Here is a 72,089-nt window from a genome sequence, read left to right as displayed (position 1 = left end):
GGTCTTAAACAAATAAGTCATTTACAGAAAAATAAATAGTATACTTGTGGTTCACCCACTCTTTGAATGGTCAGGGTAAATATCTTTAATGTCTTGATTTACTGACTAATAGACTTAAACTGGGTTGATAGGCTTATTCTTAACCATAACTGCACTAAAAAACTTGTACACAATAAACAAAAGATCATATATAATGAGGAGATTATCTATGGTTTGCAAATACAGGGAAACTTGAGTTTCAGAACCAAAATTAAAACAAAACAATTTCACTCTGTAAATCTGTAAGAGGGCTGTGTAAATTCATTATGCTTTGTTTAATTTCATCCTAAACAGCCAAAGAGCACAAAGACCTCATAAAGTCAGTTAACTCGTGTCCAAATCTAGCTCTTAGATTGAAGTGAATAAATCTGTTCTTCATTACATGTTAAAATTCATCCATCTGAGACTGCCAGATGAGCATTACCTGCTGCCACCACTGTGCTTTTCTGGCTTCTTTTGAGATCGTTCATGTCGAGTATTTTTGACAAACAGATCAATTAAGGAACTCTTGAGCTCATATGTGCATCAAACTGAAACAAACAGCACCATGTACCACCTGTTTGACACCTATAAACCGTATGTCAAATATTTACTGAGGAGCTTTTGGGTGATGTTAACCCCTATTCTGGAGGAAACATCAATGATTTGGCAAAATAACTATTACATTAGTGTCGGAGTCATTTCATTTTGGGCACTTGAAAGCATCAGTAGCAGCTTCCTTAAAGGTAAAACTTTCTCTGTTGATTTTCCGATCTTCACTCATTTTGCGGATACACTACATTAAAGTGTACTCTGTTTCGGTGCCTGGACATTTTATATGTGTGTGTGAGGAAGTTGCTGCAGTGACTCTATACTGAATGCCTTCTGGGAATGAGCTGCTTTACTGTCCATGTTACTGTAAACAGACTCCCACTCTCACCTGTCTCCAACCCAGTGCATCCATTTACCCAAACGCCATCCATCTCTCCCTCCCTCTCTATCCTCTTGCCCTCTGTAATGCTTCACATCAGGTTCATCTCTCTCCTTTATTCTCCTTCTCCTCTACCCTGCCTCTCTGTTCAGTCCTCTATTCTTCCCCTTCTCTAAACACTTTGACTCATTTCACTTTGTCTTCCATTTAACACCTCCCATACTAGGCGTCTCTCCTCTTTCCCCCACTCAGCGCTCTCTCACTTGCTCCCCATTTCTTTCTCCTCCTCTTTCTGCACTACAGTACGAGTATGCAGTATATAGGGCAGGTGATTGTGCCCCTAGAGACTGTAGGAGCTGCATCACTGCAGACTTTTACTGCGATATACCATGAAAATAAGTACAGGCAAACTTTGAATGTATGTGCCGTATGTATGTGCTTGTGTGGCTCATTTTGAATGTCATAAAATGCAGCAAATTAGTTATTTTGCTAAATTATTCATCGCTGGTTGAATCTGAGGTTCAACAAAATATAACTTTACCTTTAACTTAGAGACGAGACATAAAAGATCAATAATAATCCATTCTTTTCTAACATTTTTTAAAATCTTTAATTCAAATTCTTTATTTATATAAATACCTTTTTTTTTTAAATATATTTTTCATTTTCACTCATGTGGCTTTTCTACCTGTCTTTTTTCTAAGTGATTGCTTGTTGTATGTTGCTGCTGTTAACTGTGAAATTTCCCCACGATGGGATAAATAAAGTCTTATCTTATCGTATTTAAGAATAAACGGTGCTTACCAATCACCAGACATGCAGCAGGCCAGCTGTAGGGATTCTTCAGAAATAATGAAACCACCTGAACAGGGTCAACCAGAACACCATACCTGAAAAATAAGTTTTAAAAAATGGCATATAAAAAAAAAAGAAATCAAAATCAGGCAAATGTGATATAAGTAAAATGTAGAAAAATATTTAAAACAAGATTAAACTCAATATCTCTTTTACTAAAAATTCAAACTTACTGTTACCACAACTGGAATAATGTATTTAAAGCGACCCAAATACTGGCCCTAGTTCTGAATATATTTAATGTTTATGAAGACCTTTGCTGCTCAGATATTTAACTTATAATAAAGCCTAAATTCCATTAATAATCTCAATAAGGACCTTCAATGAGGCAGCACAATTAAAAAAAAAAATCACCCAAAATTAATTCAATTCAGTAAAATGTAGTCACTTCATTTGTCACACTCATTTTTCCTGAGTGATATGTCCAAATAGAAAGAGATCCACTGTTAACATTGAGCCATTAAAAGACAGAAGGATGAGAAATAGCTGGATCTCTAGTTAACAATGGCACACACGCGCATGCACGCATGCACACAGACACACACAGACACACACACACACACACACACACACACACAAAGAATCTTTCTTACTTCAAAAGATTTTCTAAGAAGAGGCGAGCATTGCTTAGCACCTGTAACACAGAAGAACAGTTAATAATTAGTAGAGCTTTTCTGATAAACAATTTAACCCCTATTTCCATTTCCTTCTTCTATTTCTCTCCTTCCGAACACCATGAGCTCATCCTTGTCTTTCCTCTTTTCCCTCCTCTTCTTATTCTGTATTCCTTCTCTTTCCTCTCATCCTGACGTCCATCTCTTCCTTGCTCTTGCTCTCTCTAAATGAAATGTAATATCTCATTACCCAACATAAAAGCTGTGCGCTTGAGGATAGGACAAGAGTTCAACGGGAATGAGGGAAAACCCCATGTGATGAACACATCATCTACGTTCAAAGCCTGGATTAGGAGAAATCAGGATTTATAGCCTTGTCTTGTCCTATCTGGTCACAGAAGAGCTGCAGAGCATGTCATAAACATGTTAATTTGTGTGAAATTTCAAACTGCTGTAATAGATATCCTAAAATTATGCTCATGTTCACCTTTTAGTTTGAGACAATTACTATTTGCAAAACCTGACTAAAATAAGGTTGATATTCCAAAAAACAAAAAACAAACCCCCCAAAACCCTTAAGAACCCTTCTGACTTTTTTTTTTCTTTAAGCTCGTATAAAATTCCATCTGACAGAATCAGATGTAATGAAATACAGGTGACTTCTTAAACGATCTTGTTTTGTCTTCTTTGCTGAATTTTAGTTGCATTTGTAACAGACCTTTACACCCCATTTGTTTTAGTAGGTTCTATGATGTAAAAATATGATGTCAAGTCTGCAAACCTTTATTGTTTGTGTCTTTTTCTACACAAGCATATAGTCCCAACTTTCTCAGCTGGTGGTTCACGACCTAACAGTGAGTCAGGCACTTGTCCTGGATTGATTGTGTAGTGTTTTGTTTTTGACTGTGTTGCTACTTGTTGTTAATAAATTATTTAGACAGAAATCCATGTTCAATGTGCAGTTGTCTAACGGTAAGAGCACAAAAGGTGACCACTAAAGTTGACGCTGCTGTTTATATGCTATGTTAAACTGTGACTACGAGTGGATTAAAACTGGATTAAGGTTCACTGATTACACAGAGGGACTGAAACCCAAGAATCTCAACTACATTAACAGACTATTTTGGAAAAATACATTTGCATGGGGTGAATTCTCTAAAGGGGATCATGGCCTGATGACCTTGGGAAAATGTGGATGTAAAGAGCAGATGAGTTGGCAGAACATTGCTGTAGCCTATATAGAAGTAAAAAAAAAAAAGGAACCTTTACAGTACGTTGCTTAATGTGTACTTTTTTGGTCTTACCAGCATAACCACACACCAGTTGAAGATTCCTCTGTAGTTTTTGTAACCACTAGATGAACTCAACAGGGACTCCTGTGTCTTGTGACAGCTTGAGAAACAACAGATGAATGGACGTAACAAAGAACATATTAGATATAAAATATTGTGAGGCATTAGTGTGATATGAAAGAATAAACAAACATGAAAAATACAACTTCTGCATTTTTAATGTTTCATTGGGCTGCCTTTCTTTGATTACGGCACGCATTTGGCTTCATTTTGACAAACTAAAAAAAAAAAAAGTATTTAACCGTTATTTAATCAGGAAAATTCCACTGGGATTAAGAACCTCTTTTACGAGAGTCCTGGACAAGATAGGCAGCAGCAAATGCAAAACACAATTACAAAACACACACACAAATGACAGACACATTTAAAAACAAATCAATAAGTAATAATAATAACATTTACAAGAAGATTAAGGAAAACAAGTGTAAATTGTGGAGTCAGCCTAAAAAACTCTCAGTTTGGATTGGATGAAATGCCTGTCTTGACCTTAAGACAATACATTTAACAGAGTTATTTGTACTGATTCAACATTTAAGTAAAATGGAGACTGACTACTTAAACCACAGATGTCAAACATGCGGCCCTGAGGCCAACTCTGGCCCGCCAAAGGGTCCAATCCGGCCCACGGGATGAATTTGTGAAATGCAAAAATTACACTTTAGATATTAACAATCAGTGTTGTCAAAATCATTTTAATTCAGGTTCCACAAACAGTCCAATTAGATTTCAAGAGGGTCAGACCAGTAAAATATCATAATAACCTATAAATAATGACAACCCCAAATTTTCTCTTTGTGTTTTTGTTGTATAAAAGTAAAATTACATGAAAATGTTTACATTAACAAACTATACTTTTACAAAAAATGTGAATAACCTGAACAAATATAAACAAACGGAAATGTCTTAAGAAAAGTAAATGCAATTTTACCAATATTCTGCCTGTTACTAAATGTTTTGTGTGATTGTAATGCACATGTATAAATGATAAACTGATAAACTGAGGCATAATATTGTTAAAATTGCACTTGTTTTTCTTAAGACAATTCAAGTTGTTCATGTTATTCAGATTTTTAAGGAAACTCTATTGACATAAACCTGATCATAATATATTACTTTTTTCACTATTATTATTTTACTGGTCTGGCCACACTTGAGATCACATTGGGCTGAATGTGCCCCCTGAATTAAAATGAGTTTGACACCCCTGACTTAAATACAGCAGCTATACATATTATTACACAATGTATATTTTGATATAGGGTTATATCAACGAATCTTTCTAATCTAATTTATATCAAACCCTGACCTTAACCCTACTAGTAATGAAGCTGGTCAAACATCTCTGATATGTCAAACAGTATAAAAAAAACCCCACACATATCTGATGCATTACAGACTGGCCTGGCCTGGATCAGCTACGGATGAATGGGTGACATGAGGACAACCTTAAACAAACAAACCAACACTGAACTGGAAAACATACTTCAACTTGCGTAATTATGCACATTTCTTTTATTGTATTTCGCACTATGGGGTACATTTAGCACAACTTTGACCAACTTTCCACATAAGCTACTAAAGTTTCGGAGCTCACCTACCTGAACCTGTCACTTATTCTGTCATTGCTGCGCTTGTTTTTCTCCCTCTTTCCTTTATTCCGGGTGGTCTCCAGTGAATGGTCGCGTTTCTTTTCGGTATTATCCCCGGTAAGGTCAGCGGGCACGGCGCTCGGACACGCCGCCCTATCCTTCCCGTTCCCCGGCTGCAGACTCCCACCTCTGCCCGCTCTTCTCCGGCGAGTCACGGCCCCGGTGGTGTCCGAGTCACCCATGATAACCAAGAGGAAAAAAAGACAATAAAAGCGCGTAAAGTGTAACTCAGGAGGTTGTTTCAGGTGGTGACATGGTGTGCGTCTGTTGCGACATCCCAGACCGGGAAGTGGAGTGTGTGTGTCAGGCCCACAGTCCGCCCAGAGCCCGGAGCAGGTTTCCGTTTACATGGCGGTGGGAGTGTGTTTCATGGCGGCGCGAGGAGCAACAGTAACAACTCCAACTTATTATGACTGACACTGTAACCCACGGGTGGGGAGGTCACACCCGGTTACACCCACTCTGTCGACATACCTTCACTGGAGGCAGGAAACTAGGTAGGTTTACAAAAAAGAAAAAAGAAAAAAAAAAAGAACTAGGTAGGTTTACAAAAAAAAAATAAATAATAAAATAAAATAAAAAACTAGGTAGGTTTACTGATTCCACATAAATACCTTATCCTCCTGTGACCCAGTAAGTAAACATTTTGGCCATTTTACATGAAATAATTGCCTTGACCCTTTCATGCATGAATTATGAGAACCTTAATTAAGATTTTTTTTTCCTGAGTGCTTTTATAGAGGGAATGCACACACGTCACTTCCTCCCTGGGCCACGCCCCTCTAAGTCAGACTGAGTGGCAAAAACAACCGGTTCAACATGGCGGCGCATAGCAGTAACTACAGCGAGACCGGGAAAAATGCGGAATATAACATGAAATTAAAGACAGTTGGACTGGACATGGATCCATGCAACTGCCAAACAACAAGTGGTCAACAAACATTGATATGTGGCTGGAAATCACGTATCCTGACATTTATTTGAACCTGATTTCAACGCCGGGAAAATCCACAATGCAAAGGCTGAAAGTATACAAAAGCCAAAGAGTTGTTGACATCCTCGTCATCGTTAACAAGAAGATTACAGCTGGTGAGTGCTCTCAATTCAAAATACTATTGTTTTTGAGGTTTTATGTCAGTGAAGACGTATTTTCTTGGCAGTGATTGCCAAGGTAAAGGCCCAGCAGTAGTGCTCACAGTTCACTACTGATTTACTGGAGTTGAACCCTTAGTACTGACCCAAGTGAGTGTATGATCTACTGGTACTGTGGATATTTAAGTAGAGTTAACATCAAATACATGATACAACACAGCTACAACAGCTTTGTGCTAGAGTACCCCCTTATTTGGAAAACTAGGTTAGCCTCAGTTTAAGCTAGTTTACAAATCATGTAGAGCACAAGGTTCAGAATCACACAACTGAAGACAAAAACGTTTCAGTTATGAAACATAGAACTAAATGACAGATGCTAACATTAAGAGCTTTACTAAGAAGTAATGTTAGCCAAAACAATATGTAATTTAAGGTATGATTTTACACAAGAATACAGCATAAATTAACGTTGTCTGACACGAAATGGCAACCACAAATCCAGGTTTCGTTGCCTGGATTCCAGTTATTTCTACAAATTGCAGCGATCGATCTGCTTCTTCTGTCTTTGGCTTTAGGTTGCCGGTAAAACAATAGCTCCGAGTGCTTTTTAAACCTATTTGTGCAATCAGTGGCACAACAGCTCTTCCCCATTTTCTAGATTGTTCTAAAGTTTTCACAGTATTCAAGCCAAAGCCACTACTCATCTCCCTCTTTCTGCCACTCAGTGGATGGAACCGTGGTGACTTACGCTAGCGTTGACATCACGTGCATACCCTCTGTTAGTGATGTGACGTTCACAAATGAATTGAATCTTTTGAACGGCTCTTTGAAATGAACGATGGGAACCAAATCTTTGTAAAGAGCCGTTCATTTAAAAAAAAATTTTTTTAAGGAGGGAGTGTCTGATTGCCTGTCAATTTACCAACATACTGTTCTTGTTCTGAGAATTGCACTATTGTTCAGGTATTTAAGTCATTGCAGTGATTAATCACTGTTGTGTTTTGTGCAGTTTTTTCTGTATGTTTACACACATTTATTGTTCTTGTTTTGAGGAGAATAAAATGTTATTTCATAAGAAAATGTTTTATTTTCCTCTTGATTTTTAGGCTACAGACTAGTCCACATAATATACCGTGATGTTTTTTTGTCAAATTCCAGCATTTGCCTAATGTCACCTCTCATGTCATGGATTTAGCCCACACATTTTAACTAACTATTCTTTTTTATGAGAAGATAATATTTACTGCCGCGCCAATTAAACACCTTTAAAATGTAATGTCAATCATCACATGTAGCCTATTTAGTCATTAAAACACTGGTGTTTCAAAATAATGCCAAAAACATAAAAGAGCCAGCCTTTTGAACGGCTCTTTTCAGTGAACGGCTCCTGATTGAACGGCTCCCTTCAAAGAGCCAAAAGTCCCATCACTAGCTTTTATTCATCTTTAGTCATGAAAAAAAAAAAAAAAAAAATGTGATTGAAATTTTTTATGAACCTATTTTTCACAGAGTTGCAAAAATGTCCACTCAGCGGGACACCATGCATTTAATTTTTGAAGCAAAGAAAAATGTATTTACTAATATAATGTGTGAAAACTATGAAATAAAATATTTTAATGCTGCTAATCTGATGTTTTCTCTCATTTTGACATACATACATACTAGTTATTACTCACTTCATGAACATAATATACAAAAGAAAAAAAATGTGTAAAAGACCTGTAATTTACAGTCTAAAAACAATTATCAATTGATTTACACTCAAACATGTTACTTCAGATCAGGTTCATCAAGAACAGCAAAGTTACAGAAGTGATATGAATTGCAGTGTATGGGATGATGCAGAAGCATTCACTGTGTTGGCTGATATGGAACTAAAACAACAAAATCCATGAATATATAAGATAATAGCTGTCCACTGTAGTGACCACTATGCATGAAAGGGTTAATTCAGTGTTTTTCAGCCTTGGAGTCGGGACCCTACGTGGGGTCGCCTGGAATTCAAATGGGGTCGCCTAAAATTTCTAGCAATCGATAAAAAAAAAAAAAAAACTGAAAAAAAAACTTACTAATAAGAAATATATGGTGAGTTGAGAGAGACAATCACAATCCATAAAAGACATGACAAACTGTGGTTGTGAAACTGAAGCACTGTGGTACTGTTTATCTTTCAAATGTCCATTGTGGTCAGTTTCAGATGCTGCAGCTCTTTCATAATTCATAGTTTGAGTTCTTGTTTGTTCAGTATTAATTGTCAGCCTTGTAAATCCAAGATGGACTGACTGTACATATCCTGACCAAGGAAAGTAAAATTCTCATTTTGTGCAGTAATCTACACCTGGCTTTTCTGGCTCCGTCCAGAATAATATACATTATACAGACTAAATGTCATCTAAAATTAACATTTGTTAGCAACATAGTATAGCAAACTATTACATGATCAAAAACAAATTAATTTTAGCAAAAAAAAAAAAAAGCCTCCGTTTTGAATGTCACAAGCCAAAAAAGGTTGGGAACCACTGCACAAACCTGACAAAACAGGTCTGCGAGGAAAATGCTTTTGAATAAAATTAGTAAAACTGTACCAGATGTGGATCACTGAGACAAAAGTGCTTATAGTTCTTTGAAGTTTTCAAGACACAGTATAGTATGAATGAATTAATGAGATTATTAAGGAGAGAATGAGCCAAGGAGAATAAAATTCTCACTTTGTGCAGTTCTACACCTGGCTTTTCTGCCTCCATCCAGAATAATATATACATTATATAGACTAAATGTCCTCTGAAATTTACCTTTATCTGTGACATAGTAGAGCAAACTATTACATGATCAAAAATTAATTAATTTTAGCAAAAAAAATAATGTCTTATTTTTGATTGTCTGGGGTTGCCAAAAATTTATGATGTTAAAATGGAGTCACAAGCCAAAAAAGGTTGGGAATCACTGCCTTAATTGGAAACAGCATGACAAAACAGTTTTTACAGATACTTTTTTTTTTTTTCATATAATGTCCTTTTCAGTGGAAATTTTTTAATTATTTATTTTAAAGTAAAGCTGTGAAACTCTTGTCCACTACAGAGGACAAAAATCCATTGCTGGGTCTCAGGAGGTTATCACCAACAAGGTTAAATAAGTATCCTTCAGAATTATTCACACATACTATCCTGCCAACCACTGCATGTTGAAACTAAAAAGAGACAATAAACATAAACTGTTCTTTTTTTGGGGACCATCCCGAGACTGTGCTGCACCTTTTCTGCCATTGTTCATACCCCAAGAAACTGTGGAAGGACTTCAGCAGATTTATTATTAACCATGTTTTCAGAGACTTTGTCATGTGTTGGACAAATATATTATTTTGTTCCTACAGATACCCATAAATGGGAGAAAAACACTTTTTTATAATTAATTTATTTCTCTTACTCGCTAAATTCTTCATTTATAAGTGTACGTTCTGTGACACAAAACTAAATTTTATATAGTTTTGAAGGATGTTGAACATTATTTAAAACTTTTAGATAAATCTGGAAACCAAAAGGCTTATAAATACCATCAATATTTGTTCTGATTTAGACATTGTATTATAATTGTATAACCCTTCCCCTTGGCAAATTTGTGGTTAGTTTCCCTTGTTATATACCTTGTTGAATAAAGATTTGCATACAAAAAAGTAACAAAATTAGGTAGGTTTACACTAAGCATCCATGCAAATATGAGCGATACTTACTTATATTTACACTTTACCTACTTTTGTCCATTGAAAACCAGCTGTTTGAGTGTTTGTGATAAAGATAAAGGTTAAAAAATGCCCCTACTTCCTAAACCCCGGTTTCTCAATAGGTGGGACGTAACCCAAAATTAGGCAGCTAACACATTCTCAGATGGTCCCAAATGATTAATACAAATCTGCACAACCTAGGCAAAAGGAAACAAAAGGAAAAACAAAAAAAATTATATGACACTTAAAAAGGTAATTGTCACATCAGTCCAACTAAAACTGGATTGTAATTGCGCATGTAAACATGTAAGGTTGATTGAAATCAAAGTTCTAATAGTCGGACCAACATACCCACATAATGCAAATGAAAGTTGGTTTACTCCTGCAACTGCAGCGGTGGAGAAAAGATTTTGTACTCCCCATACATTTGTATTGCATTAAGAATCAGTCTTAAAGGCGTCATATTTTGCTAAACCCACTTTTATTCATCTTTGGTACATTTATTTGTGTATTTTGATCTGAACAGTTCAAAAAGTTTGAATTTGAACCCTCCAGGTGCTGCAAAGCTATCTTTATATTTATTTTGGCAAAAATCGAGGGGATTTCTACAACCCAATTTAATTCCTTCTTAATTTGTTACATCTGTAACTAGTTATGTCACACCATTTGCACATATAAAGTCAAGACTTCCGAGGAACATTTCTCTGAGTACGCCATAACTGTTTATCAGCAGCAGGGTTTGCAGCCCATACTGAAAATATGTCCAGACTTCGAGCCAGTTACCTAAAATGTTCGGTTGTTGGTTGAACGAGACAGAGAAGCACAGCCAACAACCTGGAGGGGGTGGGGCGTGAAGTGGCTCATTTGCATTTAAAGGGCCAGCACTCAAAACAACCTTTCTGGTGTCATTACTCAGACATAGGGTTGAAGATGGACCTGTGGAGTTGAGTTAATGAAGAATTCAGACCCAGGCATAGCATTTACAGTTTATGTAGACACAGGGAAATGTTTTAAAATGCATAATTCCATTTAAAAAAGCAAAATATCACTCCTTTAAGACATTGAACTGTGCCAAGTATTGTGCCATTCTGCACATGCACTGTTCCATCAAAGTCAAAACTGGATGTTCCAGTGAAGTAATGCCCGTTGAAACTCATCCAGGCCAGGGCATGTTGGAACTGTTATTTTTTTCTTGTTAACAGAAAAAAAAAATTACTTGCATTTTTTTGTGACTGTCTGATGTAGCCACACCTTTTGAAACACTGAAAAGATTTTTCTGCAAACATTTCATGGTAATATTTGAGATTATGTAAAAGTTTAAGGCTGTCTGAAAACTTTTTTCCAATTGGACTGGAATGGGATGAGATGTTCTATGCTTGTGCCAGAGCTTTGTGCTGAATCCTGACTTAGAAGTTGAACAACATCTTATCTGTACGAGAAGTAGAGTGGACAGAAAATATGCTATGTAGAAAATTACAGTGTTGTCCATTGTTGTTCCAGTTTACCTCTGGTTTGCTAACTTGTCAGCTCGCTATTGACTATTGCTGTGTTTTTGATGGAGTCATCTGCAAAGTTGTTCACCGTGAGGGAAGTGATTCAGATGCGAAAGACTAATGGATTAGTGATCATTAAGCTATCATTGGGATTTTACAATTAAAAAGATAAAATAAAATTGTGAAAGTCATACGCTGCTTTAAGTAAAGGAAGTGTATATTCGCCACTGTATTCAAACAAATGGGGACGTATAGTATTCTGTCCACATGCAAACTAATACTGGTTGAGTAAAACAATAGCTCTTACGTTCGTTTTTATCTCAGGTTTTAAAAAGCTAATACGACTGGGACCCCATTGCCACATGTTGCCTTTGTGTGGTTTCACCATTAGCTCAACCAAAGAAGCAAAGTTGTCATTTTTCATCCATCCGTAGTTTATTGGTGTCTAATGAGCATTACATCTCTCATTATGATTATCTAGGCCACTGTGTCTTGTTAAGGGTGCTGCCTTCATTTAATGGTATGGTCAAAGTACATTAACAGTTCAATTTTAGGGATTATTAATTCAGTGTAATGGATTGGGAGTCGGGTCCTCATTCAGCTATAATTGAATGAGAATCCCCTTTCTGTCTGTTTTAGTTCTGTGTTCTTTTCCATAGTGAGCTGTGAACTGATCAGTGGAATTGATCGAGCTTTATCAGGCTTCACTGTCTATAAAGTTGTCTTTAAGAGTAATGAGTCTGTCTGCAGTTGTTGGGATAAGAGACCTTGGGGAGGGATCAATAGGAAACTTATGACTAATTATTTTACTTCCTTACCTAAGTTAATTTTCCTTAAATATAGCCCAAACCACCTAAAACTATGTTTCATCTCAGTTTCTTTAACACTTGTCAGGTTGTTGATTTTTGTCTTTTTCTCTATAATTAAAGATAATGACTAAAACTTGATTAGTTTAATTATAAAAGAAACAATATTCCAAATATGTTTTGAGATTTAGTATTTCTAAGAGTTAAATTGTTCTCTTCCCCAGGAAAGCTGAGCCGTGAGGAGACTTTTCAGACATGACAGTTCAACAATTTCCACAGCCTTTTCTATCAGTCTGTGGTATGAACCAGTAGATGGAGTCCAAGGCTTAAATCCAGTTTTTTATTTATTTATTTTTATTTTTTTTACCTTTTGGTGAGTCAGCCCATTGTTTTATGACTTATCTAAGGATACTAGTTGAAATACTCAAAATTACTGTTTGTATATGTGAACGTGATTAATTATTGTTTAGAGTAGAATAGTATGTGAACTATATTTGCATTGAAATCTACTATTTTTGAGAATTATCTTTATGTCTATCAAGTAATAGATTAACTGAATAATTGTTGCAGCTATACAACTTTTATATTACCATGCAATGAAAGCAGAGGGAACAGGCGATATAAGTTGAACCTCAGGACCTCTCTTTAGTGTAAAGCCACTCTATTGCGTGCAAGGCTCCTAATGCTCCACAGATCAAGTTATTTTTGATAACAGCTAGCCATTTAAAATTTAGAGAATAAGAGGTTTTAACTATGCATTATTCATGCTTTCTGTAGGGCCACAAAAACTAAAGCTTTCTACAAGCGCTCAGTCAGAGCTCTGAGAGGCAGGTAGGAACGAATTTCTCTTTTCATATGGCTCTCTGCTTTTATCTCTAACTACTCAAACATGACCTTTAAATTACCTTTTCTTTATTCTTTTTCTTTCTTTTTTTAACATTTTACCTTTCATATATCCACTTATCTATGTGCTCTTCAAGGCCCAATATGTGCAGACACTATAAGAATTCTATTATCTGTCAGTTTTAATTCCAAAACAATTAGCATTTGAGGGGAATTATGAGGGAATTTCATTGCCATGTTATATAATATTCAGTATTATGTTTTAATTAAGGTATAATCATCTGTTGCCTTACAATAAAGCTTCTATGAATTTGGAGGTATGAGGTCACCTCTATGGAGACTGCCATGTTTCTACAGTAGATATGATCAAACTTCTTCACCTACTATGTTTGAATGTGGACCAGAATTAAGGAATCCCAAAAAAACCCAGAACAAACATAAAACATTTCCCATAAGAAGGACCTTTTGTGCTTTTTGCAACCAGTGGACAAGAGGGGTATTTATTTAGATACGACGCTGTAGACTGTATTTGTCAATACATATTACACACTGATAATTTAATGTTGCTAAAACAGCTTCATCCACCTGAGAGGACTTTCCAGATGGATTGATTTCTGACTTCTGATCCCTTTCAGTTGGGTAAAATCTGTAAAAGAAGCTGTTTAACCACCTTGGTCAAGACTCAGTGGGAGAGGAAGTGAAAGAGATCATGTGATTGAAAACATAAATACAAGTCGATAGATTCAGAGACACAAGATAAATATAGAGACGAGGGAACAAGAAAGAGAGGGCAAGATGGGGGTGGGGGTGGGTGGGGGGGTTACAAAGAGAGTGAGAGAGATCTCACTTTCTATGTACTGTATATCTCTATCACTCCCTCCCTCCATCTGGAGAGGCAGAGGGAGCGAGAGATAGTGTTTGCCCTTGTAGGTTGTAATGAAGCTGTGGAAGGATAGATGACTCACTTTAACACAAGCAGAAGAGAAATACACACTCCAACATCACTCAGCTGACCTGAGTGTGTGTGTATGTGTGCATCTCTGTGAGAGTCTGGTTGTGTGTGTTTGTGATGGAGGTGGTTGGTATTTGGCCTGAGTGTATGTGACAGCAGAGACTGATGCTGATTATATAGAAGATGGAGGGATAAAGGTGTCGTTGGATAAAAAGGCAGTGGTACAGAGGGCTCCTGTGCTGGTAACGTGTTAGATGGTCTGTTTGCACATGCACCTGTACCTGGTCATGTGTATTTGCATATATGAGCATGTTTTTAGTGAGTGTGCATGTTTTTTGAGCAAGTGCCTACAGTATCTGTACTTGCACCTGTGTGCATCCGAGAGCAGGAGACCATCATGGAGAGACAGATAGAGGCGTCGTCACGCTGTTAGAGGGCTTGGCGCCACGTCAGCACTTCTACAGTTCAGCCAAGGACTTCTGCACACCCTGCCTATCCATCTCCACATTTCTCAGGGAGGGAAAGGGTGAGATGAGAGAGAGGAAGAGTGGGGTGGGCTGTCTACCTGATGACTAGACTCGCAGAGAAAGGAAAGAGCGTAGATTTAGGAGTAAATAATACCATTATTCAGTTTTTCAGCATCAAACCGAAATCTCTACGAGTGGATTATTCGACTGACAGATCCCTCAGATCTGTGATTTGGCCCACGCAACACGTTGCATTACTGGATGTTAGTTTCCTTGGAGAATCATTTTCCCTTGATAGTCAGTACTGCAGAAATATGTTTTGTACCAAACTACTTATAGTTCTCCTCTCTGTGGAATCGCATTGCGGAAGGAAACCCTTCGGTCGGATCTGAAAATGTGACCTTTTCTGCTGAGCTTATGTGTCATTGTCTCTTTTAGGCATAGCAATTGCAGGCGTCTAGGAGGGGAAATGTTGGCCTGTCTGTCAGTTGGACCATCACTTTGGTCCACATGTAAACCCATGGAATTGCTTACCATTAATTTTTTACGTTATTTTATTTATTTCTTTATTTATTTTTTGGGGGGGGGGCTTCTAATAGGAAATACTGATTTGTACTGAGGCTTTGGGTATAAATAATACTAATAATTTACTGCAAGCCCATCATTTAGATTGAAGTAACAAATCCGGCTGATAACGTGTGTGCAGTTTTACCAGGCTGGTATGAACAGACATATTTTGCCTAAACAACATTTAAGGACGAAAAGACCCTTTTAGTGTTTTAGTCAATCATGTGATCTATACAGTCTCATTATCATTATTCATAATCCAATGATGACATTGCTTTTCTACGGTGGACTATACAGTAGTGAAACAGGGGGGAAAGGTTAAAAAAGAGAAAGGGTGGAATAGCATGGTGTGCCTCAGTTGGAGCCTTTTGTTCTTCCTTTTATTGTTCGTCGGTGTACTCACATGGCAGTAGTTGTGTGCAAGGCTTAAAGCATTGGCAACACTAGCTGACCTACAACTGTAAGAATTCCGAAAAAGGTCAAGCTGATTTTTGAAACTGTATCCCAAACATAGCATGTCTGTGTCGTCCATAGTGCCCTTTGACAGTAAACACTTGTGGCTCATCGACTGTGAACGTATGCTTCATGTTGACAATGTTGTCAAAATGAATCATAAACTGTCACGTGTCACATTCATCATGAATCTCTGTTGCTATCTTGTCACTCAGCGTTGTACTGTATGTCATGGCAAAACGTTGAAGTTAAAATCACAGGTTATTATGTCACGTAGAGGGGTTACAATCAGAGCAGTTTACCAGTGTTGTGATATGCATCGGAGTCATGCGAGCAGCAGGCCGAGTTTAATGTCGACTAAAATCCTTTGACTTGTTTCAGAATATTAAAGGGCACAAGTGGGAGTTACACAGTGGAAACAAGCTAAGAGGGACAGGAACTGTTTGTTTTCATGCACATGCATTTCTTTTAGCATGCATGTGTGTGTCTGTGATGCAGACCGTGTTTAACAGTTGGCCTGGGGAAATGTCATTCACTCGCTATATGAGTGTGACGCAGGGATAAGGGAAATGATGTTGTATGGGACAGAGCAGAGGAGCATTTTATCTCTTTCATTTGTAGCCTCAGTGTTTTCCCTACCGTGAAATAGGTGAGTTTGTTCTCCTCGCCTAAAAGAATTTCACTAGATTTGGTTTCACTGGAGGGAAATGCTGTGGGTTGTAAACTCTCAGTGCTGTGGGAATTTACTAGAAGTTTTCTGAGGGTTTGGTCAGGAGGTCTTGTAGTGTTTTGCACAAAGAATTAGGATATGGCATTCTAGATTTATGACATTTAATGTGTTATACCACAGTAACTTAGCTTTTCCAAATAGATCTAGATTAACCTATAAGACACATTACTGTTTTTATAATCAGACAAATGTTTTCAAAAATAGATTTACATTTTGTGCAGAATCCTTAAGTCTTATTTGAGTGCATTGTGTTCTTGGTTTTATACTGATAAAATCATGTAGAGTGAAAACTGCTGTAATTACCTCTGCTAAGGAGGTTATGTAATAATCATAGGCTTGTATCATCAGTAGACAGAGGAACCATGATGTCTCAATTTGGTTTCTGAACAGTCATTTTGAAGCTAGTAATTTGCAATTTGTTCATTGCTGTCTTGGTTTTAGAGTCAGAAGTGACCAAAACAGGTGCCACAGAGGTCAGAGGTGAGCTACTGCTAAATTCTAGATTATTGACGCAGTAAACTTATGTGTTTACTGTCATGGCAAAGTCATTTTACAGTCTTGTTTGTGGAACTTGTTAACCACAACTGCAGTCGAGCTGTCTTGGCAAGATATCAAAGCCTGAGATCTGATTAACAGAGGAAACATTTAAAGGAGGACCACCAGATCATGTATTAAAGGTCCCAATAAAACAGATGGGACCAAAATGACTCTTTAGAAAAAATATTGACCTCGACCTCTAGAGGCCGCCGATGGTATTACAACTCAGCAGGATTACGCAACAGCAGCTGTACCAGTTCTTACGTCACTTGGTGGAAGGATAAGGCATGTGCCAAGGACAAAACCAGAAAGTTTGAGGTAGTCTCATAAAAAAGTGCAAACTTGGTATTTTGTGTAAGGCATTTAAATGAATAACATGACTGTGAGGTGTATAGTCATTTGCCAATGATTTCATGAGAATCAGTACAGTAGAGTAATAACGTAATGAAATGATAACAAAACCAGGACATTACAGGTCGGTGGGCCTTGGTATAGAATCATGCCCTTCCAGTTATATTTTTGATATGACTCAATGAAGCTGCAGTTTTATTCTGAACATTGCAACATTTATTAAACTTCCGCTCCGCTTTGGTTTTATTGTCTGGATCTGTGCTGTTTAGGTTCGGTGTCCTCATAATTTCCCAATGTTGTATAGCAGTTGTTATTGAAAATATATTACCCAACATTCTCAGTGGAGCCAGACCTATTCCTTAGACTCAAGTTAAGTCATCACAAGTAAACTTTAAATGTAACCTCATGTCTTACGGTCCTCTATTTATAGAAACTATCTGTATAATTTTTAGACATTGATGTCATTTGGAATTTATAGATCCAATACATAGAACAGCTTGCATTAGTCATTGTACTATTGTGAATGAGTGAGTAATTCTGCTTTCATGCTAATATGGCAGTATGCAGATCTGTTAGAGGTGGCACTGTGTGCTCATTAATTCGTTCATACTTATGAATTTTCAATGGGGTGTCACATTATTATTTCTTAACGTCTTGACATGAGGCTCTAAATAAAAAAAAAAAAAAAGTGTGCCACCCCTCCTTATTTTTCCATTTTCCTTTTTGGTGCTAAATGTGCCTTTTACATATGGACGTCACCGCAGAGGTGTGTAATCTGTTCACCCACAGCCATGATTCACTCCTATTCATTATATTATTAAAAAAAAAAGTCAAAATCAATGCCTCAAATTGATTGATGAATTGATGAATGAGCATATACATTACACATATTAATAAATTGGTTCTCTACATTTCTAGCTTGACAGCTAAAAAGTTTTTCCACAATGTGACAAGTGTGTGGTGATGAAAATCTTAGTGAAATTCAAAATGTCAAAATATCCTTTTGAGGTTTCAGAAAGCTTGAGGAGACGCCAAATCAGTACCATGACACTCAGCCATATTCCATCTCACTAGCATAATTTTTTAATGGCACTGTAAAGCTTAAAATGCATAAGTGTTACATATGAATATTAGTCCATTAATCCACTAGAGTGTATTTTGGATTTTTATTTCATTGTGAACATTTGCCCCACAGTTATAACAACTCTCAGATGGAACAAACAACACTCCAATCAACTCCGTATAATTGTCACTGAAAAATCGCCACTCATTTACACTGCAATATTCTATGCTGGATGCTAATTTGTTACACCATTATAAAAAGTCCGATTTTTAAAACCTTCAGTTTTTAAGAATCTGGTTCTTAGCTCCTATCTGTAAACAAAAGCACCGATTACACAGCTGCAATGCTCCAACTCCCACCTTTGTACAAGAAAGCATTTCCCTCTTTTATCTGCAACACACACTGGTCAGATCTTATATCTGTGACTTCAGAAAATGATACCAACACAACTTGTTTTCGTACCTGAAAGAGTGCTCAAGGGTAAACTGTTGAAAATGGGAAAGGTAGGGAAAGATGGTGATTTGAAAGGTTACAAGAAGAGAGGAGCAGCGTCCTTTAGTCACAGGGTTATGAAGCATTTTATCACAGCTTTTCTCTGACTCTGCAGCAAATCTGACATTATCAACCTCACACTTTGTGAAAGAAAAACTCGGGAAAAAACTGCAGCACTGCAGTCTTCAAACAAACGGCTCAAACATTTGCACATTTCCCAGCATTTTGTAGCCAAATGTCTTTGTATGCAAATCTGGGATCAATTCTGTTTTGATGAAAGAAAACGAACAAGTTGAGTCTGCTGTTGTTTACATTGTGTTCTAGTTTTTAACAGCTTCATAATCAAAGGCTTTTCTCTCTCTGCACCGTGCTGAACTCTGAGCTGTAATGGAGGAATAAATTGAAGTGCTGAGATTTCAGCATACAATTATGTTTTATCTCCTGCTCATTACTTTACACACAGAATCACACGCACGCACTGCTGTGTATACAGTATGACTGCAGAGGGACATGCATTAACACACACCCAGTGTTTATGCTCTGAGCAGAAATGTATGTAAGCAGATACAGGGGTTGAAAGCCTGTGTATCTTGTCCTTAAAGGCCTTTGAAGCATTTTGCCTGAACAATTCTGATGTAATTCACCCCAATTCAATGATTTCTCCACACTCAGCTCTTTTGTAATTACACACTTTCATTGCAGACTCAAATTAATTAAACTAGATCTTCAGCTGTTGTCTGCCCTCTTGCCGGCTACAGATAAATCACATCACTACCCTCTGTTCTCTACTGATGCATTCAAGGAGGTGGATATATTGTGACTCTCCCATTATCCATACAGTGGGATGGTGGCTATAGGAAGTTCATAAATAAGCACAGGACAGCTTTATTATTCAACATGAGTGAGTAATGTTGGCACAGTTCAAGTGCTTATACTGTTAGCACACATAGAGCTGTGGGCTTGTGTGGGCTAATATTGTCTCCATTTGTTTGTTGTTCAGGCCACACTTTTGAGTCTGATACTCAAAAAGTGTAATTGTCAGCTAACCGTGTGCTTGCTTTTTAAAATGTCAGGAAATAGTCAACAGAATTTTCAAAAATAAATAATATTAAAGGTATTATGATATAAAAACATATACCTCTTGCACAGGAGAAACTGGAACCAATGATTTTTGTTACTTTGTGTATTTAACTAAATAATTAATCACTTACAATATCTTTGCTGTTTTTTTTGTGACAATCAGCTCAATATATACCTTTAGCGGAAGCTCCTTTTACTCTAATTATGTTTTACAAATGTACAGTTAATCCACTACCTTTTTTTTTTTTTTTTTTTTTTTAAAAATGCAGACATTTCTAGTGATGTACAGTATATACCAATTACTTTAGTCCAGAAATAAGCACTAATTACCCTCTAGTAAAGTATTTTATCTATTTAATGTATGTACTTTCATATTTTATGCACAAACTTACAACATACAAGTAGTAAAAATAGGGATAATTAATCTATTTAGCTTTGTACACTTCATTGGCATGAGACATAATTCTAATATATATTGTGTGCATATATTTCTATACAGTTGTCGTTAGGGGCCAGTATTGATGCTAAGATGCATCCTCTGTTTTTGGCAGAAAAAGGTGTTGTACACATGGGTCAAATTAGCCCAAACATAAATGGAAGATGCAACAAATTCTGGCAACTTTCATTGCACTACTAGATATACCGAACTAGTAATAATGGTTGGACTTTAAACTCAGTCAGAAACCGTAACCCCTAGATGTTATAAACTGTTAATTTTCACACTAACAGTATATATTTCCATACATATCCATGTCAGTGTCAACAAATACAAGTATATTCAGTTTAAACATGTGATGATGCCGCTGTGTTTGTGTTAATGAAGGCAGGAGACGGTGTTTATTTGGAGCTGCTTAATTAGCAGCAACAGTAATGAAGCCACATGGGACACAGTGTTGGTATCTGGACGGCCAGGATAGGATGATTATTTAGACCGGATTTGTCCAAGAAGCTGTTGTTTTTACTCTCTGCACAATACACACAATGTGCCCAGTACAAACACAGACACACAACGCTCCAGCTTTGCTCTCTTGATCTACTGCCAGAAGAGGTGTGTGTGTTTGTTTCTCCCCCCACTATATTTAAATGTGTGTTTTCATGTTTGTGTGTGTGTGCACCAGGACTCATTTGTCGTGTCTTTATTATGAAGGCTCGGTTGATTGTACAGATTTTATTGCTAAATGCTTGAAATCTGTAGTAAATTATTATTTTTTTTGCTTTATTTCAATCCTATTAAATGTAAACCAGCTGGGGTTTATGTAATCTATATTAGAGGTAAGTGTTACCACACAAAGGATAAGTGATTGTTGTTATGATTCATGGAAATTTGCTTGAACAACTTTGCTCCTGCGTAAAACATTAGGAAGGACCTCAGTCATTTAAATTGGTTGAAGGAGATGCAGGAAGTTAATTCATGAACAGCAGCAAGTGACTCTGTGTTCATGTGGGTGTTTAGAATAATGAGGACTGTTAAAATTTAATAGGTCTGCATATTTATCTCAGAAGGAGAACAAAATCTAAAAAGCACAATGAGCTCTGTTCACATATCTGACTCATCTACTCTTTTGAAGCTGCAGTGCTTTTTAGCATATTTGAGCAAAAATTTCACAATTATCATTCAGCATATTCTAATAAAAGTGATCTGAAAGGAAGCAAGAATTCTACCAACTTTTGTGGATGTAGGAAATCTATACTCCATGATCTACATTTTGGCTAATCACAGGTGTTGATAAGGGTTAAATACACGGTTGACAGGTAGAATTAACAATCGCTGACCAGATACATGACTCAACTGCTCTACTTTGGCTGAACATGGAAGGTTTCTCATTTCTAAACAGGATCTGGTCATTGCACTTAAGGCTGCACGATATTGGAAAAAACTGACATTGCAATTTTTTCAAACCCTACGATATATATTGCGATATGAAAAACTACTCAGGAGTATATAACAGTTGTGTGGTGCCGACGTAAATGGTCAAATAAATTAGTTGTGTTACCTTTCGTTGTGGCGACAGGTGGAAGGCACTATCGACACAGAACACATGTTTCAATATCATTCTTCTTGTAGCCGAAATAATTCCAGATAACTGACGTTTCTTTTCTTTTTGGCACCAAGTCTTCGTTTATGGTGATTTTAAAGTAAAGAAAAGTAAAGTAAAATAAACTTTATTGTCCCCTGGGGGAAATTCATCTTGGGCACAGTGCTACGTATCATTGCTTCACAGACAAGATAGAAAAAACATCATCACATGGACACATTATAACAGAGACAGTTAGTCTGCCATATAAAACAGACATGGACTACGCATGACAATCACAACACAGAACATATAAAGATGCCTAAAGTGCAGGGAGAAAAAAAAGTGCTAAAGTGCTGTGTGTTTGTTGCACGTTGCTCTATTGCACTAGTTCTTAACATTGTTCAGCAGCTTAATGGACGTTGGGACAAATGATAATTTGAGACGGTTGGTTTTGCACTTTGGCATACGAAATCTTCTTCCTGATTGAAGAAGTTTGAATTTCGGAGGACAATGGATGAGTCGGGTCTGAAGAGATTTTTGTTGCTTGTTTCATGACCGACTGGTTATACAGATTATCTATGGATTCATACTCTCTCATACCTATAATCCTCATTGCTGTTTTGTGCATATTGGCCAGCCTGTTCTTTAGTTGTACTGATAGGTTGCCATACCAGGCTGTGATGCTGTATCTAATGAGGCTCTCTAAGATAGCTCTGTAAAAAATCAGCATAATCTGCTTGCTGACCCCATACAGCCTCAGTCGTCTTAAAAATTACAGTCTTTGCTGCAGTTTGTTGCACAAGTTTTCTATGTGTGGTTTCCAGCAAAGAAGGTTATCAATATGGACCCCTAGGTATCTGTATGTGGCCACTTGATCAACAGTCTGGTCTTTGATGACCACTGGCTCGTGTATGGTCACTTGTCTCGGGTCAAGAACCATCTCTTGTGTTTTTGTCACATTTAAAACCAGATGATTTTTGTCACACCACTTAATAAATGTGTTGATCTCATCATAGGATACAAAGTGTCCATGTCCTGATGCAGAAGACTCACAATTGCTGTGTCATCTGCAAATTTAAAGATAAAATTGTTGGGGTGTACTTTCTGGCAGTCGTGTCTGATTGACCTTCACTTGCTGTGTGCGATTAGTTAAAAAGGAATAAAACCATTTAATCAATGTAGCGTTAACATTTTGTCCTGTTCATTGCTCATTTTTCAATGTTGTGACCAACGACTCACTCCAAACTGATTAAGAACATTTGTGAATGGTGGATCGCTGTGTGCAGTGTATGTCATGTACCCTTGAAATTAGAGGAGAACACACTGAGCTCATTTGCCTCCTACATTGCAGGACCTGCGATGTGACTATTGTACACCTGTACGTTGCGATGACAATGCTCAAATGATATATTGTGCAACTCTAATTGCATTTAATGATTTGGACTGAGTGGAGACGTGTGTATTTTCACATTCATTTTCCTCCTGATTTTATTTATGTATTTCATTCATTTCTTTGGGATCACTGCTAGTTATTACCATGGTCTTCCTGGGGTCCACACAAAAATAAGCAAAACATCCAAACATTACTGACAATAAAAAAAACCCCCATAAAACATTAGTGCAATATTTTGTTCATACACCAGTTAATCACAAAAACAAATGCATCAAGACATTCGCACATTTCATTACTGGCAAACACCAATAATTAATAAACTAATGAATTAATAAACATAGGCGTGGCCTGTCTAATTAATACATAATTTAGTATCACATCAAAATAAGCTGAGCAACAACAATCTCATTAAGATACCTAATTGGTACTTGGCAGTTTACAGCGTTTACTCATTAAACTTAACTCAGTCAAATATAGCATAAACTGATTTCTTTCTGAATAATTCTGTTCTTAACTTCTTTTTTAAGCTCTTCTCACTACTAATCTAAGACTTAAATTTGGTGGTAAGTTTTTCCAAGTTATCACAGTCCTATATTTTAGCTCCTGCAGCTTTAAAATACATATGAAATGAAACTACAGTTTTTATCTTATTTTAATGCACATGAATATAAGACATTTTGGGTGAAGCTGCAATGCTTTGCAACTCATTCAGCTCTAGTGGTCTACTCTTGTTTAAGTAATAAAAAAAAAAGAAAAAAAAAAAGAGCTTATGCCTGGATCTCACTTTTAGTTCATTCAGATTTAGAAAAAAAAACATTAAAGAAACAAGTCATAACTTTATAAATGCATTATCTTGGTGATTTGTAGAATGAGTTCATCTGTTCCTCTGAAATAAGGATCTGCAGAAAGAGGTTGTTTTGCATCGACTTATGTTTTTACTTTAAGTTTGTATGTTTTTCTGTGTGTGTTTGTGTGTGTCCAGGGAAAATGCCAATTTCAGCATTTCAGTCGACACAGGCTGACAGTGAAGGAGCAGAAACTGCAATGAGACTGACACATACACTTTCTCACTCTCTCTCCCTCTAAAACACACTTACATAAAGTTGTGTTTTCATCATTTTAAGGAACATTGCACTGACTTGCATCCATTCCTGGAGACTTCACGTAAAAATGCATTGATTTAAATTGCCAAGACTTGCATTTTGTTTCCATATGTGTCTGTTTAAACACATCTATGCCCCGCCAAAATAAACCATACTCACCACATGCATACATTTGTAGCGCTTTAGTGCAATACTACTAAAGTGTCATGGCTTGAAAAATGGCAGAAAGTACTAAGAGACTAAGCTGAGTTACATATAAAGAAATATGTCCATCTTGTATTGTAAGCAGGTTGATGTTTTTTGTTTATCTGTATTTGTCTGTCTTTTCATAGCCCTAGAGTAAAACATATGCAGCAGCGATCTCTTTAAAAATCAATGAGCCTATAATAAGCCATAATAGATTGTAGTTGGACCCTGCATCATTATAACAGACATCTAAAATGGCTGTAGCATTGCATTTTGAATAAAAAGCTTTTTCAGTTCTTTGCGAAGTCTTCAAAGTGAACAACAGAGAGTAATGAAAGCAGCATCCCAGTGCAATACATCTCTGTCTGCATAGGAACGATGATCCTGTGCCAGGTTTTATGAGAACATATCTTCTAATGATTTACAGCCCTCTACAGCACTGTTGTAAAAATCTATGAATCATCTCGGTTTGATTTTATTACAGTCAGGATGCTGTGAGAAAAAGGCTCCTGTCACTGCCTATAGGTGGAGGTATTGAGCTCTGCATCGCCTTTCCCTTTCTGTTTCTCCAACCTGAGGAAACTGAGCTACAAGGTTAACATCTGTAGGAGTCAGGAAGAGATGGATGCAAGAGGAGGGAGAACAGCATGGGGGATGGGAGGAGAGAGGAGGGGAGGGGAGGGGGGGGTGAGAAATAAGACGAGGGGGGAATGAAGAGAAAGAAAGGAGAGATTTGGCTGGTTTTGTTAGGTTAATGGAAAACCCCAAAAAAATAAAACGAGTGGAAGTAGAATTTAGAGGAAAAAAAACAAAGTGAGAATGATGGAAAAGCAAAGAGAGTGAAGGGATTGATGATAGATACTGAGAGATTGATGGAAGAGAGATGGAAAAAAGAGAGAGAAGCTAAAACAAGGGATCGATACTTTACTGCTGGGTGCTGAAATGGTGGTGGCAACTGTCTCCGTGAGTTTCCCTCGTAGCTAGACAAGTACACACACACAAACACACACACCAAACCCTGCACCCCACCCCCAACAGACACATGCTGAAGCCAACATACACAATCAAACAGTTCTACAAACATGCAGTGAACAGCAGAGTGTCTATAGCTGTTAAGGAGGCTGAATTACCAGTTGCCTGCTGAATTATAAGGCATAGACATAACGGAGGCGTGTTTCACCTTCAGTCAATCCGAGTCAAACACTATCATTATTACTGAAGACAAATGCAGGGTGCTTTATCAACACAGAAAGGCAAAATAAAAGAACAGTCTGTCCAAAAACAAAAAAGTATAATGTAGCATCCCAGTTTTCTGGACTTATGTACTGTTTCTAATTAAATTGCGAATGCGGTATTATTCTGAGTGAAGCGGTACATTTTATTATCTCCCCTGCAGTCACAGGGAGTGTGGACGTACAGTGCACAACTTTGACTTCAGAGACCAAAATTTCATCCCTGAGTTCTGTGAGTGGTTAAGTTCACGCACCACAAGTTCTGTCTTCAGGGAAAAATTGTGGTTTTGTTTATTATTAATAAATACATTTTTCACTTCTTTCAACACTTTTTCTGTTTGGTGCTTACATACTTACTTGCATCACGTAACAACAAATTTACACAGCTCTCAGAATTGGTGATTCAGAAAAGAGATAATACACTTTTAAAATCTTAATTTTGTCATGTGTTTCTGATCAGTATTGGTTAATTTACAGCAAGTAAACTCAAAGTTGTAACTACAAGCTAAGCAAAAAAGTGAATTCTTGTTTTTGGGTTTATATGCCACAGTCTTGTTAACAAAGTTTAGATTGATGGAGAAGAACCTACTGGTAACAGAGCCACAGAGCAGATCAGCACATCCACATCTGCTGTCAGTGCAAAGACAGTCTAACCCTATTAGTCAGTCAGTCCTGTCAGTTCATTGCATCACTGTACTGTAGCTACGGCTGCATTATTGATCTTAAGCCAGTTTAGAGTTATCACAGAACACTGCAGCCTTTTAGTCCTTAGTGTGCATCTCAGTTTGCCGTACCTCCCTCTCATTGAGGCTTTGAAAAGGACCAGAAAGATAAACAACAGCCCATCCTGTCAGCGTTCATGAGCTGGAGAGATGAAGGTCAAAGGCATGCACCGCGCTCACTGTGATGGCATGTGAAAAAATGCCCACCTGTGGAGAAAGCACTCTGGCAAGAGTGTCACAGACAATATATTTCATAACCGTGTGGTCTGACACAAAATCTACAGTCATTCCTCCAAGTCAGGGCTGCACAAGGTTATTGTCGCCACCTCATGAAAATATCATACTATAGTTTATCAGTTTTCACTAAGAGATATATACACTGTATTTTTACCCCACCCCCCGAAGGGGAGGCAAGGGGTATTCTTTTTGGTTCGGTTTGTTTCTTTGTTAACACTTTAGCAGCAAAACTATTGGTTGAATTCATACCAAAATTGGTTTATATATTGCCAGGGACCCAGATTGGATCTGATTACATTTTGGGAACAGTAGGTCAAAGTTGACATTTTTTTAATTAATTTTTAAAATCTTTTTTTTCCCCCCATATACTTATAATGGGCAAAATTTCAAATGTCCATAAAAACATCAATTTTGTTTCAATTTACTTCAATTTGCCAGGGACCCAGAATAGATTTGATTACATTTTGGGAACAGTAGGTCAAAGTTAACATTTTCTATGAATTTTAAAATCTTTTCTTTCCATTTCCTTAAAATGGGCAAAATTTCAAATGTCCCTCAGAACATCAATTTTGTTTCAATTTACTTCAAACTTGGCACATATATAGAGGCAATTGTTATACATCTCTCTGACATCAAGCTAAGGCATATGTATTTTTTCACATTTGGGGTAAATTTTTTCATTTTTTTCCCCCACCATTTACCTAACATTTTACCTAACATTGTGTGCCATTATAAAGGATAGGGAAATCAGTCACACAAAAAAGCATCCATAAAAAATGAAAATGAATGAATGAATGTTTTAATAAATGAATGCCATTGAGGAACTGATTAAACTTGCTGTGGGTTAAAATTTTGAGCTCTGGGGGTGAAGGTTAAAGTCTGTCACCCTGAAATAATATCAGTTAAATAATATCACAGCAGAAAAAAGTCATGAAAACATACTGTGCATTTATTTTTTCAACTTGATGAATATTATCACAACACAAGAGTGTATATAAGCTACAATATGTGCAACCGGCGGGGTTTGTTTTACCTGGCACCACTTGTTAGATTTTTACTGGTTAAAGTCTGTGTTAAGTAAAATCTGTTTCTAAATTGTTTTTTAGACTGAACTGTGGGGTGAACAGTTTGGATTTCAGGATTTTTTGGGTAAAATGCATCACTCAGCATTACCCCTCCTGTAGGAGTATAATGTTATAAAAGGCACAGAACATTAGGAACAGGATGGTTCTCTCACTTCATTGTTGCTAGGTTGTGCTAGTCAGTAATATAGATTACTAACTTACATAAATGGGAGAGAAAAGAAACACCTGAGAGAAGATGTACATCTGATGTATGCTGGCATCACACAATAACCCCGACATGGAAGCTAACGTACAAAGCCTACTGCTGTGATCGGAATAAAAAGATATTTTAGCCACTGTGCCAGTGTGCAGAATGTTTTCACTACTTTATCTTGTGTCAGAAATCTCGACAAGGAACTGAAGCTGTATCTTCAAAACACACCACAACAGTAAAAACTAGAAAAGCACTCGGAGAGCGCAGACCTCCGCCAAGGCAAATTAGTGCCCCCCCCCCGATCACCATCCAAAATGTAATCCTTTGTTCCTTGTGCCAGTATCAACATTTCCTGAAATTTTCATCCAAATCTGTCCATAACTTTTTGAGTTATCTTGCACATGGACAGACAGACAGACAGACAGACAAACCAACGCCAGCAAAAACATAACCTCCTTGGCAGAGGTAACTAGAAAAACACACAGAGAGCGCAGACCTCTGCCAAGGCAGATCAGGCCCCCCCATCACCACCAAAATTGAATCATTTGTTTCTTGTGCCAATATCAACATTTCCTGAAAATTTCATCCAAATCTGTCCATAACTTTTTGAGTTATCTTGCTAACAGACAGGCAGACAGACAGACAGATCCCGTTGAAAACATAACCTCCACAGTTCCTTGGCGGAGGTAAAAATACTTGGCAGAACAAGTCGTTTATTTGTGATTTTTGGGTTTTACTCAACATATTAGTTTGGATCCAGACTATCCAGCAATTCCTGTTCAAGGTGAAAGTGCCATTTTTATTTTTGAAGTGAAGAGTACTTCTTATTTGTTCATGATTTTGAGACTGCCTTTAATATATTACATGATTTTTCTGATCGTTCAGATATAGCCTGCTGTTAGTTGCACTTTTTCCTATAATGTGACAAATTCAGAACACTGCTTTTACTGCTTTACACAATTTTTAAATACTATGACCATGTATATAATACTGAAAAGATGAATATAACCTAAAGTCTCGCTGCAGTTTGTGACTGAATACCAATTCCAGGTTTGCTTTAATAATCCTGTCATGGAGTATTGACAAATAGGTTTCATCCTTCCCCTAAGTGCTGCATATCCAGGTCAAGTCAGAAAATACAACATCAAAGACATAAGTAAGCAAAGCCGTGAGAGGTAACCTAGAGACTGATGCATGGACCTGCCAATCAGGGGGATCAGAGACTTACCGAAACAGATCCAGACTGTCTTATAAATAATTTTGGTTGCAAAGAGCTGCAAAAGCAGTCAGCGTAAAAACTGAGAGAACTGTTAATGATAACAGACAAGATTGGGAATATTGGAAGGTCTTAAATCGTATGAGGTGGAACAGGAAATGACATGTTGATCTGAGTCTTCAACACAGAAGCAGACAGCTTGGCTTGTTTTGACTTTTTTTTTTTTACTTATTAACTTGTCTGTCTTTGCCCTGAAACCTTAACAGACAGATAGCGCTGTATTTTCAGTGTTCACTCAGTAGTTTTGTAATTAAAAAAATGTCTGTATTATCTGTCATCCTGATTTATGAAGAACTATCTTATCTCTTTCCAAACAACAGTTGACATATGATGAAAGAGGTGCTATTTTTCTCAGTGTGTGTGCGCTCATGTTTTTCTTATGTTACGGGGACACAAAACTTGATTACACAGTCGCATTGTGGGGACATAACGCCGTAAATCATTAAAGCCGAGGGTCAGGTTAAGGAAAGGGTTCGGTTAAGGTGTGCTCTGATCCTGGTTAATGCTTTTCTAAGTCTCCATGAAATTAATGTAAGTCAACGGAAAGTCCCTTAAATGCATGAAAACCTAATTTGTGTGTGTATCGCATGCTGATTTGTCTCTTGACAGCGAGTCGTCAGTCCCTGCTGTGCCTTCTGGCTTGTTGAGTGCTTCAAGAGGCCTTTCTGACTCATAGCTGGAGCTGTGTGTGTGTTTTGGTCTTTCTTTGTACCTGTCAGTCTCTCATAAGTGGATGATGCTTCATACAGACTCCAGATGCTTTCATATAAATCAGTCTTGCTTGTTATTTAGGAAGAGCCTCTTTGTAAGTGATTATATAGCTGTCACTGGCTGTAATTTTGATTCATACAAACCATTTATTTCATCTGCATCATTGTTTGATACTTGTAAAGATGATAAGTGTTTAGGAATAGTGTTTTTCTGTTTCTACCGTACAGTGCATTCTGTATTAGTCTATGATGCTATGCAGCTATTTGTCAGCACACTTTGAAGCTTAGTATGTAAAGCAAGCTTTTTAACAACACTCCTCTGGCAAAATATTAGACTTATATCCCCTCCACATTGGACAAACAAGCTACTAATATCTGATTTTTGTCCTAAGCGTGACACTCAACATTCACCCCTAGGTCAAATGGCTCTGCAGTAGTGTGTATCATTTCCAATTCTGCTTGGCAAAAGTTTCACACATTTTTGGTTACGATACATGTGTTTCCAGATGATGACTGGGCAATGTCCAGACAGGATTATCATTTATAGTTTTTCACAGTTAAGGATGATGTACCTCTGTCTTTTTGTTTCTTCATTTTGTGCAAGATGCAACACTAGCAAGACGGTGAGGCAAGGTAACTTATTAGTATCCAAAGTAGGGGTGTGTATTGGCAAGAATCTGGCGATACGATACAAATCACAATACTAGGATCACAATACGAAAAATCACGATATATCACAATACTGTTAAAAAGGCAATTCTTTGTTTGTTTCTTTTTTTTTAAAATGATTATTTCCTTGAAGAATTGAATTACAACAGAAATATACACAATTACTAAACACATTTTTATTTGATCAGAACAGGATCTAATGCTATATCACAAAATTTTCCTGTTAAAATTTAAATTATGTTTTACAGACATTACAGTTTAAGATCCTGTTCAAATGTTCATATTCTATTAGTTCATAACTAACATCCTAACGTTATTTTTGTGCAATCCCAACAAAGGAACTAATATTATTTAATAAAAGAGACTTAAATAATAATAAATAAAATATCAACAAAAAAGAAACACAAAAAACAAAAATGAACCTCCACAATATCTACATTTGAATAAATACCTAAAAATATTGATACAGTACTTTTTAATATCGATACAGTATTGTGAAATGAAATATCGCGATATATTGCAGAACAGATGTTTTCTTACACCCCTAATCCAAAGGGAATTTAGGCTTCCTGTTTTCCTCTTTGTGATATTATACATGACAAAACACAAAAATGATAATTCATCTATTCATCTAGCACCATTTTTTATATGTACTATTATTGTAAAAACTGTGTAGGGTTGGGTTAATGTCCGATTTTGCTGGTCCTGTACGATGTAAAGGCCTTGACTGGTTATTATCACTTGTGTCGAATTTTAACCCATAAAGACCCAGTTCTACTTTTGTGGCAGTTCCCAAATGAATTTTTCTCCATTTCTATCTTTCGTAACTGATTTATCACCATTTTTAAAAACAATATTATCCTCTGTATTTGGCATTTTTTGATGTAAATCATGTATTTCCCTATATTTATTTCACAGATCATGTAGAAATTCATGAAAACTCAGAGAAAATTCAAAGTTCATTATATCAAAACAGAGAAAAATGAAGAAAAAGTTACTTTTTCAGCAAAGATATTGCTATCTGAATGTAAAAAACAAGTGTCTCCATCCACTGTCACTGATCCAACTCCATGGGTTTTACTGGTGAATCAATGTTGTAGAACTTGACGGTGTTTCCACATTCACTACAGAACCTCTGAACATCCAAATGGGTCATATCTGATGACCATGAAAAGATGACAAACTGCATTTTACACCAGTTATTTACATGCATTGATAGAATAAGTGGATCCACAGGTATTAAACCGTTTAGATCAGTAGCTGGTTTATGTCACTGGTGGCTGTTTGGGTCTTTATGGGTTAAAACCTTCCTATTTCAGCAACTTGTGCAGATGACATACCTAGATCTAACTTGTTTTGCACCAGTAGTAAGCACCATTACAATGCGGTAAAGATAACGTTATTGTTACATATTATAATGTTGTAAAGAGACTAATGGAGTCACCAGCGTCTGACAAACTAAGTGATTTACTGCTGAGCCGGGGCCAATAACGTAAAGCAGGATCAACATTTTAATAGCGAGAGGAGGAAGACACGCACAATGCATGTTGTGTTTGTTTATTAGAAAATTATGTGCTTTTTGGGGTGACATGAGAAGAGACTGAAGAGACTAAATCTTAACTAATATGGCAACATGGCTGATGTGAAGCCGACAAAAGAAATGAGCCGAAAAAAAAAGATGACACAACATGCAAACACTGCAAGAAAAAAATTAAGGCAAATGTAATTACAGCGCTGAAGATTCTGCTGCTTCGCTCCTTTTTTTCCATCCTCTTCTCATTATTTAGTGTTTATTGACACTTGGCAACCTTAGAGCAGCGGTCTCCTACCTTTTTTGTACTACAGACCGGTTTCATGCATGAAAATTTTCTGTGGACCGGGTAGAGGTGTGGGGGTTCCAATAACAAAAAACTTTGTCTGTTAAGAGCATGTGATCTGAAACACTTACACTGTATATCAGGCAATTCCAATGATTCTACAGTAGGATATCAACTCACCCTAATGCAGAATCAGTCAGAACCCTGGACTTGTTTCCCTGCAAGTAGACAGTCCCATCTGGGGCTGATGGGAGACCCACAGTGTTCCGTCTTTCCAGTCTACTTGGTAATTCATCATTGCAGAAAACCCAGCCACACAAAAATATGAGGTTGGAAATGGAAGAAGAACTTTCAGGGCTTTTGTGGTGATATCTGCATATTCTGCTTTGACTTTAATCCAGAATGCACAGAGGTTTGAAGTTGTCTCAAACATGGATTGATGTGCCGGAGCAGTTTGGAGGTGCTTGTGTGTCACCTGTTGGAATGAACCTGTAACTAAGGCCGGAATCCTGATATTTCTTTCTAAATGCAGCTTTGTGTTTGCAGGCAGTCTGTGACCCTTGTGCAGCCTCATCGTTTCCTCGTTTCTTCCTGAAAAAGTTCTCAAGTGAATTTTGTTTTTGGCTCATTTCATTAGGTTGTGTTACTACTGATTCTTGAAATGGTGCACCAGAGTCTAGCGGTTGTGAGGCGAGGGCGGAAATGGTTGCTTTTCAAAATAAAATCTCCGGAAGACTAATGGAAAAAATTGCTTTAATATTAACCACATTTTTTTTTCTTTGCAGCCCGGTACCAAATGATCCACGGACCGGTACTGGTCAGGGGACCGGGGGTTGGGGTTCACTGCCGTAGAGGTGCGCTGCTGTCACCAAGTCGACTGGAGTTGCTACGGGGCTTTTTTACTTTTCTCTTCTGCCAAGTGTGAAATCAAGTGGTAAATTCCAGTAGAGTAGTTCAGTGCGATGTTTGGCTTCATGTCTAACTGGTTTGAACAATTTGACAAAGGCCAAACCTAATAGAGTGTGTGGTTTTTCTTTAATGAGCTCACATATCTCAAAAGAGAGCACCATGCAGACATCTTCGTATCTCATTGGTCACCTGTTGGTAAAGCTTTTTCTGCTTACAATACAAATCACTATACTGATTGTTTGCTGCCGGGCAGGGAGCAGGGCTGAGTTTTACATAAATTGTGTTTAAGTACAAGCTGAAAGTGTCTGAAAGCTGCAGACTGCTCTGTGGATTCAGGGAGCCGCCTGATTCAGTGTTAATGTAAAAAATATTGCTTAATGCAGCTTTAATGATGTTGGCTGCCACAATAGGAGACTCCATTTTTCATTTATGTCCTGAGACGAACAAGCTGTTGAGCCTCTGCATTAGTTAGAGAATGTGTTTCTTCTTTCTCCTCTTTATATTTCTTTCATTTTTTTCCCGTTTTCTCACTTAAAAGAAAATGACCCTTGAGAAAGGTTTGCTGCTCACCTGAAGACACGAAATTTTCCTCTGCAACCTTATCAATTAAAAAAAGGGAAAATAATGTACACCACCCGCAGTTATTTGCTTTCCTGTAATTCCACGCCATTTATCAATACAAGCCTCTTGCAGAGTGAATTTACATAAACCTGTAACAGCACTGCTTTATCATTTAATTGGTCCCTAGTGAGAGAGCCACCTTAACATGCAAACAATACAGAAACTCAGAATTAAAAGCTGAATACACAGGCAGAAAAGCTATTGAATTCACAAGCGGCTGTCTTACAACTGTGGTACTTTTGTTTAAAGAGTCTTTTCTTTATACACCACAAAACTGGAAGTCTACTGTGTGATGGAATATGCACATTTCATCTTGGTTTAGATGATTCTAATGTTTATAGTTTCATAAGGCCACAAAGTCACATATGCGAGTAATGGGAAAGGCTATATTTTCTCTGCATGATTTGTTCTACTCAGAGTATCTTTGGATTAACTCAACCCCCAAAATATAAACAGAGTCCTGCAGGTCAGGATTTGTCCACATGTCATTGTCACCTTCTAGTGCCATATTATTACATGTTTTCTTTGCGACATGTCAAAATGTCTAATAACTGTATTTCTTCTACATGTAACACATGACTCTGTGTTGCTGAAAGTGACAGTGACTGGTGGGGTTGAGGTTGGATGACTTTGTTGTTTACTCTCCAGGGGAAAGTCCATTTATCATATAGAGAGGAGGAGCTGTGAGTGGGAGTAGCCTGATGCCATGGACCACTGCGCCTCACAAAACTGCTGTTATTGTATGTATTGTGGGCAGGATATACAAAAGACACGCTGTAACAGTGTGATCAGATCAGAGTTATAGTAATCTCTGGAAACCTCTGTAATGTGGAATGTCGTATCAATGTTTATGACTGATTATAAACAGAGGATTTCGGCAGAGTTCCCTTTTTCACTGCAGGAAGGTTGTCTGAAGACTGCACTGAAATTATAATTGCTGTATTGTCCCACTTACTGGCTAGTTTACCAGCCCACCATGGAGATCAAAACCAACAGTGTATAAATCCTGGACAGTATCTCTCCCAGTTGTGTCACTTTCAGACGTTATCAAAAATCCTCTTTGATAGAGACATTGTTCACTTGAGATGTATGATCTATTATTGTAGGAAACGCACAGAAAACATAATATAATTGGGCTAATGCAATGTTGAAGACAATAGGTAGAAAAATACATTTACATCGGTAAAATTATGCCTTATTCTACAAATATATGGCATAAAATGCTGGGATCAGGTTTAATTTGTTAATTTTTAAGTTGGCTTACGTGATGAGATGATACAGTAGAACCATATTATCACAGTGTTGCCCATGTAAGAGTTGCAGAATGCTGTGTATGTAGCCATTAAGCTTTGCTGTAAATGATTGCATGGTCTGGCTGTCACCCAACAAGCTGTGATCACAACATTTACACATTAACACCTTGTTAAGGCTCAAGTGTTAGCAAGCAGTTGTTTACAGAGGATACTTAACAGGGTAAGTGTTCATGTTGAACTTTGTGTCACATGAACAATAGACCAGTATTGTATTATATTTGCCTCCTTGTTGACTCTATTTTGGTCAATTTCTGTAGAGGACAATGGTGGTCTGTCCTCAGAAGGAAGGAGGGGAGGAAGGAAGGAAGGAAGGGAGGGAGGGAGGGAGGAAGGAAGGAAGGTTTCTATTGGAATCAGGTGATATTTCTCTGTCAACTCATCACTAATAACACAACATGAGGTATATGGTTTATTTTAACTACAGCAGACAATACTATTTGTTATGATTGACACTTATGATGCAAATGGTCATTCACATGGTCAGAAGGGAAACTTGACTTTTGCACCTCCTCTTGACATTGTTTTCAAGCTTTAGAAAAACCTTTCCCATGATGCAAGACTTGGGCTTTTTTTCTAAAGATATTATTGCAAAAATAATTGTACCATGCAATGCATAGTATCAGGTAGTGCTGCAACAATAAATCAATTAAATCGATCCAAATGGATTCTTAAAAGAGTTGTCAACGAATTTGGCAGTTGATTTGTTGGGTCTTGAGCACATTAGTATTGAGACATGCCCGCATGCTGTGTAGTGTAACAGAGACAAACACAGATCAGCATGGCTGAGGCTTTGGATGCTGGACCAGATTTTAAAGCTAAGTTTTAATTATTTTCCTGATGGCCACAACAGCCCTGTTTGACCCAAACTTAGTACGCCGTTTATGTAACAAAACTGGGTCACCACCGGTAACATAATGTAAACCCAGTTTAATATACATGTCGTGATTACTTTAGCCTGCTACCTAGTTAAACCGTATCATCGTAATTATAATGTTTTCATCAATCTCCATTTATCAGGTCACCAGACTAACGTTACCTATCATTGACTGGAACTAATACATACAACGTATCACAGTTTGATAGCCTATAACCAGAGCTGGTTGAAGACTATAGCTTGCTAGTCTCTAGCCATAACAAGTCTAGGTAGCGGGCTAGTGCTCATTTACTATACATGAAGCCATTACAGGGATGTAATCATTAGTGACTTGTCTGCAGCCTGTATTGTTTTGAGTTAAACACCAATCTTTGAGAATTTAGTCTTTTGTGTTTATCTGATGAAATGATTTGTTATTAAGTAAGATAAAGATTAATCGATTATTAAAATTATCGTTGCAGCCCTAGTATCAGCGCAAATTCACTTCCCCAACCCTCACTGACTGTAGTTACATCATTCAGAATCAGACAACATAACAACAGATGCATAACAAAATAAAGTCCCAGGGCTGAGGATTAGATTAATCATTACAGTCTAATAATGGTAATTTGTTCAAATAGGGGGCCCAGATCTGCTCAAAATGCATGTATTTCCAACAGAATAGTGCATTTTCTCAAGAATATTAGAAGACATGAGCTCAATGGTCCAGTGTTCATGTGTTAGGAACTCCTCAGATTTCCAGTTGTCATGAATACATTTTTCTGGTGCAGTGTTTAAATCAAGATGAAATACTGCTTTTGATGTGACATGTTCAATAAGCTGTAGGGATAATATATTGCCAAAAGTGTTCTACAAATTACATGTAGAAAAGTCATAACATACATTTTAGAGCTTTGAAACATACCATAAATCCCATTATTCAGTTTGTTTAATGTGTAAGGAGTGTAGTATGTAGTACTCTGTCAGTCATGAGAATATTTTAATTTGCTTTCAAAGGTACCATTGTTAAATTAAGACAAAGCTACAGTAGATGAAAAAAAAAAAAAACCCTTTAAAGTAAATCAGTTCTGCAGTTGTAATTAACCTGAATGCTATCATGCACTGTATTAATATGCTGGGGAATTGGTAATTACAGTAACTTTCACATTAATACAGCCTTAGCCTTAGGGTTAGTAAAAGTGAAAAGGTTAACTGAATACAATAACTCAGGCTGTGGTCAGTTACTGTGGTATTAAAAAGGGCCTAAACTACCTGAAGTCTGTCTCTTGTGTGAACGCTACAGTAGAACGGGGCTGACTCAGGGTTAAGAGCATGTGAAAAGTAGTCGAGGTATAACAGTGTCTTTGATTACCTGTGTGGACAAGGACATGCTGACTTAGTTCTTCTGCACTCTGACTGATTGGCCCCTATGGACAGATGGACTCACTGATTGGCCCCCAGCATACAGAGGAGAGGAGAGGGCAGCGTACAGGAAGTCCTCTTAAAGAGCGAGGGATGTTCAATCTTCCTGCTCCCCAGACATCTGCAGCCTGCCTTTTGCTGAGTGTTATCTATTTCTCCGGGTGTGTTTTCTTTCAATTTCTGTCTCTTTTTGTTCCTGTTTGTCTCTTTCTTCCTCTGTCTGCCCTCTCCCTCCTTCCGATTGTGTTTCCATCCCTCTCTCTCAGTCGTCACCAGTTTCTCCGTTCCCTTTCTCTTAACGCCGTCGCAGACCTCACACTCACTCGTTCTCTATCTTTACTTCTCGCTTTCTGTCTGCACCACCGCTGTTTTCTCCTCCTCTCTTCTTCTTTTCCCTACAGCAGCGTTCAGAAAATTGTCTTCTATGTGAGATGAGACAGCGGAGATTGGTTAGCAGTATTAGAGTGAGAGAGAGAGACTCTGTAAGGAGGTTGTAAAAATGAGTCCTCCATGGGGAAATACCCACAGCTGTATTAAGATCTCCTCGTCTCCTTGTCTTTTAAATGGCTCCCATTCTCCAGCTAATTGTTTTGAAGCCGGGCCTGTAAATCCCTAGTGAAATCTGGCACTACTCATTGAATTAGCCTGAAGTTACAGAAATATCTCCCTTTTATCAATCTTTGAGTGAGAAATATGTCTTTTCACCCTCCCCCTTTCTCACTCAATCTGTTACAGCCTGTCTGTATTTCTCCCTCTATTTTCTGCCTCATAAAAGCATTTCTGACTTATTCATTTCACTGAGCAACAGGAAAAAAGGACAATGTGACAAAGATTGCAAGGATTCACATCATGTTATAAGACTTAATCCACTGAGCCATAGGATCCCTCCTAATACCACGGTATCAAAATATGCTTACTCAAAACGTATTATTTCTAGAGGTGAAGCCCCCAAATTCAGCGTACCTTCCAAACTCTCAGACAGGTTGTCATCTCCACCTAGGAATTCATGAAACCAGGGCATAACTTTGCACAGAAGCCAAGGCTTGTAGGAGGGTTTGATTGAAGTTAGAGCCCAAATACATTGGAGGCAATTTACGCAAATGCGTCATTTGTAGCTGCAGATTTGAAGTGTCAGCAGTGACACCGCCTTAATCCAAAACTATAATAAGTAACAACACTTAGCACTCACTGAATGTCATGGGCCATGTCGTTCAAGCTTCAAAACTGTAAACATAAATGAGGTTTGATGGGTTGAAATTAAGGATAAGGAAAGGAACATTTGAAATTGCTTTTAAAAAGTTTCAGTAGGCGATAGTTTTTGGCATCACTGGGAAAAAAATCCATAATAATCTTTCAGCATTTTCTAATTGAAGTGGTCAGTGAGGAACCTGGACTTACCTCAGTTTGTTTCCAGACTTTAGAAAACCCAGTCTGTGATGAGTCTTTGGCCAATCCCAAGATGTTTCAGAGCTACTTTAAAGGGGTTCCTGTAGTTAATCGTCATTGCTAGCTATTTCAAAAGATCACCTGTAATACAGGCTGTTCTGTCAGGTAACTTTCGTCATAGCCCCTTGTCACGTACACGCCAGTACTAAGGCTGTTGTCAGGCTGGGTATCTGAGTACATTGGACTCCAAAGTCCACTTAATTTTATCAGTGTGAATGCAAATGTTCCATACACAAGTACCATACCCGAGTCCAATTGAGAAGGTAGTCCTGGGTATGAACTGCATGGATTCCAGTACGGAACATTGCCATGTCAAAGTGATCTGTACCCAAGACTGGAAGTGACCTGATGATCAGACCACAGATGGTATTCCTATTGGCTCCTGAAAAAGCCTCAGATTTGTGCGGCACAGGCTCGCCTTATTGACTGAATCACTCGGGGATATATCAGGGACAACAAAAGTCACTCTTCTTCTCTTTGCCTCAACCAGGGTAACAGATAGAAAAGTATTGCCTGTGAACAGAACAGTCGCTCGGTTGATGACGTAAGGGTTAGTCACTTCCACATTTGTCGGATGGCTACAGAATTCCTTCCACACCGCCACCTACTGTTTTGGTCCTGTAACACCCACTCGTTCTCAGGCACAAGCCACGGTGCATGCTTGTGAATACAACATCTGCGGCAAAGGTGTGATCGTATCCAAGTACAGCACGGATACCCAGTGTGAAAATGCCCTAAGTAACTGCTCAAGCATGTTGCGTGTTGCCTCTTTTATGGGCTGTTCCAGCACCGGTAGTGATGCAGAGTTGTTGATTTGTCCATTTACCGCATTGTGATGGACTGGTCACGGACCCCGTGCAGCAGACACCAGTCTAACATGACACATTATCGGACAGTGCTGGGTCATGTCCCTAGGACAATGGCAGAGTGCAAGGCTTATGAAACTGCACAAACAACAAGTACAGAAATCCCAGAAATCCACTCAGTCTTGCTGACTGACTGCTGCTTGTTTACTTGCACTCAGTCACTCAGAATCAACGAGGGTACGTCACTTCTGGCCATCAATGGCTGCTCCCTACCTGTGCACATAATTCATATAATCAAAAGGTCCAGCGTGGTGCATTTATGGTGATTCTTTTTTGCTGAATTTGCACCTCTCTTGCTTCTAAGTAATGTACATTAAATGTCTTAAGCATGACCAGTACAGGTACACTTTGTCCTGACTCTCATCCTGTTGCTGGTTCATTTAGGAAGTATAGTCTAAAAATTACATCTGCCTTTCACCAAATTCTTACTGGTATAGTTGTAGCTTCTTTGGAGATCCTTAGTATAAAAAGGGGTAAGGGGAACATTGCTCATTTATTGTCTATTTAACTGGGACACAGACAATATGCATGAAACCAACTATCTGCATGTATTGTTATTTTTTAATAGCAAGTAGATAAAGATGATAATGTTCTCACAGTTGACATGTCATTCGGTATTGAACAGAACAGTGCTGTGTCATAGAAGAAAAATAAAGAGTAGTGGTTTATTCCACTGCTAACATATTTTTGATTAAAGGTAGTTCAGAGCTTGCATAGGGTGTCGTTTTTGTACAATAAAGAACAGAAAGAAGCCGTTTTTGTGGATGCCAAGTAATATACTGGAGTTTCTGTAGTCAAGTTCAACATTTCATCAGTTGAATCAGTCTGACTCACACACCAATACAGACTTATTCGTTGATTGTGCAATCTGTTTCTTACAATGTGTAATTATTACTATTATAGTGTAAATGGCCCTCAGCCATGTGCAAGACTTACTATAAATACATGTTCATACTTTGCTCTTACATACTTTCCTGTACTTCTGTATTAGCACTATTTAAGAATGCATCATTATACTTATATATATATATATACAGGGTGGGGAAGCAAAATTTACAATATTTTTAGGCAGGGATTGAAAGACAGACCAATTAGTTTATTGAAAGTCATGAGAATTTATTTGCCACAAGAAAATTTACATAATAGAAAATGTTTTTATTCTATGTGTCCTCCTTCTTTCTCAATAACTGCCTTCACACGCTTCCTGAAACTTGCGCAAGTGTTCCTCAAATATTCGGGTGACAACTTCTCCCATTCTTCTTTCATAGTATCTTCCAGACTTTCTCATAATAGTTTTGCTCATAGTCATTCTCTTCTTTACATTATAAACAGTCTTTATGGACACTCCAACTATTTTTGAAATCTCCTTTGGTGTGACGAGTGCATTCAGCAAATCACACACTCTTTGACGTTTGCTTTCCTGATTACTCATATGGGCGAAAGTTTCTGAAAAGGTATGGATAATAGTGTTAGGTGTGATTATGACATCAATATATGTTTGGTTTCAAAACAATTGATGTAGTGCCTGCTGAGAAAAAACAACTACATGTTCATTGTAAATTTTGCTTCCCCACCCTGTATATTTTTTTATTTTAATCCATATTTTTAATTGAGTATTTTTTTTAGGTGGTGCAGTGGTTAGCACTCGTGCCTCACAGCAAGAAGGTCCAGGGTTTGATTCCAATACCAGTCGATGGGGATAGGACCTTTCTGTGTGGAGTTTGCATGTTCTCCCCGTGTCTGCGTGGGTTCTCTCCGGGTACTCCGGCTTCCTCCCACCATCCAAAGACATGCACTGATAGGTGAATTGGTCAATCTAAATTGCCCGTAGGTGTGAAAGTGAGAGTGACTGTTTGTCTCTACAGTATATGTCAGCCGTGCAATGAACTGGCGACATGTCCAGGGTGTACCTCGCCTTTGCCCATAAGTAGCTGGGATAGGCTCCAGCGACCCTAGTGAGGATAAAGCGGGTTCAGATAATGAATGAACTCTTAATATTACTATCCTTTATACTGCTGCAACACTGCAAATTTCCCTCTTGTGAGACTAATAAGGGATTATTTTATCTTGTCTATCTTGTCTATATGATATGGAGGTCAGCACATCAGGTCATAGTCCTATTTATTTGTACTTTGCTGCAAAACCTATTGGATGTTGACTTGTGTGTGTATTGCTAGTGAGAACAGCTGTGCAAAGGAACACAACCACCCACTTTATCCATAATAATGACCTTGCTGTGCAATATGTAAAACCCTAGGATGGAGTGTTTTATATTGTTCTACTGGGATTGTAAATTTGTGCTTATAAAATCTAAAACTTCTGATATCTTATTCCAAACAAGCATATTTTAAGAGAACTTGCAGCCAAGGACAATAGACTAATTTAATTTAACTTCACCATTAAACTAAATTGGGAGACCTTGCCATTGAAACTTCTTAAAACAGCTACAGAACGTTTGGTCTACAACCTTGAGCACTGGCAGCGTTTGGAGCAGTCAAACCAAGGTGAAGAAAGTGTACATCAGGAGGTGCAGCCAGTGCCAAGAAAACAACAAAAATAAAGTAAATTGTTGCATTTTGTACACGAGTCAATTTCAGCGCTGAGCCAACAACCTTGACAAGTTGGTATATTTATACATGGAAGTCAAAGTCAGTGTTTACAGTGTGACTGTAAGCCAAGGAGACGGGAGAGTAAAGTCTTGCCATCCGTTTGCATGTAAGTCAAATTAAGCCAAGTTAGTTCGACTGATATGGATATTACTGGGCTGGATATTACCATAGAAGCAGGTTTTTCCATATTCATGCTGATTATTTTGGTCTCTTCACACAAAGCAGGATAAAATACTGCCTGCTGAACAGTTAGAAACCAATCATCAGCTTTGATGTGAAGCCTTGGCAGACAGTGAGGGTGAGAGAAGTGAGAGGGGAGGGAAGAGGGAGTGTTTATGGGAGAAAAAAAGAGCAGAGAGAAAAGCAAAAGCAATACACACAGATGACGGGAACCGAGGAGAAAGTCGGAGGAAAGAAGTGCATTCGTACTTCAGAAAGGCCGAGTCGCAGAGTGGGGCGGAGAGTTAAAAGAGCGTCCATTCTGGTCAGGATGAGATGGTTGGTTGTGTGCAGACAGCATCCAGGAAGTATCTGGAGTGAAATGGAAGAGCTTCCTGTCCTTTGAGAGCGTCTCTTTTAATCATGGCTGTTGGGGCTGTGGGAACCAGCCTTACCATGGAGAGGACACTGTTAATTAGATGGCATGTTACTGCACATCCCTGTAGAGTCAACACCATGCACTGCAAGGATTACACTGTTTCTGTCTCACAAAGGCAAACATTTTACCTTTAACACATTTTCACACAAATGCAAACATAAACATATAAATATACATGTCACAAATAACTGAAGTGTGGACAAGGAGTCTTTTTTTTTTTTTTTTTTTTTTTACAACCTGCTGCATGCATCTGCTCTTTCTTTGAGTAAATAAGCTTTCCAGTATTTGGTAAATGTCATTCCGACTCTATGAGCTCATTATCTTGCCTTATTTTACAGTGTTTACTGTTTCTGACTGAAGCATGAGCAATTCATTCGGCAAGTATATGGCTTTCTGCTAAGGCTCATATTGCTCCAACTGGCATTGAACGTAATGACTCATTTGTGTAAAGCTGTCTTTGTACATGAGATTCAGTGTTTTCTGAAAGTGTTGCAGATGCATAACATGTAAATGATGGGGGAAACTGAAAGAATTTAAAACACAGGCTTTCTTTTTGTAGCACTCTCCTTTCTGGCCAACAATAATGATAAAGCAGTTTTTTGAAGCAGTGGAAATAGATGCAAAATATAAGCTGCCATGATGCTTTTATAACAAGTACAGCAGTAGTGGTGTGTTGGATGGAATGATGATTCTGTGATAAAATTCAATTCACTTTTATTTATATCGCACCAATCATAATGCATGATTAACTCAAGGCACTTTACAAATTCAGGTCAAGGCCTTAACGCTACACAGAGATGAAACTCAGCAAATCCTTCATCTTCCCTCCTCATCCTTCATTTACAAAAGGAAAATCTTCAGCAGAACCAAGCTCTAGGTAGGTGGCCATCTGCCTTAACTGGCTGGAGTTAGTGGTCAGAGAAGAGACAAAAATAACACAGACACTGGAAGACAAAGGTAAACACTGGGCAAGTTGGAGTCTGGAACAACACATTAGGACCAAACAGCCCCAGAACCAGAGATACATGGAGAAAGGAATAGGAAGACAGAGGACAGAGAGGGAAAAGCCCCAATTATGAGAAAGGGAACAGCTCTCTGTTACATGTATAATACATAGACAGACTGTGCAGATGTAACTAAGCAGTGGTTTAGGACGACCAGACCCAGAGAACACCTGTGAGGAGCCAGATTCTCAAGATTTTTCAAGATTTCCAAGCACTCAAAGACACTTTATATTTATTTTACTGACATTATGTTTGCAAAGAATTAGAGGAAATCTTAAAAGCAGTCTTTAATTACAACTGTCAGTCTTATATTTCACTCTCCTACCTGCCTGCGCCACCTGTGTTTAGCTAAAATCTGCATAGCTGGGTAATTTTTTTTACAGCACAGAACTCCTGTTCCATCTCAGATCACTTGAATTACAATATCCTGAAAGATGATTATGGAGTTTTTGCTCCATGGCACAAAAAAACTATCAAGCACCACAGCTTTAATGGTAATAGTTGTGTTAAATTGTCTGAAAATGCAGATTTAGTCAAATAATGACCCCTCACAACCATAGCAATGAAACCCTTAGAAACCATAAGGAAGACACAGAATACTAGGGTTTAACATATTGATGGACATGAAGTGTAAAGGCGGCCATACACTGTGCGATTTTAGAGACGGTTTCTCACTTGTGCGACTATTTCTGGGATCGGGCCAGATGTGCTTCTAATCGTGTGTTGTGCTTCGTACAGTGTACATGGGGTAAGGACAAGTGATTAACACCTCATGACCACCTCACGACCAGCAATCGTGTGTTTGCAACAAAAACGGAGCTGTTTGAAATCCTGCTTGCTCCTCGTGAAGTTATCGCACTTTCAAAGCAGTGCCACGAGCCAATGTGCCTCAAATTCTCACACTGTGCATGCGCAAATACAATTAATTGCCAGCTACTGTAAGCTAATTCTAAGCTTACAGTAGCTGGCTATTAGCCTAGTGCAGTTTAGCTTTTGCAGCTTACCTCTAGTTTCCACTGTAGGATTGACAGCCCATACTGTCCACATCTGGACAACCAATTCCTGCACCAAACACGTCATCGTCTTTTCTTCTTTTTTGATTCCCCACAGATAATGGCACATATTGCCAAAGCAGCTCGTAGGGTTTTTGTTTAGCACTACTATTTTGTGACTCACGCCAATACACAATTGTCTATGCACTTTCGGATTCCTTGGTATTTTAACGTTGTATTCCTGGATACAACACTCGAGCATGTCGTGCGTCCTCTGGTGTATGGTCCTACAGTGTGAGCAGTCAGGTCACATACGAGCATTGGTCTGTACAGTGTGAGAACATGAATCGTGAGCCTGACTTTACGATTGATTCGCACAGTTTGAGATGGAGCTGCATGCAACGATCGAAATAATCGCACAGTGTATGGCCGCCTTAACTGTGGTGTACAAGGGAAAGGACCTCAACTCCAAAAAGCCCAGTCTCCCACAGACTTACATTGAACTTCTCTCCAAGAATACTAGGTCAGTATATTTTTTTCTTCCATTAGTCATTCCATTCTCATCTGTTTTGTTCAGGCTGATCTGGTGGTCCGTCTTTCAATATTTCCTCCATTTATCAGATCTCAGATCAAATGGATGGCTTCGATGACTGCATCGGGCTTTGATTGACAGGTCTGTATGACAGCTCACACACCTGTCGGGTTAGACTTTCAGGGTTTTGGTTTATTTCATAAAACACTGGACTGTGGTTATAGTAAAAAAGTTTCACCAACAAGGCTGTACAATTATTTTGTTACACAATGCTTGTTGGAGTTAAATGTTTTATCAAGTCAATAAAAGCCAGTATTTATAGTTATCTCACCTCTGACCCCTTGGGCTCCTGTAGTTCTGCCCCTTTTGTCCAAATCTGGTCACTAATGGCTCCAAAAAGCCAAGATGGTAATAGCCAAATCTCAAACTGACCATAATATGGAAGTTCAGAAACAACTGGGTGGCATTTACTCTATCCACTATGATAGACTATCTAATTTGATGTATCTCTAACATCCTTTTCCAGTATAATCGAGAGACAATTAACAACCTCCACTCTTATCTGAAGGCTTTCCACTACATTCTGCACCACTGGCTGCCCTTTCACATCTCTGACAGTCTGGGAAAAACACAAACTTATAAACTTCCCAAATTGCTGCAAGCCTGTACTGTAAGGTGTTTATTTCTCAGATTCACAAAAACACACAAACATTTGTTTCTCCTTAACTCCCTGTCTTGCTTCCTCTCTTTCTGCAAGTCAGTCTTTTTCTCTGCCTGCATCTGTTTTCCTCTGTCACCTCCGTCTCCTTGTAAAGTGCACAGATCCTCTCTCTCTCTCTCCCTCTCTCTCCCTTTCTCTCTCCCTCTCTCTCTCTCCCTCTCTCTTTCTCCCTCTCTCTCTCTCATGCATAGAAACCCCTCCTTTTCTCAGCTGCTCTGATGAAGCCATCACTGTTTATCTGCATCCTAAGTCTGTCGTCTGAACATTGCTCAGGCAAGACTTAGTGAATTACATTCATCTACTGTGGTAATTCAAACCCTCACTCATTGTCTGCCTTCTGTCATCTCTCTCTCCCTTTCTATCTCTGCATCTCACCATCTCCTCTGTCTCTGTGTGTGTTCCCTTCCATTTCTCTCCCTCTAAACGACTTTTGCAGCAGAACGGTTTATTTATAGGGCCAATTAAATCTGGAGGAGACTCTGCAGGCTTTGGTGGAAAAATATGTCTAAAAAAGCAGAATAGTTTTATATTTTTTTTAATCTTAATGCCTGCAAGAGCTATAAACTGCTTGTCATGTTGGGTAGATAGATTTTATTTTATCTTAAAGAAATTGGAAGAGAAGGAGGCAAAACAAAATAGAAAAGGGCAGGTGTTTGGAAAGAAAAGGAGGCGACCACATGAGTGTGAGGGAGCAGAGATGTTCTTAAATATGTGAAAGTATTGGCTAATGACAGAGAGGAGAGGAGTGGAGAAACGAGAAGAGGAGAAATGAGGAGAGGTGAGGAGAAACAGGGAGAGGAGAAACTATTAGAAACAAGGTGAAATGAGGAGAAACAAGGAAAGGAGAGGAGAGAAGAAATGGGGTAAAGGAATAAAGGAGTAACAAGGAGATAAGAGAGGAGTGGAAAATGGGGAGCAAGGAGAAAGGAGGACAGGAGAGCTGAAACAATGAGAGGAGATGAGGAGAAATGAGGAAGGAAAAAATGAAGCAAGAAGAGAAGGAGAACAAGGAGGAGAAAGGAGAAACAAAGAAACAGATGAGAGGAGAAATGAGGAATTAAGAACATACTAACTACACAATACAGCTGCTTGCAGGGAGACAAAATCTAATTTTAACTTGAAGTGACTCACATGTTTGGAGTGGTGAACTTGATGTTAGTTTAGGTACTTAGCTAATCATCCTGCTCAGAAGTTGAAGAAGCAGCTGTTTCCTCTGACAGGAAACCTGAGGACTTTGACAGCTGTTTACCAAACAAGCAGCACTGATGCACAGGTCAGGAGAATAAACTAGTGTGAAACAACATTATGTTCAAAGACACAGATGTCTCAAAATAAAATAGGAAGCCAGACGCCCAAGATGAAGCTCAGCCTTTTCAGTAAGACATCACTGACTGTGGCTTCATGAACCTGAAACAGCTGTTCATGCTGTGCATTAACATACCGGCCACATCAGCAAAAAGGAGGTTTTTCCTCCAGTGAGGCTGATTAACTAACCCCATGGAGTACTATTGCAAATAGAAATGCCATAATAACATCAGATAATAATGTAATAATGTCAGTTATTTGATGGCTCAGATATCTGATAATATAAATCTTAATACAAATCTCTATCCTGGCAATAAAAGCTATGAAAAAATGTAACAGGATTATTTCGCACCATCAGAGCGAACATGTGTTTTCCACAGAATTTAAGTCAATCTGAAAAGTACAACAATGTGTAAGACTCAACAGTCTGGCTATATTCTAACAATACTTACAATATTTTCAAGAGAGTGGTGCATTATTGGTTGTTTGTACCATTAATGTTGCAATGCCAGGAAGTACATTTTAGGATGTTTTCACACCTGAGGGTACTTGTACTTTTTCTTTAAACTTTTTTTTTTTTTTTTTTCATTTGTTTTAGAATAGAAGGTGCAAAACAAAAAAACAGAGAAATGGTCACAAATACATTCAGTCATTTACATATTATTTACTGTCCACAGATTGAATGAAAAAGCCCCATTTTAGTCCAGATCACTGCATTGTAGGTCATCATTTCCATTAGGTGGATGTGATTAACAATTTTTATCACCAGGGAGACTGAAGGAGGATCCATTTTGTAAACAATATTTGGTGATGGCTTTTAAGCCTGCAGCAGCCAGTATTCTAAACAGATATACATCATTTTTACATAATTCCTCTGGGGGAATGCTAAAAAACAAAGTAACCAATGACATATCAAAATCAACACCAAAAACTGAACACATCAATTCGATCATATTTCCCCAAAAACCAACAATACCAGGACAAGACCTGAATACATGTGCTTGATCAGCCTCAAGCAATCCACACTCCCTCCAGCAGGAAAATTGAATACCAAAAAAATGTCATTTTTGTATAGGTGTTATAAAGAAGTGGACCAGACTTTTCCAAGAAAAATCCCTCCAGGTTAGTGAGTTTGTTGTGCAACTTTGAGATTTCCATCCCTCTGACCATGTCTCATTTGGTGTTTCCTCTTGCAGGTCTCTCTCTCATTGATGTTTTGCATGAAAATATATCTCATTGTACTCAAATTCAAAGGTCTATAAACTTTGCCAATGATGTTTTTATTATTGGAACCTTGATAGGAGTCTACCAATATTTGAATTAGATGAGAGGGAGTCTGTCACAGAACATTGTATTTCCTTTACAAAGTAATTACGGAGGCAGAGATACCAGAATAAAGTCATGTTTAGCAAGTCCAAATTTGAGTGAAAGATTTTGAAAGCTGTCCATCTGTCCTTTTGAAAGTGTCCTGCAGTTACCCCATGTTGGGACCACCGTCTAAATCTATAGTCATGTAATGCAGGTTGGAAGTGCGGATCACTCACAGGCTGGTTTAGGATCCTAATTTGTCTATGAAGTCCAAATGTCTTGACTGCTTGTAGCCATACTTTTTTTTATAATTACTTTTTTTTTTTTTTTTTTGCCAATATCTTTTTATTTAAATTTTTATCATTTTAACAAACACACAACAAACAACAAACAGTGCATATATCAGATCCATGCAACCTGTTGGCTACAATCACAAACAATATTATGTTTACAAGAAAAAAAAAATTATAAAAAATACAGAAATCTAAGCATCCACCTTTAGAAGCCACAGTGGTAACTTTTTCAATTGTTTGCATTGTCCTCCAATAAATTTAGATTCTTAGCATACATAATGAAAGGATTCCAAACACGTTCAAATGACTCCTGTTTGCCCTTAAGAATATAGGAAATTTTTTCTGGTGGAAGGGTAGAAAGCATCTGCCGTATCCATTGACTAACAGTTGGTCTGTGAGTTCTTTTCCAAAATAATGAAATGCATTTTTTTAGCAATAAGTAGACTGAAGTCTATAAAAATCCGTTCATTTGTTGTATATTTATGTTTTTCTGGATATATGCCAAACAGAAATAACTTGGGGTCTAACATGACTTGTTTCGAAATATTTTTATCAATTATTTCCCCGATTTCCCTCCAGAACAATACAGTTTGTCGACAATACCACATACAGTGAACCAGTGTTCCTTTGCATTCTGAACATTTGGAGCATACATCAGGTATATTCTTATTATACCGGTTGAGATCTCCTGGGGTAATATAAACTCACATCAACCATTATTACTTTTACACATAAATTGTCCAACTGTAGGAGAAGGTCTTATACTTCTGATGCAGTTCTGCTTTCACACTGCAATGGTAGGAGCAGATTAGTCCAGATTACTGCATTGCTGCACTTTTAATGTCAGTGACTGTATTTACATGCACACTAGTGTCCTGGTTAGAAGGAATATTTGGTATATAATCCTGTATTCAGGATTATAGTGTTTACATGACTCACAGAGAAATCTGGATACTTCCGTCCCTGTATATGTGATATACAGTTACTCATCACTGCTGCTGTTTCTGCAGCTATGATGTTTACAATGGTCATGTGATTTGAGATTTCAGTGTCTGTTTCTGAACTTTAGAATTACTGTAGCAGTTTTATTAAATGACAGCAGCACATTGTGGAACTCTCTTTCTAGTATTCACTTACTGTCAGGGAGACGTGATGAACAGGTAAACATGTCCTTCAGCTGTTATTCTGTCACAGCATAGGACGAGGAGGATGAAGATCTGCAGCTGTGACTGATGACAGAGGGAGGGTCATCATGATGGAGTTCAGTAGCTGCTTTTGAAAAGTTATTATGTTCTATCGTGACCTGACTTGTTGCACTTGAAACGTGAGCTTTCGGATGCTTTTTCCATGTGATCTGACATGTAGATATTTTATTACTGTTAGACAAAACTCACAAAAGTCACAAGAGTGTTTCTGTCGCTCTTGTGACATGATGCTTTCATTACCACTACTATGTTTAGGTTTCTTTTACTGCATGTCAGTTTGAGCCTGCTCAGTAATCTGCAACTGGGATACTAGATCCAGGTTTCTCGATACCAGGATGAGATCATATCTGGAATATTGAAATCAGGTAACAGTGGTCCTGTTCACATGAAAAATCAGATAACAGGGGGTAATCAGATAACTTTAATAATCAGATATGATGCATTTACATACACCCTGGTTTAGACGTTTATGTCCATTATCGGATTTCTTTTGGAGTACGTACGTAGTGACGGTAGATTCAAATGTCCTATTACATCTTCTGCTCATGTCTGACTATGTCACTTCCTTTTCCTACAATTTTTTTTTATTTTTTTTTTTACACATGCACATATGTAAAAGAACAAAACAAATCAGATTAATGGGTACACATACACAAGACATTGGAATTTTGGGGAGACATCCAGGTATGTTAATCTGATGTGTCATAATCAGGTAACTGCCATTATCTGATGAAACATATCACATTATGCTGTTTACATGATCACTTGACTAATCTGATAACTGCAGAAATCAGATAATGATAAGAGTTTTAGTGCACATGTAAATCGGTTCACTGTTTACAAAGAGGGGATACTTCACAAACCCAACAGTATCCAGGATGTTGACAGGCTTCTTTTGTTGTCCTGTTTTGGTTTTGGTGACGATACCTCTACTTAACTTTGTGTGATTGGTCCTGTAAGTCTGAACAGTTTGATCCAGACTGAAATCATCTCTTTTGGTTGGACTAAAGAGTGGTGTTTAGTTGACAACAGAAGATTCCTAGCTATAGTTTGTGTTGTGTGTTTTTTGCTGCCACTGTGGAAATATAGTCATGATTAAGAAAAGTGAAAACAAATTGTGTTCAGCTACTGGTTGCAGCAGAGGTCACATGCAAAGGGCTGTGTTCACCCAGATACTGTATAAAGCAAAGATGAAAAACTCAATGTTGGAGGTCCTTTACGTCATTATGAAAAGTGTAAAACATTTCCAGTTCATTATGAGACTGTAATGGGACAAATTAGACTATGGCAGAATGCTTCAGTCTAGGTAATTTATGGGAAGTGCTGCATTTTTCAGTGGACCTACATGGAACTACTTTTTTTCCCCCAAAAAAGTAGCCCCTAAGGCCCTACACATTGAAACAGTCTTAAGATTGTGCTTGCACAGCCTAAAACTGTGCTCCAAAAACAAGTGACAAGGCCAACACTGCTAAATGCCGTCAGTGTATCAAGGCTGTTTAGGGACAGACTCGAAGAGAAACCCATGGTAGAACTTGCCCTCTAAGCCAACAGCAGCCCCAGAGCCAGACCCTGACAACATGACTGATGCTAGCTGGCAGCCGGCTACACACTCCTACTGTTAGAGAGGCCGAAAGATAGAGGGAGACGGTGGGGAGAGATGAATGATTTGGGTCAACGTCAGAACAGGATTGATTTGGATCAGAACCAAAACCACTGACGGCTTATTGAGACAGAGAGATGGATGGAGCGACAGAGAAAGAATGACTAATAGATTTTAGATACAGGATGTCAAGCTGCCAGTTGGCTTCTGCTGGACGAAGGAGGTCATTGGAGTGGGAGGGGGGATATATATATATATATATATATATATATATATATATATATATATATATATATATATATATATATATATATATATATATATATATATATAGCATGATGGCTAAATGGCTACACACACAAACACACACCTTATGGCATTGGCTGTCTATCAATCAGACCTGATGCTTTCAAGCTCCGCAATATACTGCATAATTAATTAGCTTTATTATGTATCATAATAAGCACATTACCGTTTGCAGACAATAGAGAATGTGAGAGGTTCTGAGATGTTATGTGCAAACAGATTGTAGTATGGACTCAAACTCCTGGTGCTGTAAGTACATGGTAGGTGCCTCATCCTGCAGTTCCACAGAGTATACCATCTATTGTCCAACTATTGTCTGTTCTGCTTTGTCCTCTATAGTGGCCAAATGCCCAGAGCCACTGAACACAACACTGGACACAATGGAAAGACACAGAGAGGAGCTAAGTCTTGGCAGAAACAAGCTGCATACACAATCACATACACAGCTAGATACTCTATAAACACATATGCAGACACACATACAGTAAACATGCTCATAAACATTCACACATGCACGTATTATACGCACACACACACATTCATGGGCATAGATGCACGCTCACAGCTGCTCAGAGGCACAAAGCTGGCATAACAATGGCAGGGAGAGAAGGCCAGACTCATATACAAGTCCCACCGGAGTCGAGGCGATACACACACTACATGTATGCACACAAAGACACAAAAAACAGCAAAGGCCTAGGTCCCGAAGGCAAAGCAGAGAAACAGACAGGGACAGTCCACAGTCAGAGGATCACAATATAAAAGACAAACACAAGAGAAAGGATGACAGAAATTTTAAGAATGATATCAGCTCCACCGAGAGAAAGTAGTTTTGTCTGATGGGACTGGGTTTTTTTTGGGGGGGAGTATGTTGACTTGCTCAGACACTGTCAAAAAAATCACTGGTGTCAAGTAAATTTTATCATAAAAGAAGGGAAAGTCAGTTTTCCTGTGAGATATGTCTGGTCGTCCTGTCTGGGATTATGATGAGGCCAGTTATTCAATAATATTTCCAGGACCTTCCCATCTATGATGATTGGGGCAGTGACACAATAATCAGTAAATGCAACAGAGTAGGCATGGACAATATATCAGGAAATTCAATAAATTGAAGTTTTGCTTTCTGAAAAACATTTAACACACCTAATACCCTGTCCACACGAATGCAGGTATTTTGCAAAATACATATTTTTCTTTACGTTTCAGGTCAGAGATTCTTAAAAGTGAAGATAAGTGAAGGAATTCCAGTTTGTGTGTATTTGTGTGAAGACATAAAAGAAGGGAAAAAAATGTGCATGTTGTTGCTTTATGTAATGAACCTGCACCTGAAACATCAATGCTAGGTGTATAAATCAGTGCATGACCTGCAGTAGAGGGTCAAAATGAATACCTTTTGGACATGGAACATCCACATGTTGTAAAGAATACACTTTCACGTCATGGACCAACACTTACATGGTGAACAGTTTCGAAGTATATTGCACCATAAACAATCCATTTGTTTACAAACAGAGCTGGTAGGTCACTTGGGCATTGCTGTGATTTGCATTGTGGGAAGCAAAGCTCCATGCAGCTGCAGTAGCAAGAGACAATGAAGCCATTTCCGTGTTTGTTGCCGCTATGGCCATAATGCGACTGCGTGGAGCTCTGCTTCCCACAATGCATGTCGTGACAAATTTCCGAAAATGCCCGAGTGACCCTTTCGAACACTTCAGAACTGTTCACCATGAGGGAAGAGATTCAGGTGTGTCATCACAGAAAGACTTATTAATTTGTGATACTTAGGCAATGACTCAGGTTTTACAGATTTGATGAAAAAGTGGTGACTGAAGTCATACGCAGCTTTAACGTAAATAACTTATTGCTGCTCACCTTTATGACAAAGTATTTCCACTGTGTCCATGGAAACAATGGACAGCAAGTCCAGCAGAAATAATGGTTTGTCCAAACATGAATAATCATTTTTGCAAGGTTTTGTAGACAGAAATATTTTGTATAACAAAGGCCATTTGGATTATTTTTCTTTTTTTTTTTTTTAATGAAAAAAATATCCAGGTGGACAGAGTATAAATTGTAAAGTTGAGATTGCTCAACATAAAATCAAAATACAACCTGTTTGCTTCTTGTATTATATTCACTGTGAATCGGTTTCTCCACTCATACATGGCTACGGTTTTGGTAAAGAAAGAATATTTGTGAGTCAAGCTATGTTTTCAGCTCATGCAGTCAGAAGACAATTAAAATTGTGAATTGTACAAAACAATTCAGTGATTGAATTTTTCTATACAGCCCAGTCAACAACATCTAGCTTATATTTACTTTCCAAGATTGTTTTTCCAGTTTCTGGAGGCAAACAATTCACAAGAAATTGAAGATTTGTTGTTACAGAAAATATCCCTTAGCATGTGTCGGTTGGTTGGTCACTGTGTGTGTTCAGGTGGTCTATTACCATGTTAAGTGCATATCTACCCTTATAAAACATTTGAAAAGCCAGTTTCAAACCCATTCTAATTTATATCCTTACTATCTTGCAGGCTTCTTCTTCTTCTGTGCCTTTGTCGGCATATTATTGCAGAACTTGGCGTGTTACCACTTCCTGTAGATCAGTGGAATAGTGTGCCAGCATTGTTAGGACTGTGTGTGTGTCCTTGTGTGACAAACAAAAGGGTGACCCATCCTTAGTGCTATTAGAGGTCTAAATCTCCAGGGCACCATTAAGAGTTCGAAGCAACAAGTATCTGTCTTCCAACATGTAATCAAGTCAGCAGTGTTTTCTGTGCCCTTCCTGTGGTACAGAAGACGAATGTAGAGACAGAGCGCAGTTAAATTCAGCTTTTCCATTTCTTTCCTTATGTGACAGGGTAACTCAGCCTTTCCAGTCAACATGATGGGTAACACACCTGAGTACACTGAACACAACTCCCCGGTCACACAAACAAACACACTGTCACACACAAACACTCGATCTCACGCTCTTGGTTGCAGATGCTGTACAGACTCACATCAGTAAGTCACAGCATTCACCCTAACATACTTCAATTTAATTATTCAATAACAATTTCTCAGTTTGGTCATGTGTGGTGACACCGATGCTTACTAAAGCACTACGAGACAGACAACCTCACTAAGTGATTTATCTTGTATTTTCACTCATCAGGTCTGTGTTAGGACATATATTCCAATGCTGCACACGCTATTATCGGGACGTTTCCCAGCTTCACAAGACAGACAAGACCTCACGAGTTGATACCAGCATGATACATGTATGTACCTCCTCTCCCGGATAATAATTTAAATGCAGGTCTGTGCCACCTTGAATGATGCCAAACAGTAAAACCAACCAGTGTGACGCATGTTTTGTGTGCCAGCTCCTGTGACAAAAGTCAGTCTACACAGTGAGATGACCTGCTGAGGCTGCTAGCCATGGTTATTCATGGATTAACCTTTCTCATTTACACACATTTGTCAGTCAGTGTTGTGGACCCTGCTTGAAGTGTGTAATAATGTAAGAAAACAAACAAACAAACAAAAAAAATCTATATCCTATATGTAATAGGGTGCATATTAGTAGTTACATTGATAAAATGTAGTATCAGTGTTGTTTTTAATGTTGGATGGACACATTCCCAATGATAATGTATGTGTAAACAGGTAATTAAGGCCATTATTTGGGATACATGCGAATATAGTAGATGTGTAAGACTAATGATGCACAGATTTCAGAGATCAATCATGTATTTCAATTAAATAACCTTGTCCTTGTTAGACAGGTAATCCATTGTAGCAAGCTCTGTGTATAATGCAGTATATTCATGCAGTATAATGTATTCACATGGTAATGCACAGACTATAGTGGTTAGCAGTGGTATTGAGTGTTAAATGTGTTTTATTGATCCATTGTTTGACTATGGATTGTTAGCGTTTTTGCTATTTGGAAAATTAATTAATGTGGCTGGTGCTGGGATTGTAAATGCTGTATAATATCATAGTCCTTTGGAAAATATTTGCTGTGTCCCATTTGTCTTAATATGTAAGGTTTTGATTTTCTATAACTCTGGGATACTAAAGGTTATTACTGTAACCTGCTCATCATCTGGACCCCATCCAGAAACTGCAAATGAAAATGAGCCCTTAGCTATTTCTGCTAAAATGTATGTATTGTGCACTGTCCCCGCTAAATAAACAATAAATAAATGAATAAATCATACATATGTCTTTGCTATATGAATAAATAAAGGCATATAGGTAAAGTTCCTCTCATCTTATGTACAATGTTGACTCTAAAGTAACAAAACTTGTCTAAAGTTTATTACCAGAGCCAGTCAGAATCGAATAGATAAATCTTCTTGAATGTAACAACTAATATTGTATATTATTTATATTTGTGAATTAATTTTCCAGCATTGAAATGTGGTATTTTGTTTATGTGAGGTTATAGATTGCGCTTGAGTCAACTTTTGCAAATGTATAATGTAAAAATCTCAGTGCTAACCTGTGCCATGTTTCTGCAAATGAGGCAATACACAGGAATTAACAATAACTATTATCAATCTGTACTTTAATAATACCACCTAGCCAGCTTTTAGAGTGAAGAGTGGTTGTATGTATGTGCTAACTGCGTATTTATTGTAACACGGTTTTTATATATCTCCATGCTCATGTTTAAGCCAGCAAGAAATCTTTATTTGTATAATTTATATGCAACTTTTATACTTAATGCTAACAAATAACCACACAATCACAAAATAAGTCTGATGTATGTAGTTTATTAAAATTTAGTATTTTCTTACTAGTCCATTTATTCATAATCTCCAATAGCTAATGTGCTTAACCCGTTCCATTCATTTATAGCTGGGAATGATCAGAAGAAACTATGTTGGGTGTTTATCATCATAATAGAAATGACTTTTTCATTGACCAAATAGTCAATCCTGACTATCCCCGTGTATCTACGGCAGCGTTTTTCAACTTTGGGGTTGGGAACCCATGTGGGGTCGCCTGGAATTCAAATGGGGTCACCTGAAATTTCTAGTAATTGATAAAAATAAGAATAAAAAGTTACTAATAAAAAATATATGGTGAGTTGAGAGAGACAATTCCAGTACATAAAAGACATGACAAACTCTGAAGCTGAAACTGAAGCACTGTGGTACTGTTTATCTGTCAAATGTTCATTGTGGTCGGTTTCAGATGCTGCAGCTCTTTCATAATTCATAGTTTGAGTTCTTGTTTGTTCAGTATTAATTGTCAGCCTTGTAAATACGAGCTGGACTGACTACATATCCTGAGCAAGGAAAATAAAATTCTCACTTTGTGGCTTTTCACTATATAGCCTAAATGTCATCTAAAATTAATGTTTATTTGCAACATAGTATAGCAAACTATTACATGATCAAAAACAAATTAGTTTTAGCAAAAAAAAAGTCTCTGTTTTGAATGTCTGGGGTCACCAGAAATTTGTGATGTTAAAATGGGGTCACGAACCAAAAAAGGTTGTGAACCACTGATCTATGGGTTCAGATACTGGTATGTAAATATCTTAGAGCAAAAAAATAGACAATGGGCCTAGTTGCAAATGTTTATTTATTTATTCTTTGGTCACTTAATTTTGTTAATAATTTTTAATTGTGTGCATATCACTTGGTTATTCAGGCTGTTTTCACCTTGACTACTCGGTCAAATAAATTTCACTGGGAACTGAAATCCCGCTCCTTCATGCACTGTTTTTCTTCCAGACATTCACAAACAGTACATGTTGCTTTAAAATGATGTTTCAGTTGAACATTTGTATCAGCTGTAATATCTCCCTTTTGGACTGAAATTGTGTATTGGTAAATAAGGTGTAGAATATAAAAAGGTCCAGAAATTCATCTTTAGTGCATCCTAAGATAGAACCATGTAAGTGCATACTGCTCCCCAGACATGCAAAGTTACGGATATGGATATTTACTTATTTATGTGTTTATATAATGAGAACGTTCACAGTACAGCCTGTTTTGATGCATGGACTGTGGCAGGTTTTGTCTTGAATGCATCCACTGCAGATGAAGTACCCTGAAGTACAAACCATTTACATGAAGCAAAAGGTCTTTTTCTAGAAGAGTCGAAGAGAAACTGATGCCCTGCTCGCTCTGTTACAAGTGACATTTGTTGATATTAAAGTGAAGCTGGTGTCACTTCAACCAGACCTTTATCAGACCATCAGTGTGCTCTGTGGGCTGCTGAACATTTGATGTTTCCACCTCTGCTAATAAAGAACAACAGTTCATCTTCTGTACATCAGCTCGGAGAATTGGAGACACTTTCTCCACAGATAAAACAAACAATTGGCAAGAAAACAAGCTTGAGGCCAGAGCTTCAAAAGATAGTGTCAGGGTAGAAATGCATGTGTGTATGTATGTGTATGTGTGTGTATACTGTATACCACCAGCCATCACAGACACAGGAAGAAACAAAGACGGGCTTGCTCATCACTTACAGGAAGCTTTGCTGTTAGCTAGCATCATAATATCCAGTAAATATCAGTGTGTGTCTGTGTGAGTGTGTGGTATCTTTTCATCTACATGATTCCAGATATTGTGTCTTTCTTGTGCGTTCCATACACTCATGACTTATTCTTTCTTCCTCTCTGCGGGACATCATTAGTGAACAGTTCAAAGTGTGTTTTTTTTGTTTGCCGAACTGTTTTTTCTCAAGCATGTAACATATTGCATGCGTATTACATATAAAGAACAAACGTATGTGGACTCTAAGAGGTCAGAATGTGTACATCAGGATCATCGTTTTATCTCCCAGTCTAAATATCTGTCTCTCCACCCGCCCGTCTCCCTCCACCTCTCCTCTCTCAGCCTGTCTGCCTGTTAGCGACAGCAGCTGTGCAGGGATACATCTAGCAGGAAATTCTCTGTCTTGACTAGCTGTCTTCTTGCCTGACAGCAGAGAAGCTGAGAGCTGAAGAATCAGGAAACAGCTTTTATCTTGTCTGTCTCCTGCCTTTTGCTCCCAACTCCCAACTCTACTTCTGAGAGGAGACGCTGAGAGAGAGACAGAGGGAGAAAGCGGGTAAGGGGGTGGGGGCGGTTGGAGACGAGGGGGAGGAGCGGTGGTGGGGTGGGTGGGTGGGTGGTGGGGGAGTGGAGGGGCAGAGCGATAAAAGCAGGACAGAGTGGGGAAATGATATTACACAGAGAGAAATGAAAGACAGAGAAAGTGAGACAGAAAGCTGATCCCAGAGTCTCTCTAAGAAAACGCTTTCTTTCTCCCTCTGTCTTTCTCTCAGCCTCTGTTTTGATGTATTCAGACAAACCCACAGTGCTCCAATGGTAAAACAGGCATACAGACACAACACAACAGATGAGGAGTGTCAGCTGGTGGTTAGAGGCTCACACATGCTGCTTATCTCTCTCTTTTTCTTCCCCAACTCTCTCCCTCTTTCCCTGCTCTTTTGTCTTTCCCTCCTTTCTTCTTCTTCTTTTTTTTTATCTTCTTTCCCTCCTAGCTCTGCTGCCGGAGTGAACTTCAGATCACTCATCTCCTTTACATTTGATCACCAACCAAGAGAGTCTCCATGTGGGATGTATCGACTGCACAGCTGACCCATTTGCACTGAGCTGCTCCTGTCCTTATTCAGGTTGGAACCAATGTCTTTGAGATCAGCGTCTGTAACACTTGACTTATTTAATTATATTGCAGTGTTGCAGATGGCTGCCTGAATATCACACACTGCACACATACTGCAATGCACTGGACTTATTATGGTATAAGAAGCATTAAAACACACAAATACTAACAACTGTGGCACGTTTTGATCCATTGTTCTCGATGCAAACGTAATTACAATAGATTTTAATATTTACTGGCGCCACCCCCATATTAGGGCTGTGTATTGGCAAGAATCTGGCAACACGATACAAATCACAATACTAGGATCACGATATGATATATCACGATATACCACGATACTGTTTAAAAAGGCAATTTTTTGTTTGTTTCTTTTTTTTTTTTAATGATTATTTCCTTGAAGAACTGAATTACACCCAAAATATGTCCAAATACTAAACACATTTTTATTTGATCAGAACAGGATCTAATGTTATATCACAAAATTTCCCTTTGTTAAAACTTAAATTATGTTTTACAGACTTTACAGTTTAAGATCCTGTTCAAATGCTCATATTCTATTAGTTCAGAACTAACATCATAACATTATTTTAGTTCAATCCCAACAAAGGAACTAACATTATTTAATAAAGAGTGTTAAAAATAATAAATAAAATATAAACAAAAAAGAAAAAAAAAAGAACCTCCACAATATCTGCATTTGAATAAATACCTAAAAATATTGATACAGTACTTTTTAATATCGATACAGTATTGTGAAATGAAATATCGCGATATATTGCAGAACCGATATTTTCTTACAGCCCTACTCCATATCACATCATATATATGTGCAATCACTACGCAAATATGTAAATATCTTTCAATTTTATACTTAAATTTTTAGACTTTTAAGAATGTTTGTTTCTACCTGCCTTTCTTTTGCACTGGTGTGTTGCATATTGCTGCTGTAAACTGTTAAATTTCCCCATGGTGGGATCAGTAAAGTCTTATCTTAATGTGAAAAGTTAAGGAAAGATATAATGAAACTTTAAAAAAAAATAGTTTCTCACAAAATGTATATGTTATGTATTTCTAAATGGAGGACCTATTATGGTAGTAGTAACATTAGGTCATAGGTAATAAAATAAATAAATAAAGTCTTATCTTACCTTACCGTATCATATCAAACCTTACCTTGCCTTATCTTATGTTATCTTATCTTAATGTGAAAAATTAAGGAAAGATATGGTGAAACTTTATATAGGATGCACTGGTGTAATATCACAGATGCAACTTATGGTTTTTGATTAAAAATGTGCAACGAAGCTCAGTATTTTTGCTAAAAGTGCTACATTTTTAATTGCTATATAAAAGGTTTTAATCATTTATTTTGGCTTTCACTACATGTTGTTGCTTTTCAGTGTTTTTTTTGTTTTGTTTTCTTTTTTAGTTTTTCTATTGAAAAAAGATTGAGTAGCGTTATCACAGCAGATCATTTTTAGTACTTGTCATAGAAAGCAAATGCATAGCTGTTAATGATATGAACAAGAACTTGAATTACATTTACATTTATGCATTTGGCAGATGCTTTTTTCCAAAGCAACAAACAGGGGAAAAAACAAAAAGAAAAAAAAAAAGCAAGAATAGATTAAAGACATAAAAACAGCTGTACAATTACTGTGAGAGAAAAGAAAGTAAGCTTGAATGAATAAATGAAGGAATGATTTATTTATTTTTTAAAATGGGACTGTTCGTATTAATGAACATTTACACATAAATATGAAAGATTATAACCATACGGCTGAAGTCCCTTTGGCAGGTGAAAAAAACACAAAACAAAAAAAACTTACAGATAACATAAAACCATAACTGAACTGAGACGTACAAAAAGAAAAACAAGCAACAGCATTGCCACCAAGCAAAAAGTGATTAAGGTTTACACATAATTATATTATAAATACCAGATTATTGCCATTACACATGATTATACTGCAAATAACCCTCATCTTTTTATTTTTAAAGAACTGCAGTTTATATGATATGAGATTAAACGGTGCATAGTATGAACAGATTTCATGTCAACAACAGGTTTTTGCACTTTTCTTTTGTCATAATCTGTTCATGCAGTTTTATAATGCGCATTTATGGCCAGAAATAACTTCTAACCTTTGGCCACCAAAATATTTTTAAGGGCATTCTATCGTTCGAGTGAAGGTTTGAGCCAGATTTGAAGAAATTCCCTCCAGACTTTCCTGAGATGTCAGACTCATGAGACTGACAGCAACATTCTGTCAAACTGTTCCTGAGATACTGTCTTAAATAGAATGGGGACTGATAGAAACACCTTATAGAGAGACACTTAAAAACACTGTAAAAGACACTGAACACACAGAAGACAGAACATTATGGAGTAGATTTAACCCTTTATAGGGCACTCAGAAATATTCTGAAATTCAAACTTTGTACCTTGGTGTGTTATTGGAGGACACAATAAGACTTTATTAGTGAATTATTTTCAATTTTTTTTATTGTTATGTAGAAAATCAAGGTCAGTGAAGTTACCATATTTGGTTCCTTACCCATAAGTGGCAAAAAAAATCCAGGAAATATGTATAAAAATACAGGAAAACATGTATTTTAGAGCATTAGAACATCATTTTTAGAACATTAGATCAACATAAGTGCTGATACAGACACCTGTCCACATCCACATTGTCATTTGAACGTCATTCCTTACATTAGTACCATTACTTCATGGTACCTAACAATGCAGGTACACTCATTGTTCTTGCAGAAGTGGACCTTACAGACCCTGTAGACCACATTGGACCTGAGATTGTTCCCTCACTGTCCACACTGTAACTGTTGCTGTCACTGTCTTGTGATGTGTGTGGAAATGACTAAAAAAAGTAACTTGCCTGATAAAGGGTTAAAGTAAAATATTGAAAAAATGGATGTAAAGTTTTTCCAAAAGTTGATCAAATGAACTTAACGCAACTGAAATATTTAATTCAACTAAAATCATTTTACAAGAAAAGTAGATTCAGAGTGTTAAATAAATAAATAAGTAAATGAATAAACATTTTCCATAAATATACTTAGATTAGTGTCTGGGCAATTTTAGATTTACTGAAGCTCCAGTTAACTTAAATATATAGTAAATACTTAAACAAAACAAATATTTCAAAACTTTTAGATCATTTTTCGTTAATTTTACATCTATTCAATAATACTAAGTGGTGCATAAAGTACTGATTCATTTCCACTCTTCACAATAGCCTCTACATAAAGGGTATACACATAATAAATGAAACCATGTACTCAACAGCAGCAACAACTTTTTAATCATTAAACATAACGTTTGTGCATAAACTATTGTTTAAAATAAAAAAAACAACAACAACAAAATCCCCAACTTTAACCTGTTCAACTTTAAGCCCATTTTTTCAGCCTACCAGCTGAAAATGACATTCCCACAATAAATGGAGTATATTTCATAAACAACAATATTTTTCTCAATACATTTGGTTTAGAGAGAAAGGCAAGACTGATGAGATGGATGTAAAAGTCTCAGAATCATTATTAAATGTGCTGTTTCAGAGGAAATGCAGCTAGAATACAGCAAGAAAAATATCCCTTTCAGCTTCAGCCAAAAAAAAAAACAAAAAAAAAAAACAGTATTTAGGATAGAAACCACATAAGTCATTGGTCAGTAACTCATTCAAACAGGTTAAGATGAGTAAAATCAATCCATTTGCATACTTTTTCATTATTTTGTCAACTCAATATTATCTTGTAAGTTTTTTTGACAGCAACTGGTTGGATTTAATTAGTAAATCATATGAATATGTTACATTTTCTAAACATTACACAATTTATTGTATTTTTCATTTGCGTGAATTTATCATTTTTACTTTTTTGTCCTTATTACTGATGTTTAGCGCAATAAATAGATGTTACTTGATTTCACTACAACATCACATTCTACGTCCTGTTGTGTGAGAAATGACACATAGTTTTATGGAGCACAGTGGCTTCACAATGCCGGGCTCAGATTTAGAGCCGCTGTAATCTACAGTCAGCACTTCTGTCAGACACTTAATGGTTTTACTGCACTCTGGTGTAGCTGAAAATGGCTGCATTATTGTATTCTCCAGACACACACACATAGACAGATGCACACATGCAGGAACACACACACATGCACAGACAATAATGACCTTGACTAAGTAGTTCTCCAAATTGTAAGTGACTTTTAGAGCACTTTGCTGTTTCCACCATTTGCTGTGCCTCAGCCGCATCCACTGTGTGCACACAACACAGTGTTTATGTGGGACCATTTCTGTTTCAGGACACTACAAAATGAGTTTAAGCACCGCAACTTAAAGACCAAAACAGTGATGACTGTGACTCTGGTAAATGAGACAAATAAAAGACCACTGAATCAAAAGCTGAAAAAAAAAAAACCAACCAAAAAAAAATACTGACTTCACTGTTTACTATTTAAAGATTTCACACATTAAATTCATCATAATTCAAGCGTTAAATAAAATAATCCAATATTAATTTATAATAATAATTGTTATCTTCAAACAGGTTTTTGTTTTTAGTGAAGGAATAGATTTTCTCACAGACAAATTTCAGACTTTAACAACAAAGTTTATTAACGGGGTCGAGCCGCTTTTGCAATTTGCACGTAATAAGTGAAAGCTTCACACATGCCAACTTCGATTTATCATTTCCAATCAAGCACAATACAGAAAAATCTTCCTTTTAACTTGTCTACAGACATAATAAGGCAATCTGGAAGCAATGACAGCACGTTATGTTATATCAGAGGGTATAATGGTACGGTTTAATTTTAATAAAATGTGATGGTGCAAAACATGAAGTTAATAATATGGAAAAATGTTGATGTTAAATTGGACAGAACCTATTGTTACATTTCTCATCTAATTTTGTGTTGATTTTAGTCTATGTATAAATACAAAGGTGGTTCCACGTAATCAGCACTTTTATTTGTATGGATGAACCTGTAGTGTTTTTTTTTTTTTTATGTGTGTGTATGTGTGTGTGTGTCTACATGTCCATCTGTGCATGTACATGTGTGTATCAGCATGAGCTCTTTCCACATCTGTTCATTTGCTGTATCTTTCTATGTAAATGTGATTGTGTGTGTGTGTGTGTATGCATCGGGGTCATCGGTAATTTGAAGTGTGAACGCTTGGTTTCTCCCCAGCATGATGACTTCCTCTGTCAGCAAACTGTGAGCTGGAAAATAGACCCATATTATGATGAGATTAACTTTAACGGTCAAGGATTCCAGATCTTTCCAACAAAGTCACTGAAGATTAGGACGTTCAATGACGCTTTCCTCTCCTCTGCGCTTGTGCGGTTTTCTGCTGCGCTCAGTTCAGCTCAGTTGAGTCCTTTGCTGTTTTGTTTGCTCTCTGTAACTCCTGTCCTCTCCTTTTTTTTTTTTTTTTTGTTAATGATGTGTTACAGTAAGCGCCAGAGCACAACACTTTTGCATTAAACTCATTACATTTTTCCTATATTCTTAAGTCCTTCTGCTAAAAGTGAAACATTTGCATTAGGTTGTGTGCACACAGGCAGATGTTTTTGGGCTGGAAGCGAGTGGCAATGACATTTTCAGAGCTCTTCTCTCAAGCAATTATTGTTGCAAGGTTACAAAATCATTCCTACACTGTGAATGTCAAGTCTTTTACTTTATCGCTCTGTACCACAGCCTCGACTGGTTAGATGTGTTATTGTGTGACTTTGGCGTTTTAACTTGAATCCAAAAAAAAAACAAGACCAGTAGATGAGTTTCTCTGCTGCCATTGTTGACAGTTCAGGCAGGACAGTAGTGACTGATTTAAACATTTATTACAGGATGTCATACGCTTGAGTTTGGCAGCGACTCAGTTCGAGTGATGCTCTGGAACAATGTAAGCAAGTATGACACAGACAGTCCCTCAGATTACAAAGACAAAAAAACCCCCAGCAAAGTCTGAGATTCATGAATTCTCAATGCACAAGTACAGTATATATATGAACACGTTGATATTTCCACTGTGAAATCATTTTTGGCTTAATATAGGATAAATGTGGGGTATTTGAGGAGGTGATTTTTCTTGCAGCTGTGCAGGTCAATGAGCAGTGGTGTGTCCACTGAAGGATTAGACAGAAAATAAGGTTTTGTGACTAAATCAGACCTCTGTGCCTGCCTGAACTACTATGAAACTCCATTTAGGATAAAGTTCCATCCTGTTTATGATTTTAACTGGTCAGTGAGAAAGACATGATGAGCTCAGCTGTGTTTCAGAAGTTTTATTATGCAGCCCCCCGAAGGGGAGGCAAGGGGTATTGTGTGTTTTTTTCGGTTTGTTCGTTTCTTTCTTTGTTTCTTTGTTTTTTAACACTCTAGCAGCAAAACTATTGGTTGAATTGATACAAAATTGGGTTTATAGATTGCCAGTGACCTAGAATAGATCTGATTACTTTTTGGGAACAGTAGGTCAAACCTCATATTTTTTTTATGAATTTTTAAAATCTCTTTTTTTCCCTCCATTTATGTACAATGGGTGAAATTTCAAATGTCTGTAGCAGCAAAACTGTTGGTTAAATTCTTACCAACTTGGGTTTATAGGTTGCCAGTGACCCAGAATGCATCTCATTACATTTTGGGAACAGTAGGTCAAACTTCAAATTTAATTTTTTTTTTCTTTTTTCTCCAGTTTACTTCCCAGCCAGCATGTCCATGTGGGCCCCAGAAGGGTTCCATTTGGGCTACATATAAGGGTCCCATGTGGGTTTGTCCACAGTTTCCATGGTGACCCCACATGTGTTTGCCCATATCAGAATCAGAATCAGAGATCTGAATATCTCATATTATTTATTCTTCACACTATTTATCCCACGATATTTATCTTTCATGTCATTTGCACGACTTCTCATGTTTTTAGCACTACTTAAATTCTATGTTTTGCAAATATCTTAGTTTGGAATACTTTTTTTTATGTTAATAACTGTGCCTTTTACTGATATTTGTTGTTCTTTTACTGATATTTGTATTCTATCTGTAAATTCTTGCACTGAACCTGAGAGCTTTACCTCAATTTTGTTGTACTTGGTACAATGACAAGAATGAGATTCTGATTCTGATTTTGATTCTGATTTTGATTCTGATTCTGATATGGGCGAACACATGTGGGGCCACCATGGAAACTGTGGACAAACCCACATGGGACCCTTATATGCAGCCCAATTGTAACCCTTCTGGGGCCCACATGGACATGCTGGCTGGGTTATAATGGGGAAAATTTCACATGTCGGTAGCAGCAAAGCTATTGGTTGAATTCATACCAAATTTGGTTTATAGATTGCCAGTGACCCAGAATATAGGAACAGTTTAGGAAAAGTAGGTCAAAGTTCAAATTTTTTTGAATTTTGTCAATACAGTACGTGCGAGGGATGGGGTTTGTCATGCCTTGCACCACTTGTTATGTTTTAAGTGGACTTTGAGCACTATCAACAATGATCCGACTAGAATTTATGTGGAAGGTGGATACTACAAACACAAAAAAGAGCAGTGAAGTCCCGTCCCTTCCTGTGTGTGTGTCTGTGTCTGAGACATTACAGGAAAAGTATTAATGATGGTCAAAGGTGATCCACCTCCAGTTATGTTATTAGCAACACAGTATTGGAAAAAAGTTTTCATCACTCTTAAAATTTAACACAATTTCAAATATTAACATGAAATATCATCGGAAATGCAATTTTGTTTTTTTTTTCTCATTGATTGTTAACAAGATAAATAACAAAACTAAATTCTTGGCTGTTTTCACATGTCATGCCTTGAATGTCTTTCACTATTTTGCTGAAACGCCCAGCTTTGACCTCGATGGAACAGAACGTGCGGAACAGAGCATGTGGGTTTGGAATTTAATGACTGAAGAGTGATTCTTAATGTAATACATCACAAATGCATGGGGTGTTCAGACACTTTCTTTCCACTATGATAGGATGTTTGTCTAATGAAATTATAATTTTAAGTCAAGAAAGTTGCAGTTTGTCCAGTAACATATAGTTCCATGTGATAAAGCTCTTGTCACCACCACCAAAACAGCCGTTACATGAATAAATTTCAGGGAAAACAGTATTAAAAGGAATGAAAATCACTATAGTCTTGTCATTTTGAAGCTGCAGAGACATTTTCAGTGACTCAGAACCTCCACACATCTATAGTTTACAGGTGTGTACTATTTCTGTTTATGCACTATGAGTCGGCCACTTCAGTCATTTTTACAATAAACTGTGACTTTCATGTCAAATTATCTTTTCAGCTGATAATTAATGTGTAAATGATGCCGTAATTCAAAGAGGAACAACAATAATTTCTCTTTCTTCCCAACTGACTGAAATACATTTTTTTCTGAATTAAGGTCCAATGGGGCACAAGTACAGTAGTGTATCTTCATTTAAGTAATAGTACTGCATCATACCATTAAAAAATACTGTTTTATTAGTAAGAACTGTATAAAAACAGGTTGCACATCATCAGTTGTCCTGAAAAATCGATTCCAGAGATGCCAAGACAGAAACAAAAAAAAACATCAATGTGCTGTTTGTACATATATTTTCTTTTCAATTAATATTCATGGTAAAGCTATATCTCTGAAGCTGTAATGATGTATCGTTAAGTTAAGTTAAGTTAAGTTAAGATAAGATAAGATAAGATAAGATAAGATAAGATAAGATAAGATAAGATAAGGTAAGGTAAGGTAACATAACATAAGATAAGGTAAGGTAAGGTAACATAAGATAAGGTAAGGTAAGGTAACATAAGATAAGGTAAGATAAGGTAAGGTAAGGTAACATAAGATAAGGTAAGGTAAGGTAACATAAGATAAGATAAGGTAAGGTACGATAAGGTAAGGTATGGTATGGTATGGTATGGTAAGGTAAGGTAACATAAGATAAGATAAGATAAGGTACAATAAGGTAACATAAGATAAGGTAAGGTATGGTAAGGTAAGGTAACATAAGATAAGATAAGGTAAGGTACGATAAGTTAAGGTAAGGTAACATAAGATAAGGTAAGGTACGATAAGATAAGGTAAGGTAAGGTAACATAAGATAAGGTAAGGTACGATAAGATAAGTTAAGGTAAGGTAACATAAGATAAGGTAAGGTATGATAAGATAAGATAAGTTAAGGTAACATAAGGTAAGGTAACATAAGATAAGGTAAGGTAAGATAAGACTTTATTTATTTATTTTATTACCTATGACCTAATGTTACTACTACCATAACAGGTCCTCCATCTACAAATACATAACATACATTTTGTGAGAAACCATTTGAACACTATTTGTAATTCAGCTCACTAGTACAGTGAGAAAAAAAGTTGTGGTTCACACTGTACAGACCAAATTTTAATTATTGAATCTGCTCAGCCACATTCCACTCCTAATGTACTCACACAATTAAAGATCTGAAATGTCCATTTCTTTAACATCTGCTCTAACTGCGTTGATATCAAAGTAAGGCTCAAATTATTGGAGTATAGACACAGCTCGTGGGTTTCATCTTACTATAAGCGAAAAAATGAAAAGAGCTGTATTTGTCTTTTCTTTGCAGACACGGTGAATAGGAAGATTAAAGACGTCTTGTCCTGACAACTCAGAAAAAAAAGTGGAGGAACAATCTGACAAGACTTAACAAAACCCATCGCAGAAAAGGAAAACTTCAAACAGAATCAAAACCTGCAGACAATAGAGGAGACGCAAACATACCACCTAAGGCACGGTCGATCCGTCTGTCTGTCTACCTGTCTGTCTGACTACCTGTCAATCTGTCTGCCTCTCCATCTGTCTTCTGCCTGTTTTCCAGAACGCCACTGCTGCTGCTACCACAGCTATAGCCAATCCTCACTCTCATGTTTTAGCATTAAGGTCTGTTTCCCAACATAACATCTCACGTTCGGTGCCTCTACTACAATCACACATGCAGTAAAAATATCTTTTCAGCGATACTATGACATTGGATCAGATGTAGCCACAGTAAGGTTTGATTAGCATCGGTGAGTGTGTGCAAAGGTGTGTTTGTGTAACTGACAGTTAGCTGGCGGACAAGCTGTCACAGCTCTCTGCTCTGCCATTCCCTATGGACTGATTATTATAGAGCTGTTATCTCTCTCTCTCTCTCTCTCTCTCCCCTTCTCACACACACACTTACACACACATTATTGTGGATGTGATACTGACTGCTGTGTAATACAGTACATCACACTCCAAGCTCTGTCATCACAACCACTTTAATTAGAACTCAGGAGAAGTGTGTGTTTGTGCGTGTGTGCGTGTGCGAGTGTGTGTGTGCGCACAACTGTGATTTTCCATCCGGTCTAATCAAACTTGCTGTAATCAAGTCTGACACTGACAGAAAAGATGCAAACTTCACTTTCATACATCATCTGATAGAGCCATCTAATCGCAACATATCTGTTTATATTTTATACAAAGCCAACATCTGTTTTATACAGTGTTTTGTTGCAATTCCCTAATTATGTATCCAACGCATTAGACTGAACATGTTGATAGTGTAGTTGCATTTTGAAGACTCACTCTGGAAACACAAGCAACATGCTATTGATATACAGCCTCTATAATTTTATATAAATATTAACTTTTCCTACAGATTTAACAACATGGAAATAAACTTTTTATTTAAGAAAATAAAAATGTGTAGGTTGGAAAATCCTATAAGCTCCTGACTCACTTGAATCACACTTAAACTTAATTAATTTTCTAAGCTGCAGCTATGCTCCCCAACACTGAAAACACTCTGTTGCACACTGTGTATAGAAAATAAATGTGTAGTTGTAATTGTACTGTAGGCTTCAGTTAGTGAATATGGTGAGAAGAGAACAACAATGCTTCACACAAACTTTTTTTTGGAAAATGTTATACCCACTGCACTACCAGCTGGTCAGATGCACCTACATACATATAACACCACAAACTGCTACTTCACCTGTGAGGTACTAGACTTCTTGTTATGTTTTCCATATTAAAAAAAAAAAAAAAAAAAATACTAACATGATATTCTAGCACCTGTTACAGAACTACAGCCTGGGTTAATATGCAAAAAGACAAAACAGAAATGCAGTGTTTCAGCATGCTAGGTGGTTACAGTGCTAGATTAATGTTGGCAAACTGATCCACATAAAACTATAAAGGTACTAAAGCAGTGGTTCCCAACCTTTTTTGGCTCGTGACCCCATTTTAACATCACAAATTTCTGGCGACCCTAGAAAATCAAAACAAAGACTTTTTTCTTTTTTTGCTAAAATTAATTAATTTTTGATCATGTAATAGTTTGCTATACTATGTCGCAGATAAAGGTTAATTTTAGACGACATTTAGTCTAAATAATGTATATATTATTCTGGATGGAGGCAGTAAAGCCAGGTGTAGATTACTGCACAAAGGGAGAATTTATTTTCCTTGGTCAGGATATGTACAGTCAGTCCAGCTTGGATTTACAAGGCTGACAATTAATACTGAACAAACAATAACTTAAACTATGAATTATGAAAGAGCTGCAGCATCTGAAACTGACCACAATGAACATTTGAAAGATAAACAGTACCACAGTGCTTCAGTTTCACAACCACAGTTTGTCATGTCTTTTGTGGATTGTGATTGTCTCTCTCAACTCACCATATGTTTTTTATTAGTACGTTTTTTTTTATTTTTTATATTGATTACTAGAAATTTTAGGCGACCCCACGTAGGGTCCTGACCCCAAGGTTGAAAAACACCGTTCTAAAGTCAGTTGTACAGGTGTTACAGTAGTGGTGTTACCCATTAACAA

The 72,089-nt window shown here is 37.4% G+C and overlaps 1 protein-coding gene and 1 long non-coding RNA gene across 2 annotated transcripts in view; one reads left to right on the top strand and one right to left on the bottom strand.

Annotated features, from left to right (window-relative positions):
* The window catches only part of dgat1b (diacylglycerol O-acyltransferase 1b), a 15,576-nt gene extending 9,771 nt beyond the window's left edge, over positions 1 to 5,805 (bottom strand). Inside the window, exons 1-4 of the mRNA XM_030159019.1 lie at positions 5,369 to 5,805; positions 3,723 to 3,810; positions 2,398 to 2,438; positions 1,754 to 1,839 (exon numbers count right to left, since the gene is read on the bottom strand). Coding sequence (XP_030014879.1) covers positions 1,754 to 1,839; positions 2,398 to 2,438; positions 3,723 to 3,810; positions 5,369 to 5,601 — 448 coding nt within the window. The 5' untranslated portion in view covers positions 5,602 to 5,805. The remainder of the gene's footprint in view (positions 1 to 1,753; positions 1,840 to 2,397; positions 2,439 to 3,722; positions 3,811 to 5,368) is intronic.
* An 11,280-nt stretch (positions 5,806 to 17,085) lies between these two features.
* Positions 17,086 to 41,931, top strand: LOC115435909 (uncharacterized). The gene is made up of 3 exons (XR_003937749.1): positions 17,086 to 17,100; positions 30,507 to 30,509; positions 41,777 to 41,931. It is a non-coding gene; the product is annotated as an uncharacterized LOC115435909 (long non-coding RNA).
* Positions 41,932 to 72,089: the final 30,158 nt, after the last annotated feature.

The sequence above is a fragment of the Sphaeramia orbicularis genome, chromosome 16, assembly GCF_902148855.1.
Source record: "Sphaeramia orbicularis chromosome 16, fSphaOr1.1, whole genome shotgun sequence".
NCBI lineage: Eukaryota > Metazoa > Chordata > Actinopteri > Kurtiformes > Apogonidae > Sphaeramia > Sphaeramia orbicularis.
The sequence above is the reverse complement of the archived record's forward strand: the minus strand, read 5'-3'. Positions and strand labels throughout refer to the sequence as shown.